General features: G+C 45.0%; 2 protein-coding genes and 1 pseudogene across 5 annotated transcripts in view; 1 reads left to right on the forward strand and 2 right to left on the reverse strand.

The window, feature by feature from the left end:
- The first annotated feature begins 45,655 nt into the window (after positions 1–45,655).
- Positions 45,656–49,157, forward strand: LOC123407640 (protein LHY-like). Of its 3 annotated transcripts, none has more exons than XM_045100821.1 (6): positions 45,656–46,067; positions 46,892–46,996; positions 47,113–47,224; positions 47,317–47,378; positions 47,558–47,905; positions 48,010–49,157. In XM_045100821.1, exons 1-6 carry the CDS (start codon positions 46,044–46,046, stop codon positions 48,832–48,834), a joined length of 1,476 nt encoding a protein of 491 aa, XP_044956756.1. In that variant the 5' UTR covers positions 45,656–46,043; the 3' UTR covers positions 48,835–49,157. The 3 variants fall into 3 exon arrangements, with proteins under 3 accessions (XP_044956756.1, XP_044956757.1, XP_044956758.1); XM_045100822.1 differs by lacking the exon at positions 45,656–46,067 and adding an exon at positions 46,123–46,553; XM_045100823.1 differs by lacking the exons at positions 45,656–46,067; positions 46,892–46,996; positions 47,317–47,378 and having other exon boundaries at positions 47,137–47,224.
- A 2,233-nt stretch (positions 49,158–51,390) lies between these two features.
- On the reverse strand, positions 51,391–53,740 carry LOC123409622 (disease resistance protein RGA5-like). The gene is made up of 2 exons (XM_045102482.1): positions 52,710–53,740; positions 51,391–52,569 (listed from the first exon to the last, which is right to left on the reverse strand). The coding sequence occupies exons 1-2, from the start codon at positions 53,738–53,740 to the stop codon at positions 51,882–51,884; spliced, it is 1,719 nt and encodes a 572-aa protein (XP_044958417.1). The 3' UTR covers positions 51,391–51,881.
- Positions 53,741–71,109: 17,369 nt separating this feature from the next.
- The window catches only part of LOC123412338, a 3,745-nt pseudogene continuing 2,765 nt past the window's right edge, over positions 71,110–72,089 (reverse strand). The window contains exon 2 of the transcript XR_006613471.1: positions 71,110–72,089. This exon is cut by the window's right edge and continues 1,472 nt beyond it. The product of XR_006613471.1 is annotated as a disease resistance protein PIK6-NP-like (transcript).

The following is a 72,089-nucleotide window of genomic DNA, read 5'->3' on the forward strand; positions in this document are numbered from 1 at the left end:
AGTAGAACACAAAAGGTTTTGTGGGCGGTGATGTGCGTTTTGCTGCCCTCCTTAGTCTTTTCTTGATTCCGCGGTATTGTTGGATTGAAGCGGCTTGGACCGACATTACTCGTACGCTTACGAGAGACTGGTTTCATCGTTACGAGTGACCCCCTTTGCTCAAAGATGACTGGCAAGTGACGGTTTCTCCAACTTTAGTTGAATCGGATTTGACCGAGGAGGTCCTTGGATGAGGTTAAATAGCAACTCATATATCTCCGTTGTGGTGTTTGCGTAAGTAAGATGCGATCCTACTAGATACCCTTGGTCACCACGTAAAACTTGCAACAACAAAATTAGAGGACGTCTAACTTGTTTTTGCAGGGTATGATTGTGATGTGATATGGCCAATGATGTGATGTAATATATTGGATGTATGAGATGATCATGTTGTAATAGAAATATCGACTTGCACGTCGATGGTACGGCAACCGGCAGGAGCCATAGGGTTGTCTTTATACTAACATATTTGTGCTTGCAGATGCGTTTACTATTTTGCTAGGATGTAGCTTTAGTAGTAATAGCATAAGTAGCACGACAACCCCGATGGCAACACGTTGATGGATGATCATGGTGTGGCGCCGGTGACAAGAAGATCGTGCCGGTGCTTTGGTGATGGAGATCAAGAAGCACGTGATGATGGCCATATCATGTCACTTATGAATTGCATGTGATGTTAATCCTTTTATGCACCTTATTTTTCTTAGAACGACGGTAGCATTATGAGGTGATCTCTCACTAAAATTTCAAGACAAAATTGTGTTCTCCCCGACTGTGCACCGTTGCTACAGTTCGTCGTTTCGAGACACCACGTGATGATCGGGTGTGATAGACTCAATGTTCACATACAACGGGTGCAAAACAGTTGTGCACGCGGAACACTCGGGTTAAGCTTGACGAGCCTAGCATGTGCAGACATGGCCTCGGAACACATGAGACCGAAAGGTCGATCATGAATCATATAGTTGATATGATTAGCATAGGGATGCTTACCACTGAAACTACTCTCGACTCACGTGATGATCGGACTTGGGATAGTGTAAGTGGATCATGAACCACTCAAATGACTAGAGAGATGTACTTTTTGAGTGGGAGTTTAGCATATAATTTGATTAAGTTGAACTCTAATTATCTTGATCATAGTCTAAAGTCCACTTTGAATATATTTGTGTTGTAGATCATGGCTCACGCAAGTGTCATCCTGAATTTTAATACGTTCCTAGAGAAAGCTAAGTTGAAAGATGATGGAAGCAACTTTGTAGACTGGGCTCGTAATCTTAAGCTAATCTTACAAGCTGGAAAGAAGGATTATGTCCTTAATGCTGCGCTAGGAGATGAACCACCCGCTACGGCTGATCAGGATGTTAAGAACGCTTGGTTAGCACGTAAGGAGGACTACTCAATAGTTCAATGTGCAGTCTTGTATGGCTTAGAGCCGGGACTTCAACGTCGCTTTGAGCGTCATGGAGCATTTGAGATGTTCCAGGAGTTGAAGTTTATCTTTCAGAAGAACGCCCGGATCGAGAGGTATGAGACCTCCGATGAATTCTATGCTTGCAAGATGGAGGAAAACTCGTCTGTCAGTGAACATGTGCTCAAAATGTCTGGGTACTCAAACCGTCTAGCTGAACTGGGGATTGAACTCCCGCAAGAAGCTATCACTGACAGAATCCTCCAATCACTGCCGCCAAGCTATAAAGGCTTTGTGTTGAACTACAACATGCAAGGGATGAACAAGTCTCCCGGCGAGTTGTTTGCGATGTTGAAAGTCGCAGAGTCTGAACTCCGTAAAGAGCATCAAGTGTTGATGGTGAGCAAGACCACTAGTTTCAAGAGAAACGGCAAAGGCAAGAAGGGCAATTCGAAGAAGAGCGGCAAGCCTGTTGCCAATCCGCCGAAGAAACCCAAGGCTGGACCTAAGCCTGAAACAGAGTGCTTCTATTGCAAGGGTATGGGTCACTGGAAGCGCAATTGCCCCAAGTATCTGGCAGATAAGAAGGCGGGCAAAGAAAAATCAGGTATATTTGATATACATGTTATTGATGTGTACTTAACCGGCTCTCGTAGTAGTGCCTGGGTATTCGATACCGGTTCTGTTGCTCACATTTGCAACTCGAAGCAGGAACTGCGGAATAGACGAAGGCTGGCGAAAGACGAAGTGACAATGCGCGTAGGAAACGGTTCCAAGGTTGATGTAATCGCCGTCGGCACAGTGTCACTTCAACTACCATCGGGATTAGTGATGAACTTAAATCATTGTTATTTAGTGCCTGCGTTGAGCATGAACATTATATCTGGATCTTGTTTATTGCGAGACGGTTACTCTTTTAAGTCTGAGAATAATGGTTGTTCTATTTCTATGAGTGACATCTTTTATGGTCATGCACCGAATGTGAGAGGATTGTTCATATTGAATCTTGATAGAGATACGCATATACATAACATTGAGACCAAAAGAGTTAGAGTAAACAATGATAGCGCCACATTTTTGTGGCACTGCCGCTTGGGTCATATTGGTGTAAAGCGCATGAAGAAACTCCATGCTGATGGGCTTTTGGAGTCACTTGACTTTGATTCACTTGACACGTGCGAACCATGCCTCATGGGCAAGATGACTAAGACTCCGTTCTCCGGAACAATGGAGCGTGCAAGTGACTTGTTGGAAATCATACATACCGATGTGTGTGGTCCAATGAGCGTGGAGGCACGCGGCGGATATCGTTATTTTCTCACCTTCACTGACGATTTAAGTAGATATGGTTATGTCTACTTGATGAAGCACAAGTCTGAAACATTTGAAAAGTTCAAGCAATTTCAGAGTGAAGTGGAAAATCATCGTAACAAGAAGATCAAGTTCCTACGGTCTGATCGTGGGGGTGAATATCTGAGTTTCGAGTTTGGTACTCACTTAAGACAATGTGGAATTGTTTCGCAGTTAACACCGCCTGGAACACCACAGCGTAATGGTGTGTCCGAACGTCGTAATCGTACTTTATTAGAAATGGTGCGATCTATGATGTCTCTTACTGATTTGCCGTTATCGTTTTGGGGTTATGCATTAGAAACAGCTTCATTCACTTTAAATAGGGCACCATCGAAATCCGTTGAGACGACACCATACGAACTGTGGTATGGCAAAAGGCCAAAGTTGTCGTTTCTTAAAGTTTGGGAATGTGATGCTTATGTCAAAAAGCTTCAGCCTGAAAAGCTAGAACCCAAAGCGGAAAAGTGCGTCTTCATAGGTTACCCAAAAGAGACAGTTGGGTACACCTTCTATCTCAAATCCGAGGGCAAAGTGTTTGTTGCTAAGAACGGAACTTTTCTCGAGAAGGAGTTTCTCTCGAGAGAATTGAGTGGGAGGAAAATAGAACTTGACGAGGTTGTCGAACCTCTCATCCCTCTGGATGGTGTTGCAAGGCAAGGGGAAACCTCTGTCATTGCGACGCCGGTTGAGGAGGAAGTTAATGATGATGATCATGAAACTCCAGTTCAAGTTTCTGTTGAACCACGCAGGTCGACGAGATCACGCGCTGCTCCAGAGTGGTACGGTAATCCCGTCTTATCAATCATGTTGTTAGACAACAATGAACCTGCAAATTATGAAGAAGCAATGGTGGGCCCAGATTCCAACAAATGGCTAGAAGCCATGAAATCCGAGATAGGATCCATGTATGAGAACAAAGTGTGGACTTTGGAGATGCTGCCTGAGGGCCGCAAGGCTATTCAGAACAAATGGATCTTTAAGAAGAAGACGGACGCTGACGGTAATGTGACCGTTTATAAAGCTCGACTTGTGGCAAAGGGTTTTTCACAAGTTCCAGGAGTTGACTACGATGAGACTTTCTCTCCCGTAGCGATGCTTAAGTCCGTCAGAATCATGTTAGCAATAGCTGCATTTTTCGATTATGAAATCTGGCAGATGGATGTCAAAACGGCGTTCCTTAACGGTTTCCTTAAGGAAGAGTTGTATATGATGCAACCCGAAGGTTTTGTCGATCCTAAAAATGCTGACAAGGTGTGCAAGCTCCAGCGATCCATTTATGGACTGGTGCAAGCATCTCGGAGTTGGAACAAACGCTTTGATGAGGTGATCAAAGCATTTGGGTTTATACAAGTGGTTGGAGAATCTTGTATTTACAAGAAGGTGAGTGGGAGCTCTGTGGCGTTTCTAATATTATATGTGGATGACATATTACTGATTGGAAACAACGTAGAGCTTTTGGAGAGCATAAAAGGTTACTTGAATAAAAGTTTCTCTATGAAGAACCTAGGAGAAGCTGCTTACATTCTAGGCATTAAGATCTATAGGGATAGATCAAAACGCCTGATAGGACTTTCACAAAGCACGTACCTTGATAAAGTTTTGAAGAGGTTCAAAATGGAACAGTCCAAGAAAGGGTTCTTGCCAGTGTTACAAGGTACGAGATTGAGTAAGACTCAGTGCCCAGCAACTGATGAAGATAGAGAGCATATGCGCTCCGTCCCCTATGCTTCAGCCATAGGCTCTATCATGTATGCAATGCTGTGCACTAGACCGGATGTTAGCCTGGCCATAAGTATGGCAGGTAGGTTCCAGAGTAATCCAGGAGTGGAATACTGGACGGCGGTCAAGAATATCCTGAAGTACCTGAAAAGGACTAAGGAGATGTTTCTCGTGTATGGAGGTGACGAAGAGCTCATCGTAAAAGGTTACGTCGATGCAAGCTTTGACACAGATCCGGACGACTCTAAGTCGCAAACCGGATACGTATTTATTCTTAATGGGGGTGCAGTAAGCTGGTGCAGTTCCAAGCAAAGCGTCGTAGCAGATTCTACATGTGAAGCGGAGTACATGGCTGCCTCGGAGGCGGCTAAGGAGGGTGTCTGGATGAAGCAGTTCATGACGGATCTTGGAGTGGTGCCAAGTGCACTGGATCCAATAACCTTGTTCTGTGACAACACTGGTGCCATTGCCTTAGCAAAGGAACCAAGGTTTCACAAGAAGACCAGACACATCAAACGACGCTTCAACCTCATCCGCGACTACGTCGAGGAGGAGGACGTAAATATATGCAAAGTGCACACGGATCTGAATGTAGCAGACCCGCTGACTAAACCTCTTCCACGGCCAAAACATGATCGGCACCAGAACTGTATGGGTGTTAGATTTATTACAATGTAATTCACATGGTGATGTGAGGGCTAGATTATTGACTCTAGTGCAAGTGGGAGACTGTTGGAATTATGCCCTAGAGGCAATAATAAATGTATAGTTATTATTATAATTCCTGTATCAAGATAATAGTTTATTATCCATGCTATAATTGTATTGAATGAAGACTCATTTACATGTGTGGATACATAGACAAAACACCGTCCCTAGCATGCCTCTAGTTGGCTAGCCAGTTGATCGATGGTAGTCAGTGTCTTCTGATTATGAACAAGGTGTTGTTGCTTGATAACTGGATCACGTCATTAGGAGAATCACGTGATGGACTAGACCCAAACTAATAGACGTAGCATGTTGATCGTGTCATTTTGTTGCTACTGTTTTCTGCGTGTCAAGTATTTATTCCTATGACCATGAGATCATATAACTCACTGACACCGGAGGAATGCTTTGTGTGTATCAAACGTCGCAACGTAACTGGGTGACTATAAAGATGCTCTACAGGTATCTCCGAAGGTGGTAGTTGAGTTAGTATGGATCAAGACTGGGATTTGTCACTCCGTGTGACGGAGAGGTATCTCGGGGCCCACTCGGTAATACAACATCACACACAAGCCTTGCAAGCAATGTAACTTAGTGTAAGTTGCGGGATCTTGTATTACCGAACGAGTAAAGAGACTTGCCGGTAAACGAGCTTGAAATAGGTATACAGATACTGACGATCGAATCTCGGGCAAGTAACGTACCGAAGGACAAAGGGAATGACATACGGGATTATACGAATCCTTGGCACTGAGGTTCAAACGATAAGATCTTCGTAGAATATGTAGGATCCAATGTGGGCATCCAGGTCCCGCTGTTGGATATTGACCGAGGAGTCTTTCGGGTCATGTCTACATAGTTCTCGAACCCGCAGGGTCTGCACACTTAAGGTTCGACGTTGTTTTATGCGTATTTGAGTTATATGGTTGGTTACCGAATGTTGTTCGGAGTCCCGGATGAGATCACGGACGTCACGAGGGTTTCCGGAATAGTCCGTAAATGAAGATTGATATATAGGATGACCTCATTTGATTACCGGAAGGTTTTCGGAGTTACCGGGAATGTACCGGGAATGACGAATGGGTTCCGGGAGTTCACCGGAGGGGGGCAACCCAGTCCGGGGAAGCCCATAGGCATTTGGGGGGGTCACACCAGCCCTTAGTGGGCTGGTGGGACAGCCCACCAATCCCCTATGCGCCAAGAGAGAAAAAATCAAAGGAAAGAAAAAAAAGGAAGAAGTGGGAAGGGGGAAGGACTCCCTCCCACCAAACCAAGTAGGACTCGGTTTGGGGGGGAGAGTCCTCCCCCCTGGCTCGGCCGACCCCTTGGGGATCCCTTGGACCCCAAGGCAAGGTCCCCCTCCCTCCTCCTATATATATGGGGCTTTTAGGGTAGATTTGAGACGACTTTCTCACGGCTGCCCGACCACATACCTCCATAGTTTTTCCTCTAGATCGTGTTTCTGCGGAGCTCGGGCGGAGCCCTGCTGAGACAAGATCATCACCAACCTCCGGAGCGCTGTCACGCTGCCGGAGAACTCTTCTACCTCTCCGTCTCTGTTGCTGGATCAAGAAGGCCGAGATCATCGTCGAGCTGTACGTGTGCTGAACGCGGAGGTGCCGTCCGTTCGGTACTAGATCGTGGGACTGATCGCGGGATTGTTCGCGGGGCGGATCGAGGGACGTGAGGACGTTCCACTACATCAACCGCGTTCTCTAACGCTTCTGCTGTACGATCTACAAGGGTACGTGGATCACTCATCCCCTCTCGTAGATGGACATCACCATGATAGGTCTTCGTGCGCGTAGGAAAATTTTTGTTTCCCATGCGACGTTCCCCAACACTGGCTTCCCAAGACGACAGGTTACCCAAGGCTGTGGTAGCCCCTAAGCCACAGTTTGTCATGGGAGAGCCTTTGGTCAGCAAAGATGATCTCCCAACAAATATCTGTTACTTGCATATATGGTACTTAAGTGAATCAAAGAATGGGAGAACATTGATCGTGGTGAGTGTCCCATGGGAGTACTACGGCCGCCCCGAAGAAATCTATATCGACTTTGATGAACTCTTCCAGATGTACAATGGCGACGCCCTCGACAAATCTCTTATGAGTTGCTATTGTCTGTAAGTTTTTCAATTCGTTGTCTACATATAACTTGTTTAGTTATTTCAATTCATTGTCTATATATAACTTGTACTCTATTATGCAGAATGAAGATTCTGGATTGTAAAAGTAGGAACATCCTAAATATTGGGTTTATTGACCCAGATAAAATACATATAGCGACGCTAACTGATAAACCCAAGGAGACGGAGGAAAACCTTCTAAGGTTTCTAACAGATCAAAATTTCTGTGACCACATACTGTTTCCATACAACTTCAGGTGAGGGTCTTTACTCTGTTGTGTCCATTCACTTATAAGTGTAATTGATAAGTTACTGACATATATATATATATATATATATATATATATACATGTGCAGCTTCCATTGGATTCTGTTGGACATTCAAATTGATAAGGGAAGAGTTGATGCCTTCGACCCATTATCGAGACCCTTGGAACAGTTCCAAAGCCTGCAGTACATGCTCCAAGGGTAATTTCAATCATTCTTCGCTCTATCGGTCTCTTTCGATGATTTTAGGATATATCAATTAATGAAAAACTTGGCAAATCATTATCCTTGTCGGGCAGGGTTTGGAAGCGGTTCAAGTGCGTGACTCCCGGTATCGAGCCTGAGAAGCTGACCTTTAGAGCGGCTCAGGTAAGTTGTAGTATGATATACTTCTATTTTCAATACATTTATGATGCTAGATTATTATTTTGATTATATATATTCTATTCTCGTAAAGTGCGACCAGCAGCCACGGGGGACGCATCTATGCGGATACTATGTTTGCGAGACCATTCGCACGTTTACCTCTGAGCACAAGGATCACAGATTCGACGTAAGCAATGAACATTCACACCTCTATTTTTACCCGTCATTCTTTGTTATCATGATTGATATTCATATTCATCTCCTCTTCTTATATAGTACACGGCCATGAGGACGAAGGTCCTACCAGAGCAACGCGCGATTGCTGTTGCAGAGGAGCTTGCGACCTTTCTGAGGACGGAAGCTATAGATGACAAAGGACGATTTAGTGTAGCTAGGGGCCATTACTGATGTTCGTCCATGTAATCGAATAGACGGGCTCTAGTCCCGATAATTCAGATCTCCATATAATTGTATATATATGCTCGCTTGTAAGATAAGTTAATCTTATATATATATGCATAATTATTTCTATTTAAATTATATGAAAACTAATTCCCGAACACCAAACGAGGCATCACGTTAATCTCCCGAACACCTAAACCCTAAAAGCCTAAAACCCAAAAATAATTTCATTCAAAAAAAACCCAAAAATAAGCAAAATCTGAAACTCTTTAGTCCCGGTCCGTGTAACGAACCGGGACTAAAGGGCCTGCCCCTGGGGCGCTACGAGGCGCCCACGTGGAGCACCTTTAGTCCCGGCTTGTAACAGGGCCGGGACTAAAGGTTAGGCCTTTAGTCCCCTCCCTTTAGTCCCGGCTGGTGAACCGGGACTAAAGCCCCTTACGGGCCGGGGCTAAAGGCCCCGTCCCCACTAGTGGCAGAGGGGGGACGGGACATGGGAAGGTTTTGGCGGGGGGAGGGGGTAATGGCGCGAAATGGGGCAGCGGACGAATGCTTTGAGCCACCAACGGGCGGGCCACAGGAAGACAAGTGTGCGTGTCCCGTCCATCCGCGCGCTGTCTGTTTGACCTTAAATGCGGCCCAAACTTAGACCAAGAATGGGTAAAAACAGACAAAAAGGGGGGGAATATGTTTGCGCTCGCGTGTTGGTTTATGTGGTATATTTGTTTTGCCCCAAACGGACACATCTGAACGATGTGTCACACGGCCTAACCTGATGAGCTTACCTGATCATGTCTAGGTCTTTTTTGGGATGCAGTGGCCGTGCGTCCAACGCGCGGACGCATCCTTTGGTCACATCCGGTCCACCTACTTTTTCAAGCGCAAATATTTGAATAATCACCACCCATATTTCATGCAAGCGGCCCTACTTCACCCCGGCAATACAGCCAGCCTACACGGCCTCGTCGGCAACACACCGAGCCTCCAAAATGAATAGTTTTGTCGCCAGCAACACAGCCAGCGGCCGGCGACATAGCCAACCTCCAGAATGAATAGGTTTGTCATCGACACGCAGCCAGCGACCGACACCCATGCCAGCCTCCAAAAAGAACGGCCACGGCCGAACATGTTGGGGAACGTCGCATGGGAAACAAAAAATTTCCTACGCGCACGAAGACCTATCATGGTGATGTCCATCTACCACAGGGAATTTCCGATCTATGTACCCTTGTAGATCGCACAGCAGAAGCATTAGTGAACGTGGTTGATGTAGTGGAACGTCCTCACGTCCCTCGATCCGCCCCGCGAACCGTCCCACGAACCGTCCCGCGATCCGTCCCACGATCTAGTGCCGAACGGACGGCACCTCCGCGTTCAGCACACGTACAACTCGACGATGATCTCGGCCTTCTTGATCCAGCAAGAGAGACGGAGAGGTAGATGAGTTCTCCGGCAGCGTGACGGTGCTCCGGAGGTTGGTGGTGATCTAATCTCACCAGGGCTCCGCCCGAGCTCCGCAGAAACGCGATCTAGAGGTAAAACCGTGGAGGTATGTGGTCGGGCTGCCTTGAAAAAGTTGTCTCAAATCAGCCCTAAAACCCCACTATATATAGGAGGGAGGGAGGGGAGGAGGCAGCCTCAAAACCTAAAGGTTTGGCCGAAATTGGAGGTGGAGGAGTCCTACTCCAATCCTACTTGGAGAAGGATTCCACCTTCCCACTTGGAAACTCTTTCCACCTTGTGTTTTTTCCTTCTCAAACCTTATGGGCCTTAGTGGGAACTTATTCCAGCCCACTAGGGGCTGGTTTATCTCTTCCCATAGCCCATGAGACCCCTTGGGGCATGACACCCCTCCTGATGGTCCCCGGCACCCCTCCCGACACTCCCAGTACACTACCGATGAGCCCGAAACTTTTCCGGTAATGCACGAAAACCTTCCGGTAACCAAATGAGGTCATCCTATATATCAATCTTCGTTTCCGGAACATTCCGGAAACCCTCGTGACGTCCGTGATCTCATCCGGGACTCCGAACAACATTCGGTAACCAACCATATAACTCAAATACGCATAAAACAACGTCGAACCTTAAGTGTGCAGACCCTGCGGGTTCGAGAACTATGTAGACATGACCCGAGAGACTCCTCGGTCAATATCCAATAGCTGGACCTGGATGCCCATATTGGATCCTACATATTCTACGAAGATCTTATCGTTTGAACCTCAGTGCCAAGGATTCATATAATCCCGTATGTCATTCCCTTTGTCCTTCGGTATGTTACTTGCCTGAGATTCGATCGTCAGTATCCGCATACCTATTTCAATCTCGTTTACCGGCAAGTCTCTTTACTCGTTCCGTAATACAAGATCCCGCAACTTACACCAAGTCACATTGCTTGCAAGGCTTGTGTGTGGTGTTGTATTACCGAGTGGGCCCCGAGATACCTCTCTGTCATACGGAGTGACAAATCCCAGTCTTGATCCATACTAACTCAATGAACACCTTCGGAGATACCTGTAGAGCATCTTTATAGTCACCCAGTTACGTTGCGACGTTTGATACACACAAAGCATTCCTCCGGTGTTAGTGAGTTATATGATCTCATGGTCATAGGAACAAATACTTGACACGCAGAAAACAGTAGCAATAAAATGACACGATCAACATGCTACGTCTATTAGTTTGGGTCTAGTCCATCACATGATTCTCCTAATGATGTGATCCCGTTATGAAGTAACAACACTTGCCTATGGCCAGGAAACCTTGACCATCTTTGATCTACGAGCTAGTCAACTAGAGGCTTACAAGGGACAGTGTTTTGTCTATGTATCCACACAAGTATTGTGTTTCCAATCAATACAATTATAGCATGGATAATAAACGATTATCATGAACAAAGAAATATAATAATAACTAATTATTATTGCCTCTAGGGCATATTTCCAACAGTCTCTCACTTGCACTAGAGTCAATAATCTACTTCACATCACCATGTGATTTCAGCGAATCCAACACCCATATAGTTCTGGGGTTTGATCACGTCTTGCTCGTGAGAGAGGTTTTAGTCAACGGTTCTGAAACTTTCAGATCCGTGCGTTCTTTACAAATATTTATGTCATCTTATAGATGCTGCTACTACGTGCTATTCGGAAATGCTCCAAATATCTACTCTACTATACGAATCCGTTTCACTACTCATAGTTATTCGGATTAGTGTCAAAGCTTGCATCGACGTAACCCTTTACGACGAACTCTTTAACCACCTCCATAATCGAGAAAAATTCCTTAGTCTATTTAGTTACAAAGGATAACTTTGACCGTTGATCAGTGATTCAATCCTGGATCACTCTGTGTACCTCTTAACAGACTTGCTGCAAGGCACACATCAGGTGCGGTACTCAGCATGGCATACTTTAGAGTCTACGGCTAAGGCATAGAAGACGACCTTCGTCTATTCTCTTTATTCTGCCGTGGTCGGGTTTTGAGTCTTACTCAAATTCACACCTTACAACGCAACCAAGAACTCCTTCTTTGCTGATCTATTTTGAACTCCTTCAAAAACTTGTCAAGGCATGCATCTTGTTGAAACTTCCATTAAGCGCTTTCGATCTATCTCCATAGATCTTTGATGCTCAACGTTCAAGTAGCGCAATCCAGGTATTCCTTTGAAAACTCCTTTCAAACAACCTTGTATGCTTTACAGAAATTCTACATTACTTATGATCCACAATATGTCAACCACATATACTTATCAGAAATTCTATAGTGCTCCCACTCACTTCTTTGGAAATACAAGTTTCTCATAAACCTTGTACAAACCCAAAATCTTTGATCATCTCATCAAAGTGTATATTCCAACTCCGAGATGCTTGCACCAGTCTATTGAAGGATCGCTGGAGCTTGCATACTTGCTAGTATCCTTAGGATCGACAAAACCTCATGGTTGTATCACATACAATGTTTGCTCAAGGAAACCGTCGAGGAAACAATGTTTTGACATCCTATGTGCAATATTTCATAAATAGTGCAGCAACTACTAACATAATTCTAATGGACTTTTAGCATCGCTACGAGTGAGAAAGTCTCATCATGGTCAACTGTTTGATCTTGTCGGAAACATCTTTGCGGCAAGTCGAGCTTTTCTTAATAGTGACTTATCACCATCATCGTCTGTCTTCTTTTTAAAGATCCATCTTTACTCAATAGTATTATGACCATCAAGTAGTTCTTCCAAAGTCTACACTTTGTTTTCATACATGGATCCTCTCTCGGATTTCATGGCTTCCAGCCATTTGTCGGAATTCGGGCCCACCATTGCTTTCTCCATAACTCGTAGGTTCACTGTTGCTCAACAACATGACCTCCAAGACAGGGTTACCGTACCATTCTGCAGTAGTACGCGACCTTGTCAACCTACGAGGCTTGTAGTAACTTGATCCGATGCTCGATGATCACCATCATCAGCTTTCACTTCAATTGGTGTAGGCGCCAGAGGAACAACTTCCTGCGCCCTGCTACACACTGGTTGAAGTGATGGTTCAATAACCTCATCATGTTCTACCATCCTCCCACTCAATTCTTTCGAGAGAAACCTTTCCTCGAGAAAGGATCCATTTCTAGAAACAAACACTTTGCTGTCGAATCTGAGATAGGAGATGTACCCAACTGTTTTGGATATCCGATGAAGATGCATTTATCCGCTTTGGGTTCAAGCTTATCAGACTGAAACTTTTTCACATAAGTGTCGAAGCCCCAAACTTTCAAGAAACGACAGTTTAGATTTCTCTAAACCTCAGTCTATACTGTGTCATCTCAACGGAAATACGTGGTGCCCTATTTAAAGTGAATGCGGTTGTCTCTAATGCATAACCCATAAACGATAGTGGTAATTCGATAAGAGACATCATAGCATGCACCATACCAAATAGTGCGTGGCTATGACGTTCAGACACATCATCACACTATGATGTTCCAGGTGGCATGAACTGCGAAACAATTTCCACATTGTCTTAACTGCGTACCAAAACTCGTAACTTAGATATTCATTTCTATGATCATATTGTAGACAGTTTATCCTCTTGTTATGATGAACTTCACTCCTGAAACAGAATTGAACTTTTCAATATTTCAGACTTGTGATTCATTAAGTAAATACTCTTGTATCTACTCAAATTGTCATTGAAGTAAGAACATAATGATATCCACTGCGTGCCTCAGCACCCATTGGATTGCAAACATCAAAATGTATCACTTCCAACAAGTTACTATCTTGTTTCATCTCAATGAAAAAAGGCCTTGCTCATGTGGTATGATTTGCATGTCACTAGTGATTCAAAATCAAGTTAGTATAAAGATCCATCAGCATGGAGCCTCTTCATGCAATTTATACCAACATGACTCAAGCGGCAGTGCAACAAGTAAGTGTTACTATCATCATTACCTCGTATCTTTTGGCACCAATATCATGAACATGTGTAACACTACGATCGAGATTCAATAAACCATTGAAGGTGATTTATTCAAGCAAATAGAGTAACCATTATTCTCTTTAAATGAATAATCGTATTGCAATAAACACGATCCAATCATGTTCATGCTTAACGCAAGCACCAAATAACAATTATTTAGGTTTAACACCAATCCCGATGGTAGAGGGAGTGTGCGACGTTTGATCATATCAACCTTGGAAACACTTCCAACACGTATCGTCACCTCACCTTTAGCTAGTCTCCGTTTATGCCGTAGCTTTCATTTTGTGTTACTAATCACTTAGCAACCGAACCGGTATCCAATACCCTCGTGCTACTAGGAGTACTAGTAAAGTACACATCAACATCATGTATATCAAATATACTTCTTTCGACTTTTGCCAGCCTTCTTATCTACCAAGTATCTAAAGTTGCTCTGCCTCAGTGACCGTTCCCCTCATAACAGAAGCACTTAGTCCCGGGCTTGGGTTTAATCTGGGGTCTCTCCATTAGTGCAACAACTGCTTTGTTGTTTCACGAAGTATCCCTTCTAGCCCTTGCCTTTCTCGAAACTTAGTGGTTTTACTAACCATCAACTATTGATGCTCCTTCTTGATTTCTACTCTCGCAGTGTCAAACATCGTGAATCGCTCAAGGATCATTGTATCTATCCTTGATATGTTATAGTTCATCACGAAGCTCTCATAGCTTGGTGGCAGTGACTTTGGAGAACCATCACTATCCTATCTGGAAGATCAACTCCCACTTGATTCAAGCGATTGTCATACTCAGATAATCTGAGCACACGCTCAACGATTGAGATTTTCTCCTTTACTTCGTGGACAAAGAATTTTGTCGGAGATCTCATATCTCTTAACAAGGGCACAAGCATGAAATCACAATTTCGTCTCTTTAGAACATCTCTTATGTTCCGTGACGTTTCAAAACGTCTTCGGCGCCTTGCTTCTAAGCCATTAAGTTTGTACTGAACTATCGTGTAGTCATCAGAAACGTGTATGTCAGATGTTCACAACATCTACAGACGACGCTCGAGGTGCAGCACAGCGAGTGGTGCATTAAGGACATAAGCCTTCTGCGCAGCAACGAGGACAATCCTCGGCTTTACAGACTCAGTCTGCAAAGTTTGCTACTATCAACTTTCAATTAAATTTTCTCTAGGAACATATAAAAACAGTAGAGCTATAGCGCAAGCTACATCGTAATTCGCAAAGACCATTAGACTATATTCATGACAATTTAGTTCAATTAATCATATTACTTAAGAACTCTCACTCAAAAAGTACATCTCTCTAGTCATTTGAGTGATACATGATCCAGATCCACTATCTCAAGTCCGATCATCACGTGAGTCGAGAATAGCTTCAGTGGTAAGCATCTCTATGCTAATCATATCAAATATATGGTTCATTCTCGACCTTTCGGTCTCATGTGTTCCGAGGCCATGTCTGCACATGCTAGGCTCGTCAAGCTTAACCCGAGTGTTCCGCGTGTGCAACTGTTTTGCACCCGTTGTATGTGAACGTTGAGTCTATCACACCCGATCATCACGTGGTGTCTCGAAACGAAGAACTGTCGCAACGGTGCACGGTCGGGGAGAACACAATTTCGTCTTGAAATTTTAGTGAGAGATCACCTCATAATGCTACCGTCGTTATAAGCAAGATAAGGTGCATAAAGGATTAACATCACATGCAATTCATAAGTGACATGATATGGCCATCATCATGTGCTTCTTGATCTCCATCACCAAAGCACCGACACGATCTTCTTGTCACCGGCGTCACACCATGATCTCCATCATCATGATCTCCATCAATGTGTCGCCATCGGGGTTGTCGTGCTACTCATGCTATTACTACTAAAGCTACGTCCTAGCAATATAGTAAACGCATCTGCAAGCACAAACGTTAGTTTAAAGACAACCCTATGGCTCTTGCCGGTTGTCGTACCATCGACGTGCAAGTCGATATTAACTATTACAACATGATCATCTCATACATCCAATATATCACATCACGTCGTTGTCCATATCACATCACAAGCATACCCTGCAAAAACAAGTTAGACGTCCTCTAATTGTTGTTGCATGTTTTACGTGGTGACCATGGGTATCTAGTAGGATCGCATCTTACTTACGCAAACACCACAACGGAGATATATGAATTGCTATTTAACCTCATCCAAGGACCTCCTCGGTCAAATCCGATTCAACTAAAGTTGGAGAAACCGACACTCGCCGGTCATCTTTGAGCAACGGAGTTACTCGTAGCGATGAAACCAGTCTCTCGTAAGCGTACGAGTAATGTCGGTCCGAGCCGCTTCGATCCAATAATACCGCGGAATCAAGAAAAGACTAAGGAGGGCACCAAAACGCACATCACCGCCCACAAAAACTTTTGTGTTCTACTCGAGAAGACATCTACGCATGAACCTAGCTCATGATGCCATTGTTGGGGAACGTCGCATGGGAAACAAAAATTTTCCTACGTGCACGAAGACCTATCATGGTGATGTCCATCTACGAGAGGGGATTTCCGATCTATGTACCCTTGTAGATCGCACAGCAGAAGCGTTAGTGAACGCGGTTGATGTAGTGGAACGTCCTCACGTCCCTCGATCCGCCCCGCGAACCGTCCCACGAACCGCCCCGCGATCCGTCCCACGATCTAGTGCCGAACGGATGGCACCTCCGCGTTCAGCACACGTACAGCTCGACGATGATCTCGGCCTTCTTGATCCAGCAAGAGGGACGGAGAGGTAGATAAGTTCTCTGGCAGCGTGACGGCGCTCCGGAGGTTGGTGGTGATCTAATCTCACGAGGGCTCCGCCCGAGCTCCGCAGAAACGCGATCTAGAGGTAAAACCGTGGAGGTATGTGGTCGGGCTGCCTTGAAAAAGTTGTCTCAAATCAGCCCTAAAACCCCACTATATATATGAGGGAGGGAGGGGAGGAGGCAGCCTCAAAACCTAAAGGTTTGGCCGAAATTGGAGGTGGAGGAGTCCTACTCCAATCCTACTTGGAGTAGGATTCCACCTTCCCACTTGGAAACTCTTTCCACCTTGTGTTTTTTCCTTCTCAAACCTTATGGGCCTTAGTGGGAACTTATTCCATCCCACTAGGGGCTGGTTTATCTCTTCCCATAGCCCATGAGACCCCTTGGGGCGTGACACCCCTCCTGATGGTCCCCGGCACCCCTCCCGACACTCCCAGTACACTACCGATGAGCCCGAAACTTTTCCGGTAATGCACGAAAACCTTCCGATAACCAAATGAGGTCATCCTATATATCAATCTTCGTTTCCGGACCATTCCGGAAACCCTCGTGACATCCGTGATCTCATCCGGGACTCCGAACAACATTCGGTAACCAACCATATAACTCAAATACGCATAAAACAACGTCGAACCTTAAGTGTGCAGACCCTGCGGGTTCGAGAACTATGTAGACATGACCCGAGAGACTCCTCGGTCAATATCCAATAGCGGGACCTGGATGCCCATATTGGATCCTACATATTCTACGTAGATCTTATCGTTTGAACCTCAGTGCCAAGGATTCATATAATCCCGTATGTCATTCCCTTTGTCCTTCGGTATGTTACTTGCCTGAGATTCGATCGTCAGTATCCGCATACCTATTTCAATCTCGTTTACCGGCAAGTCTCTTTACTCGTTCCGTAATACAAGATCCCGCAACTTACACTAAGTCACATTGCTTGCAAGGCTTGTGTGTGGTGTTGTATTACCGAGTGGGCCCCGAGATACCTCTCCGTCATACGGAGTGACAAATCCCAGTCTTGATCCATACTAACTCAACGAACACCTTCGGAGATACCTGTAGAGCATTTTTATAGTCACCCAGTTACGTTGCGACGTTTGATACACACAAAGCATTCCTCCGGTGTTAGTGAGTTATATGATCTCATGGTCATAGGAACAAATACTTCACACGCAGAAAACAGTAGCAACAAAATGACACGATCAACATGCTACGTCTATTAGTTTGGGTCTAGTCCATCACATGATTCTCCTAATGATGTGATCCCGTTATCAAGTAACAACACTTGCCTATGGCCAGGAAACCTTGACCATCTTTGATCAACGAGCTAGTCAACTAGAGGCTTACTAGGGACAGTGTTTTGTTTATGTATCCACACAAGTATTGTGTTTCCAATCAATACAGTTATAGCATGGATAATAAACGATTATCATGAACAAAGAAATATAATAATAACTAATTATTATTGCCTCTAGGGCATATTTCCAACAGAACAGACCACCTACTTCAGGCTGTCGGCGTCGAACATCTCCTTCTGCCGGGCCTCGAACCAGCTCCTCGTCTTCTCGCTCATCTTGCTCAAGTCGACGCTAATGATCGCTAGCGCCACCTCCTTTGCTTTTGTTGTAGCATTTGTGGCCTCGATGTCGAGTTGCCTCTGCCGGGACGCCTCCTCCATGTCGATCTTCCTCTTCTTGCCCGCCTCCTTCATCTCAAAGTTCTTTGTTTGAAGCTCTAGGTATTGCTTCATTTGCTTCTCCCTGCCGTGCAAAGGATGTCGCATCACGCTTGTCATCCATCTTGGAGTTGGTCTTGCCCCTCGATCGGCCTCTTCAACGCCTCACCATCTCCACCTCTGGCCAACATGGCCGTATTTTTGCATCCCTTCCTTTGAAGTTTGCGGTATTCATCTTTGAAATTAGGGGAATTGTTGATGATCCTTCAACAATGCGTAAGAGTGAATGGCTTATCATTGTGTCAGGCCTTGAATTCTTCTAAAGATTAAAATGTCCACATGATCAACAACAATTGGACATGCAAACATAAAGAAGGCCGAAGTACGGTCGTAGCAACGAAAGATAAGAGACCATGCCATGTTCCCAATGACGAGACCACTCATGGGACGTGCTTCAACACTCTTAAGTGCGGGACAATACTTGTTGCATTCTTATTGGATGAACAACCACCTCTTTTGAATCGAGGTGATGCCACGTTTGCTCATAAATTGGTAGGGTGGAAGAACTTTCTTTCATGGAATGTTTTGTGAATTCTTGTCCAAAAAACAAGTCCCTTTTGTTGCGCACCGATCCTCGGATCTTAGCCAACCTCCATCCGACTTTCGCAAATCAACTTGTCCTCTCTTTCCGAGTATGATACCGTACGAATGCTCTTCTTCCTCTTTTGTGCTTCCACTCTTTGGGTGAGCTCGTCGATGAACAATGGCTCGCCCACAATATCGATGCCTTCCTCTTCTTCATCACTTTCACCTTCGCAATAGATCGATGTCATCATCTTCATGCCACGAGTCACCATGGTCGTCGGCCTCAAAGTCTTCATCGACAATGAACTGGCCGCGACCATCCTCACTCTGGGTCTCCTCGGGATCGAAGGCATCGCCATGCCCACCCATCTGGAAGGCCTCGCCACGGCCCTCGTAGATGACATTCTCCCTGAACTGGTTGTACACGGTATCCTCAAATATGACGCGGGGACGACGGCATGGTGGTCGTAGACGGCAGTCGTGCTTGCTTTCTTTGCATCTCGACGGACGGGTAGAGGCCGCTGCTGGACCCCAGCGTGACGTTGAGGTCGATGACGACCGAGGGTGGATGGCGCGATCACGCCAACGTCCGACGAGGTGCACTGCGGAGGCCGGGCGACCGACGAGCTTGTGCTCGCCGGGCCGACGAGCGCTGCCGAGAAGCTCCCCCAAGCATGAGGATGGTGTGCGCTTTGTTGACGATGGTCACCTTCTCATCGACGTTGGCCTTGTGTCGCGCGGCCTCCAACGCAGCACACTCGACGTTGGCCTTCTGCGTCGCCCGCCGGTTCCTCCCCTTGGCCGATTCCGCAACATGAGTTCCGACCGCAGCTTCTTCGGACCCTTGGCCTTCTTCTTCTTCACCTTTGGGGGTTGGTCGACGGCCTGGCCGCCGAAATTTGGCAGGGCATCGGCCACGGCGGGAGGGTGGTGGACAGAGAGGGGACGAGACGTGGGAAGATTTTGCCAAGGAAGGGGGGAAATGGCACGAAATGGGGCAACGGGCGGGTGCTTTGTGCCACCGACGGGCGGGCTGGGGAAAGACAAGCGTGCGCGTCCCGCCCGTCCTTGCGTTGTCCGTTTTATCTTAAATGCGGCTCAAACTTGAACCGGGATGGATAAAAAAAAATCCGTTTATGCTCGCGCGCTGGTTCGTCTGGTATGTTTGTTTGGCCCGAAACCTGATGAGCTTACCTAATCATGGTGGGTGACGGATGAATAAACATGCGCAAAACAAAGATGGGTGGCCGGCGTGATGCCATCTTTCCGGTGCGCTTTCTCGTGGGTCCCACCAGGCAGCTGGTCCACTTTGTGTCGGTTGAATATCAGCCTCAAGATATTTGCCCTGATTTTCTTCTCTCTCTCATTTTCTTTTTTTCTTGTTCTTTATTTTTGGACCACTAGGTAGAAGAGGTGGGATAATGCAAAACGAGGCCTAGAAACAGCATGAATTACAAACTGGTCCCTGATAAGGAGGTTGAAACGAGGAGTCGACGAAAAGAATATGGGAGAGTGCCAGCAAAATACGAGTAAAATATTGGAAAAGAATCCCATTGCACGCGGCCTCTATCTTCTTCATGCGTAGCCATGCACCCATTAACACATGGGAGACCCTCTCCACATGCGTAGTCAATCACACCTAGGTCCAATATTTCCATTATGAACTAACAGATGGGTATCAATTTGAGAGTTTTTACGGTACCTTATACTGCTGAGATGGGGTGAGCAGTATAAGTTAAATCTATCCGTCAATTTTTTAGGGCACTATTGACTTTTTCACCTACAACTAAAACTTTCACAAGAATAATGCTACGGTGGCTGCCTGCGCTCGTTCGTAGCTATTCGTCGCCCGAACTACGCAGTTTTCACTTCCGTCGCCGCTCCTCTTCTTCCCTCTTGGCCAACCCGTCCATCATCAAGCTCTGAGTAACAATGGCATCGATTAACTCAAGGCATTTGGAAGTATGCCGCACGGTTGTTAATCATACTTTCCACAAGTGAGAAAGCCAGTAGAACTCGGGTCAAGAAAATGGAATGAAATCAGCTTTGTCATATTAGGCTTCAAGGTTGAACTAATGTCAGAGAATCCTTGTATCAGAAAATATGACGTGCACATGCTCGTCTCTCCACCATGGCTGCCATGGCTTGACGTTGGGGTCGGAGGAGTAGCTGCTTCGATCCACTTCTGTAACTAGGTGGTTAATCATGTGTCGAACGTGTAGAATGCCATGAGGGTCACCCTGAGTCCCAAATGGACGCGGCCGACATTGGCGGTTGGACGGATCCAGATCGTGCGGGATTTAGTTGACATATTTATCTTACGATTTTGGCCCCAAAGCCCGTATACTGCTCAGTTGTCCAGGTTATGGTCACACATATACTGATCACGTGAACTAGCAGTATAGATTACTCCCCACCATTAGATCAAGAGAAATAAACGGTCTATATTTATCACAGGGTACCGTAAAAGAAACCCCCAAAGCAGCAAAGCCAACATCAGGTGGTGACCACCTAGCTTGTGGCTTTCATTTTCCTGTCATTCAAAAACTGTCGTTAGTTTAGTCCATCGAGATCGAGCTGCATCGTACGTGTGTCCGTGATTTGATCGTGTCCGTATAGGTTCTACTCTTGACAAGAAAGAAAAGTTTTTGGATCGAGCATTCACACCCACCGCCCTCTCTTTGATTCAAACGAATTTTATAATCCTTTTTAGAGAATTACTTTGTAGATTTTTTTCCACTCATTGGTCATTCTATTCTTAGGATTAGATTCTACTCCTACCATTCCAAAGTATACGAGTGTTGTTAACACTCGTAGTGTAAAAAAAATATTTTTATATTATGGGATGGAGGGAGGATAAAAATATTTACTAAGTGATCATTTGTATTACATTTCATAAAAAATATAGCATCCACTCTAACATTATTATTATTATTATTTTAGAACATCAAACATTCTATACTACTCAAATTGGCATGCCACTCTGCATCCCATACTTCTCAAAATTATTTTGTTTCAATATTCATGCGAATCAAAAGTCTGACCGAGGGAAAGAATATTTTCACGGATGAAACATGGGAGACCGCACGCGATTGCTGCCGCGGGTCGCCATCATTAGACTAGCCGAGCTAATCCCTCTCTTATTAACCTAATATAAAGGTTTAGAAGATCTGCATTGCACTTTTTTCGTGGGGCCCACTGGTCAGTGGGGGCGGAGGAAAGCGTTGAGACTCATAAAATGGTCATAGACGGATCCACGTCACGTGGGAGAGGGATCAGTGGACGTGAGACGTCGCTCCCGCTGCAATTATTTTACGATCATGCTCTCATCTGAATCGGATAGTTTCCACTTGCATGATCTGTTATTCTGTCTCATCCCAGATTAATATCAGCCACAAGATAGATACTTCTTCTGTATCAAAATAATTATAGTTAGGAAAAAACTAAATTATTTTTTTCAACTATAATTATTTAGAAACGAAGGAAGTAGATATTTGTTCCCACCCACCCATCTTTTCTTCTCTCCTTTGTCTTTTCGGACCACCCGCGTAAATTTGATTAAGCCTGTTGTAAGTGGTAGTGTGCTTGGTAATTAACCGGATAAGGGTAAACCATGCATATGACGTGGTGTGTTGTAGTCCGTAGGCACTTGATTTGTGATTTGTGGCTCCCATTAACTTGGATTTGTACCTTTTGTGGCGGAGGTCCCGCCCAACTTCCATCCCAGCCACTCCATTGAGACCTGCATCAGACATTCGACCAATAAACATTTATTTCTGACCTAAATAAAATTAGTCTTTGTGTAAACCCTAATCTTCTAAGAGAATATGATGGCGCCAAAAGCTCATAAGACTAATTACAAATGTGACATGGCACTCGTCACCGGATGTGACTGTCATCATCACTAATCTAACCAGAGCTAGATTCATCTTGATCAGTGGGAGATGTACAAACAAACACAAAACCAAGAAATGTGGCTGGCGTGAGGCGATCTTTTCCCATGGGGCCCACTGGGGTTGATGTGGCGGGAAGCATCGAGGTGGTTCAAAGTGGCCCGTATATATGTGTCTGGTTTAATATCAGCCTCAAGATATTTGCCGCCATATCTTTTTTCTCTATGTTAGGGCATATACAATGGTGTGACATGTAGGATTAATACTGAGATGAATGAGAAAGAATTTATAAAAAAATATTTATCTTCTCTTATTTAAGAGATCATCTTTTAACACAGTATATCTCACTCCGGTTTTAGGAACCACTTGTTATTGCAGATAAAACTACTACATGTACGACACCTCTTGTCCGATTTTGGTATGACACGAAACTCAATGGCGTGCTATAATTTTGTCCTAGGTACTGGTGGTTCGATTGTTTATTTCACATTGTATATGTCAATTGGACGAAGCTTGTTATATGTGTGTCATCATTCTTTGGATTCCCATTGCCCGCGGGGTCCTGAACTAAAAGCTCATCTTATCCATGCCTAATCATGCAATCATTAACAAACCAGAGACCCTCATGGAATAGATATGCTTAATTATGAATCAGACCATCAGTCGACGCCTCCTTGTTCTCCACTCGTTGATGGCTGTTGGGGAACGTCGCATGGGAAACAAAAATTTTCCTACGCGCACGAAGACCTATCATGGTGATGCCCATCTACGAGAGGGGATGAGTGATCTACGTACCCTTGTAGACCGTACAGCAGAAGCGTTAGAGAACGCGGTTGATGTAGTGGAACGTCCTCACGTCCCTCGATCCGCCCCGCGAACAATCCCGCGATCAGTCCCACGATCTAGTACCGAACGGACGGCACCTCCGCGTTCAGCACACGTACAACTCGACGATGATCTCGGCCTTCTTGATCCAGCAAGAGAGACGGAGAGGTAGAAGAGTTCTCCGGCAGCGTGACGGCGCTCCGGAGGTTGGTGATGACCTTGTCTCAGCAGGGCTCCGCCCGAGCTCCGCAGAAACGCGATCTAGAGGAAAAACCGTGGAGGTATGTGGTCGGGCTGCCGTGGAAAAAACGTCTCAAATCAGCCCTAATATCTCCGTATATATAGGTGGGAGGGAGGGGAGGAGGCAGCCTCAAAACCTAAAGGTTTGGCCGAAATTGGAGGTGGAGGAGTCCTACTCCAATCCTACTTGGAGTAGGATTCCACCTTCCCACTTGGAAACTCTTTCCACCTTGTGTTTTTTCCTTCTCAAACCTTATGGGCCTTAGTGGGAACTTATTCCAGCCCACTAGGGGCTGGTTTATCCCTTCCCATAGCCCATGAGACCCCTTGGGGCGTGACACCCCTCCCGATGGTCCCCGGCACCCCTCCCGGCACTCCCGGTACACTACCGATGAGCCCGAAACTTTTCCGGTAATGCACGGAAACCTTCCGGTAACCAAATGAGGTCATCCTATATATCAATCTTCGTTTCCGGACCATTCCGGAAACCCTCGTGACGTCCGTGATCTCATCCGGGACTCCGAACAACATTCGGTAACCAACCATATAACTCAAATACGCATAAAACAACGTCGAACCTTAAGTGTGCAGACCCTGCGGGTTCGAGAACTATGTAGACATGACCCGAGAGACTCCTCGGTCAATATCCAATAGCGGGACCTGGATGCCCATATTGGATCCTACATATTCTACGAAGATCTTATCGTTTGAACCTCAGTGCCAAGGATTCATATAATCCCATATGTCATTCCCTTTGTCCTTCGGTATGTTACTTGCCCGAGATTCGATCGTTAGTATCCGCATACCTATTTCAATCTCGTTTACCGGCAAGTCTCTTTACTCGTTCCGTAATACAAGATCCCGTAACTTACACTAAGTTACATTGCTTGCAAGGCTTGTGTGTGATGTTGTATTACCGAGTGGGCCCCGAGATACCTCTCCGTCACACGGAGTGACAAATCCCAGTCTTGATCCATACTAACTCAACTAACACCTTCGGAGATACCTGTAGAGCATCTTTATAGTCACCCAGTTACGTTGCGACGTTTGATACACACAAAGCATTCCTCCGGTGTTAGTGAGTTATATGATCTCATGGTCATAGGAATAAATACTTGGCACGCAGAAAACAGTAGCAACAAAATGACACGATCAACATGCTACGTCTATTAGTTTGGGTCTAGTCCATCACATGATTCTCCTAATGATGTGATCCCGTTATCAAGTGACAACACTTGCCTATGGCGAGGAAACCTTGACCATCTTTGATCAACGAGCTAGTCAACTAGAGGCTTACTAGGGACAGTGTTTTGTCTATGTATCCACACAAGTATTGTGTTTCCAATCAATACAATTATAGCATGGATAATAAACGATTATCATGAACAAAGAAATATAATAATAACTAATTTATTATTGCCTCTAGGGCATATTTCCAACAGATGGACATGTAGATTCTTGATTACCCTAAAAAATCATTTCCTATTTAATTTGTACTACATTTCTCTCCAAAAGTTGATAATTTGTAATTCACTTATTTTTTTTACTAGTACAGACTAATCACATGTTTTTATTTAGCTTTAGTATCTTCAAACTAAACACGACCATACACCGAGGGCAATCGATGAGGAGGGTGAATGCATGATACGTCTCCAACGTATCGATAATTTATGAAGTATTCATGTCATATTCACCTATGTTTACAATACTTTTATATGGTTCTAATGCAATTTATACGATTTAATTAGAAATAACCCGGACTGATGTTGTTTTCAGCAGAATTACCGCGGTGTTGCTTTTTGTGCAGAACATGGAAGTTCTGGGAATTGCCCGAATCTTTTTGATGATTTTTTCTAGAAAATATGAGAAACAGAAAAAAGAACCACCGGAGGGGGGAGGGGGGCACCTGCTGGCCACAAGCCAACAGGGCGCGCCCACCCCCCTCGGTGCGCCCTGATAGTTTGTGGGCTCCTCATGTCTTCGGTTTGCGTGATTCCAACGCCAAAAAAAATTCTATTTATATACAGAAACCCTCAGAAATAAACCTAAAACTTTCTCTCCACCGTCGCAAGCCTATGTACTAAAGAAAGCTCATCGGAGCAATGTTCCGACACCTAGCTAGAGGTGGCAATCATCACCGGAGGCCATCTTCATCTTCTCGATGGTGTCCATTACGAATGGGGGGGTAATTTCACCCTCAGGGGTAAGGGTCTGTACCAGTAGCTATGTGTTCGATCTCTCTCTCTAGTGTTCTTGAGATACCACGATCTTGGTGTATCATGGGTTTTGTTAATATAGTTGGGTCATATGGTGTTTGTCCCTTGCTATCTTGATGTGATGAATTGAATCTTTCCCTTTGAGATTTTGTTATGTAAGATTGAATATTGGATTTGAGATCACTTGATGCATGTCTTGCATGTGGATATCCATGGTGACAATGAGGTGTTATATTGATTCACTTGATACGCGTTTTGATACTCAACTTGCGGTTTCTTGTTGTGACAATGGAGTAATCTATGGATGTGGGTTGATACATGTTTCTGTCTTACTTTTTGATAAAAATCTTGGGATACTCTTTGAAGTCCTTTGTGTTGGATTGAATATGATGAATATGAAATTGTTTGACGCATGTTGAATAATTAACCCACAGATACTTGAGGTCACATTGGAGTATCTAGGTGACACTAGGGTTGATTGATGTGTATCATAGGTATTATTCTAGTACGAACTATAGGGTTGTTTGTGACATTTATAGGAATAACTCGACAGATTGACCTGAAAGGATACCTACAACAATTTTATTTTATGTTCTTCACTAGATATGAACTTTGGAGTTATTCTTTATTGCACGTTGGGGGATAATCATATGATTCTATTATGTTAGCATCGTTGAGAGATTGCACTAGTGAAAGTATGAAACCTAGGCCCTATTTCCAATCATTTAAACAATGTTTTGCTCGCTGTTTGCCACTTGCTACCTTGCTGTTTTTATTTATTCAGATTACAAAAACATATATGTACTATTCATACTACACTTGTATCACCATATCTTCGCCAAACTAGTGCACCTATACAATTTGTCGTTGTATTAGGTGTGTTGGGACACAAGAGATTTCTTGTATTTGATTGCAGGGTAGTTTGTGAGAGATCATCTTCATCCTATACCTCACACGGATTAATAAAGCTTAGGTCATCCACTTGAGGGGAATTTGTTGATGTCCTACAAAACTCTGCATTTGGAGGCCCAACAACGTCATCAAGAATAAAATCACGCAGTTGACATCAATGGACCACTGTGACGGTGAGAATAGCGGGAGGAGCTCGGTGCAGACATATTTGAGCGGAGAGAGCTCATTGCAGAAGCGGTGACGCCGACAATGAGTTGTGCTGGGCGGGCGACGGAAGTGGCGGTCTGCGGGCGAGGGTTTTGTTGGCTTGCGGCCAAAGTGTAATCCGGCTAAGGATTTCGATGATGATGAGGGACGACGACGACGACCGGAATATTTTTACGGCTAGTGACCAAAGTGAACTTTTCAATCAAATACAATGAGTGTGGGTGAATTTAATTCGTGTGCAAGCTCTACACTCAAGAGGAGAGGAAAGTGTTTGGGATGAAAATATTTTTGTAGATTTAAAAAAAATAGAATCCTTAGAAAAATTCCAACGTTGGTCACTTGATTCCTAATTCGATCCTATAAGAAACTTGTTTACAAAGAAAAACTGACATTCGCTCTAATCATTCCTTTTTTATTGTTATTTGTTTGGGGTTTTATATAGCATCAAACACTCTTTGGTGTTCTATAAGATTTAAATGAAGATGCTGCTCTAAATCCTATACTTTTTCATGGTACCAGGTTCCAGAATTGACATGAATCAAAGTTTGGACGGATGAAACATGCTAGACCGCACATCCTCCGGCCGGCAGCTGAACTTGTTGCTGCCGCGTGGCGCCATCATTAGACTGGCTGATCTAACCTCCCTGTTATTTTTAATAATCCAACACGAGTTTAGAAGATCTTGGATGGACCGTGACAACCGGAGGATCAGTAAAAATAACACAGTAGCGGAGAAGAGTGGCTGTCATTTTTAGGCGGAGGCAGGTCTTCCACGCGCTCCCCTCGTAGGGCCCACCGGCCAGCGAGGTGGCGGAAAGCGCCGACACGCGTGAAAACGGTCACAGGTGGATCCACGTCACCTGGGAGTAGTGTATCTGAAAGCGGAGAGGCGCCCCTTGCTATCATCATGATTTGTCTCATCCCAGATTAATATCAGCCGCAGGATATTTCGACCCTCTCTGTCTTTTCGGACCACCAGCGTTAATTTGATTATTATTAAGCTAACCCGTCTGCCAAGTGGTAATTATAACCAGATAATGGTAGTAGTACAAGCGACCGTGCATGTGACGCCATGTGTGGGTGTGGCACACTAGACACTAGGCACGCACTCGGTTTTGTGGCTCTCATTAGCTTGGATTTTATATAATACTGCTGCCAGTTGAGACTTTGAGATCCATGGCGGAGGTCCCTCCCAACTCCCATCCATTGACAAGATATTTGACCAAGAATCATTTCTTTGACCTAGAAAATACCAATTCCTGGCCACTGGAAAAATGAATAAACAAGCACGAAATTAGGAAGGGTGGCGTGATGCGATCTTCTTTTGTTGTTGCGCTTTCCCGTGGGGCCCACCAGGGGGGTGATGTGGCGAGAAGCGTCGAGGTGGTTCCAAGTGGCCCCACTCTGTGTGTTGTGTCTGGTTTAATATCAGCCGCAAGATATTATTTGCCGTCATCTCTTTTTCTCTCAACCCAACGGTGCAATGGTTAACCGGGTTAGCGGTGCACAAGAGACCTAAATGTTATAGAAATTACAAGGAGGTCCCTCAAGAGAGGTTCCGCCGTCTTGGCTCTTCACCGCCAAGACACGGAGACGAGTGTTAGACATTGTATTACGTATACATATGGTATATGTATAAACCATGTGTATTACGATTGTAGACGTGCGTGTGTGGTTTAAACTAGGGATATCTTGTTAGGGTCTATCTCTTGTGTTTAACCTTGTAGATAGAGATAGATCCTAACTCCTTGTTGTAATTTCCTAGGTCTTGTGCCTTTATTAACACGCACGCGTCCCTGCTAAACGCATACGCTTCAAGCCTTTCCATTTTCACATGGTATAGAGCCTATCTCTTCCACCCACGTCGAACCCTACACCGCCGCCGCAGCACCACCTTCCTTCATCGCCGCTGTCGCCATGTCTTCCTCTTTCTCCACTCACGCGTATGCCCCTTCCTCCCTCGCTGCCCTCGGTCACACCATCACCGAGAAGCTCTCCCGCGACAATTTTCTGGTGTGGAAAGCTCAAGTACTTCCTCACATCAGGGCTGCCGGCCTCATGGGGTATCTTGATGGTACCACCACGGCGCCCCCTACCGTTCTTCAAACTGAAACGGACGTCGCCGGGAAGAAGGAGATGATCTCCACCACCAATCCTGCCTACTCCACCTGGTATACCCAAGATCAACAAGTCCTCACCTTCCTGCTGGCCTCGCTATCCCGGGAGGTCCTCCTGCAAGTTCATGACATCACCTCCTCCACCAGGGTATGGCACATGATCTTGCAGCTCTTCGCTTCTCAATCCCGGGGGCGCGTCATGCAACTTTGAGGGCAACTCTCCACGACCTGCAAGGGTGATCTTTCTGTGGCCGCCTACTACACCAAGATGAAGGGCTTCGCCGACGAGCTTGCTGCCGTTGGTAAACCCGTAGATGAAGATGAGGTCGTCTCTCATCTACTGCACGGGCTGGACTCCGACTACAACTCCTTCGTCTCGGCGATCTCCACCCGCGCTGCTGCTGATCTCCCCATCGGCCTCGGCGAAGTCTACTCCCTGCTCCTCTCCGCCGAGTCCCGCCTCGAAGCACAGAATACCACGCTCTCCCACTCCCTCAACCTTGCGTCAAAAGGGGGGGCGTGGTTTTTCTGCCAGACCTGCAGAGGGGCCCGATCATCGTTTCGGCCCCAGCGGCGGTACTGTTGGAATTATGCCCTAGAGGCAATAATAAATGTATGGTTATTATTATAATTCTTGTAACAAGATAATAGTTTATTATCCATGCTATAATTGTATTGAATGAAGACTCATTTACATGTCTGGATACATAGACAAAATACCGTCCCTAGCATGCCTCTAGTTGGCTAGCCAGTTGATCAATGATAGTCAGTGTCTTCTGATTATGAACAAGGTGTTGTTGCTTGATAACTGGATCACGTCATTGGGAGAATCACGTGATGGACTAGACCCAAACTAATAGACGTAGCATGTTGATCGTGTCATTTTGTTGCTACTGTTTTCTGCGTGTCAAGTATTTATTCCTATGACCATGAGATCATATAACTCACTGACACCGGAGGAATGCTTTGTGTGTATCAAACGTCGCAACGTAACTGGGTGACTATAAAGATGCTCTACAGGTATCTCCGAACGTGTTAGTTGAGTTAGTATGGATCAAGACTGGGATTTATCACTCCGTATGACGGAGAGGTATCTCGGGGCCCACTCGGTAATACAACATCACACACAAGCCTTGCAAGCAATGTAACTTAGTGTAAGTTGCGGGATCTTGTATTACGGAACGAGTAAAGAGACTTGCCGGTAAACGAGATTGAAATAGGTATGCGGATACTGACGATCGAATCTCGGGCAAGTAACACAGCGAAGGACAAAGGGAATGACATACGGGATTATACGAATCCTTGGCACTGAGGTTCAAACGATAAGATCTTCGTAGAATATGTAGGATCCAATATGGACATCCAGGTCCCGCTATTGGATATTGACCGAGGAGTCTCTCGGGTCATGTCTACATAGTTCTCGAACCCGCAGGGTCTGCACACTTAAGGTTCGACGTTGTTTTATGCGTATTTGAGTTATATGGTTGGTTACCGAATGTTGTTCGGAGTCCCGGATGAGATCACGGACGTCACGAGGGTTTCCGGAATAGTCCGGAAACGAAGATTGATATATAGGATGACCTCATTTGATTACCGGAAAGTTTTCGGAGTTACCGGGAATGTACCGGGAATGACGAATGGGTTCCGGGAGTTCACCGGGGGGGGGGGCAACCCACCCGGGGGAAGCCCATAGGCTTTGGGGAGACACACCAGCCCTTAGTGGGCTGGTGGGACAGCCCCAAGGGGGCCTATGCGCCAAGAATAAAGAATCAAAGGAAAAGAAAAAAAAAGAGGAAGGAAGTGGGAAGGGAGGGGGACTCCTCCCACCAAACCAAGTCCAACTCGGTTTGGGGGGGGGGAGTCCTCCCCCCCTTGGCTCGGCCGACCCCTTGAGGGTCCCTTGGACCCCAAGGCAAGGTCCCCCTCCCTCCTCCTATATATATGGAGCAATTAGGGCTGATTTGAGACGACTTTCTCACGGCTGCCCGACCACATACCTCCATAGTTTTTCCTCTAGATCGCGTTTCTGCGGAGCTCGGGCGAAGCCCTGCTGAGACAAGATCATCACCAACCTCCGGAGCGCCGTCACGCTGCCGGAGAACTCTTCTACCTCTCTGTCTCTCTTGCTGGATCAAGAAGGCCGAGATCATCGTCGAGTTGTACGTGTGCTGAACGCGGAGGTGCCGTCCGTTCGGTACTAGATCGTGGGACTGATCGCGGGATTGTTCGCGGGGCGGATCGAGGGACGTGAGGACGTTCCACTACATCAACCGCGTTCTCTAACGCTTCTGCTGTACGATCTACAAGGGTACGTAGATCACTCATCCCCTCTCGTAGATGGACATCACCATGATAGGTCTTCGTGCGCGTAGGAAATTTTTTGTTTCCCATGCGACGTTCCCCAACAGTGGTATCAGAGCTAGGTTCATGCGTAGATGTCTTCTCGAGTAGAACACAAAAGTTTTTGTGGGCGGTGATGTGCGTTTTGCTGCCCTCCTTAATCTTTTCTTGATTCCGCGGTATTGTTGGATTGAAGCGGCTTGGACCGACATTACTCGTATGCTTACGAGAGACTGGTTTCATCGTTACGAGTAACCCCCTTTGCTCAAAGATGACTGGCAAGTGACGGTTTCTCCAACTTTAGTTGAATCGGATTTGACCGAGGAGGTCCTTGGATGAGGTTAAATAGCAACTCATATATCTCCGTTGTGGTGTTTGCGTAAGTAAGATGCGATCCTACTAGATACCCTTGGTCACCACGTAAAACATGCAACAACAAAATTAGAGGACGTTTAACTTGTTTTTGCAGGGTATGATTGTGATGTGATATGGCCAACGATGTGATGTGATATATTGGATGTATGAGATGATCATGTTGTAATAGAAATATCGACTTGCACGTCGATGGTACGGCAACCGACAGGAGCCATAGGGTTGTCTTTATACTAACATATGTGCTTGCAGATGCGTTTACTATTTTGCTAGGATGTAGCTTTAGTAGTAATAGCATAAGTAGCACGACAACCCCGATGGCAACACGTTGATGGATGATCATGGTGTGGCGCCGGTGACAAGAAGATCGTGCCGGTGCTTTGGTGATGGAGATCAAGAAGCACGAGATGATGGCCATATCATGTCACTTATGAATTGCATGTGATGTTAATCATTTTATGCACCTTATTTTTGCTTAGAACGACGGTAGCATTATGAGGTGATCTCTCACTAAAATTTCAAGACGAAATTGTGTTCTCCCCGACTGTGCACCGTTGCTACAGTTCGTCGTTTCGAGACACCACGTGATGATCGGGTGTGATAGACTCAACGTTCACATACAACGGGTGCAAAACAGTTGCGCACGCGGAACACTCGGGTTAAGCTTGACGAGCCTAGCATGTGCAGACATGGCCTCGGAACACATGAGACCGAAAGGTCGATCATGAATCATATAGTTGATATGATTAGCATAGGGATGCTTACCACTGAAACTATACTCAACTCACGTGATGATCGGACTTGAGCTAGTGTAAGTGGATCATGAACCACTCAAATGACTAGAGAGATGTACTTTTTGAGTGGGAGTTTAGCGAATAATTTGATTAAGTTAAACTCTAATTATCTTGAACATAGTCTAAGTCCACTTTGAATATATTTGTGTTGTAGATCATGGCTCACGCGAGTGTCATCCTGAATTTTAATACGTTCCTAGAGAATGCTAAGTTGAAAGATGATGGAAGCAACTTTGTAGACTGGGCTCGTAATCTTAAGCTAATCTTACAAGCTGGGAAGAAGGATTATGTCCTTAATGCTGCGCTAGGAGATGAACCACCCGCTACGGCTGATCAGGATGTTAAGAACGCTTGGTTAGCACGTAAGGAGGACTACTCAATAGTTCAATGTGCAGTCTTGTATGGCTTAGAACTGGGACTTCAACGTCGCTTTGAGCGTCATGGAGCATTTGAGATGTTCCAGGAGTTGAAGTTTATCTTTCAGAAGAACGCCCGGATCGAGAGGTATGAGACCTCCGATAAATTCTATGCTTGCAAGATGGAGGAAAACTCGTCTGTCAGTGAACATGTGCTCAAAATGTCTGGGTACTCAAACCGTCTAGCTGAACTAGGGATTGAACTCCCGCAAGAGGCTATCACTGACAGAATCCTTCAATCACTGCCGCCAAGCTATAAAGGCTTTGTGTTGAACTACAACATGCAAGGGATGAACAAGTCTCCCGGCGAGTTGTTTGCGATGCTGAAAGTCGCAGAGTCTGAACTCCGTAAAGAGCATCAAGTGTTGATGGTGAGCAAGACCACTAGTTTCAAGAGAAACGACAAAGGCAAGAAGGGCAATTCGAAGAAGAGCGGCAAACCTGTTGCCAATCCGCCGAAGAAACCCAAGGCTGGACCTAAGCCTGAAACAGAGTGCTTCTATTGCAAGGGTATGGGTCACTGGAAGCGCAATTGCCCCAAGTATCTGGCAGATAAGAAGGCGGGCAATGAAAAATCAGGTATATTTATATACATGTTATTGATGTGTACTTAACCAGCTCTCGTAGTAGTGCCTGGGTATTCGATACCGGTTCTGTTGCTCACATTTGCAACTCGAAACAGGAACTGCGGAATAGACGAAGGCTGGCGAAAGACGAAGTGACGATGCGCGTAGGAAATGGTTCCAAGGTTGATGCAATCGCCGTCGGCACAGTGTCACTTCAGCTACCATCGGGATTAGTGATGAACTTAAATCATTGTTATTTAGTGCCTGCGTTGAGCATGAACATTATATCTGGATCTTGTTTATTGCGAGACGGTTACTCTTTTAAATCTGAGAATAATGGTTGTTCTATTTCTATGAGTAACATCTTTTATGGTCATGCACCGAATGTGAGAGGATTGTTCATATTGAATCTTGATAGCGATACGCATATACATAACATTGAGACCAAAGGAGTTAGAGTAAACAATGATAGCGCCATATTTTTGTGGCACTGTCGCTTGGGTCATATTGGTGTAAAGCGCATGAAGAAACTCCATGCTGATGGACTTTTGGAGTCACTTGATTTTGATTCACTTGACACGTGCGAACCATGCCTCATGGGCAAGATGACTAAGACTCCGTTCTCCGGAACAATGGAGCGTGCAAGTGACTTGTTGAAATCATACATACCGATGTGTGTGGTCCAATGAGCGTGGAGGCACGCGGCAGATATCGTTATTTCCTCACCTTCACTGACGATTTAAGTAGATATGGTTATGTCTACTTGATGAAGCACAAGTCTGAAACATTTGAAAAGTTCGAGCAATTTCAGAGTAAAGTGGAAAATCATCGTAACAAGAAGATCAAGTTCCTACGGTCTGATCGTGGGGGTGAATATCTGAGTTTCGAGTTTGGTGCTCACTTAAGACAATGTGGAATTGTTTCGCAGTTAACACCGCCTGGAACACCACAGCGTAATTGTGTGTCCGAACGTCGTAATCGTACTTTGTTAGAGATGGTGCGATCTATGATGTCTCTTACTGATTTGCCATTATCATTTTGGGGTTATGCATTAGAAACAACTGCATTCACTTTAAATAGGGCACCATCAAAATCCGTTGAGACGACACCATACGAACTGTGGTATGGCAAAAGGCCAAAGTTGTCGTTTCTTAAAGTTTGGGGATGTGATGCTTATGTCAAAAAGCTTCAGCCTGAAAAGCTGTAACCCAAAGCGGAAAAATGCGTCTTCATAGGTTACCCAAAAGAGACAGTTGGGTACACCTTCTATCTCAAATCCGAGGGCAAAGTGTTTGTTGCTAAGAACGGAACTTTTCTCGAGAAGGAGTTTCTCTCGAGAGAATTGAGTGGGAGGAAGATAGAACTTGACGAGGTTGTCGAACCTTTCATCCCTCTGGATGGTGGCGCAGGGCAAGGGGAAACCTCTGTCGTTGCGACGCCGGTTGAGGAGGAAGTTAATGATGATGATCATGAAACTCAAGTTCAAGTTTCTGTTGAACCCCGCAGGTCGACGAGATCACGCGCTGCTCCAGAGTGGTACGGTAATCCCGTCTTATCAATCATGTTGTTAGACAACAATGAACCTGCAAATTATGAAGAAGCAATGGTGGGCCCAGATTCCAACAAATGGCTAGAAGCCATGAAATCCGAGATAGGATCCATGTATGAGAACAAAGTGTGGACTTTGGAGATACTGCCTGAGGGCCGCAAGGCTATTCAGAACAAATGGATCTTTAAGAAGAAGACGGACACCGACGGTAATGTGACCGTTTATAAAGCTCGACTTGTGGAAAAGGGTTTTTCACAAGTTCCACGAGTTGACTATGATGAGACCTTCTCACCCGTAGCGATGCTTAAGTCCGTCAGAATCATGTTAGCAATAGATGCATTTTTCGATTATGAAATCTGGCAGATGGATGTCAAAACGGTGTTCCTTAACGGTTTCCTTAAGGAAGAGTTGTATATGATGCAACCCGAAGGTTTTGTCGATCCTCAAAATGTTGATAAAGTGTGCAAGCTCCAGCGATCCATTTATGGACTGGTGCAAGCATCTCGGAGTTGGAACAAACGCTTTGATGAGGTGATCAAAGCATTTGGGTTTATACAAGTGGTTGGAGAATCTTGTATTTACAAGAAAGTGAGTGGGAGCTCTGTGGCGTTTCTAATATTATATGTGGATGACATATTACTGATTGGAAACAACGTAGAGCTTTTGGAGAGCATAAAAGGTTACTTGAATAAAAGTTTCGCTATGAAGGACCTAGGAGAAGCTGCTTACATTCTAGGCATTAAGATCTATAGGGATAGATCAAAACGCCTGATAGGACTTTCACAAAGCACATACCTTGATAAAGTTTTGAAGAGGTTCAAAATGGAACAGTCCAAGAAAGGGTTCTTGCCAGTTTTACAAGGTACGATATTGAGTAAGACTCAGTGCCCAGCAACTGATGAAGATAGAGAGCATATGCGCTCCGTCCCCTATGCTTCAGCCATAGGTTCTATCATGTATGCGATGCTATGCACTAGACCGGATGTTAGCCTGGCCATAAGTATGGCAGGTAAGTTCCAGAGTAATCCAGGAGTGGATCACTGGACAGCGGTCAAGAATATCCTGAAGTACCTGAAAAGGACTAAGGAGATGTTTCTCGTGTATGGAGGTGACGAAGAGCTCGCCGTAAAAGGTTACGTCGATGCAAGCTTTGACACAGATCCGGACGACTCTAAGTCGCAAACCGGATACGTATTTATTCTTAATGGGGGTGCAGTAAGCTGGTGTAGTTCCAAGCAAAGCGTCGTAGCAGATTCTACATGTGAAGCAGAGTACATGGCTGCCTCGGAGGCGGCTAAGGAGGGTGTCTGGATGAAGCAGTTCATGACGGATCTTGGAGTGGTGCCAAGTGCACTGGATCCAATGACCTTGTTCTGTGACAACACTGGTGCCATTGCCCTGGCAAAGGAACCAAGGTTTCACAAGAAGAGCAGACACATCAAACGACGCTTCAACCTCATCCGCGACTATGTCGAGGAGAAGGACGTAAATATATGCAAGGTGCAGACGGATCTGAATGTAGCAGACCCGCTGACTAAACCTCTTCCACGGCCAAAACATGATGGACACCAGAACTGTATGGGTGTTAGATTTATTACAATGTAAATTCACATGGTGATGTGAGGGCTAGATTATTGACTCTAGTGCAAGTGGGATACTGTTGGAATTATGCCCTAGAGGCAATAATAAATGTATGGTTATTATTATAATTCCTGTAACAAGATAATAGTTTATTATCCATGCTATAATTGTATTGAATGAAGACTCATTTATATGTGTGGATACATAGACAAAACACCGTCCCTAGCATGCCTCTAGTTGGCTAGCCAGTTGATCAATGATAGTCAGTGTCTTCTGATTATGAACAAGGTGTTGTTGCTTGATAACTGGATGACGTCATTGGGAGAATCACGTGATGGACTAGACCCAAACTAATAGACGTAGCATGTTGATCGTGTCATTTTGTTGCTACTGTTTTCTGCGTGTCAAGTATTTATTCCTATGACCATGAGATCATATAACTCACTGACACCGGAGGAATGCTTTGTGTGTATCAAACGTCGCAACGTAACTGGGTGACTATAAAGATGCTCTACAGGTATCTCCGAAGGTGTTAGTTGAGTTAGTATGGATCAAGACTGGGATTTGTCACTCCGTATGACGGAGAGGTATCTCGGGGCCCACTCGGTAATACAACATCACACACAAGCCTTGCAAGCAATGTAACTTAGTGTAAGTTGCGGGATCTTGTATTACGGAACGAGTAAAGAGACTTGCTGGTAAACGAGATTGAAATAGGTATGCGGATACTGACGATCGAATCTCGGGCAAGTAACATACCGAAGGTCAAAGGGAATGACATACGGGATTATACGAATCCTTGGCACTGAGGTTCAAACGATAAGATCTTCGTAGAATATGTAGGATCCAATATGGGCATCCAGGTCCCGCTATTGGATATTGACCGAGGAGTCTCTCGGGTCATGTCTACATAGTTCTCGAACCCGCAGGGTCTGCACACTTAAGGTTCGACGTTGTTCTATGCGTATTTGAGTTATATGGTTGGTTACCGAATGTTGTTCGGAGTCCCGGATGAGATCACGGATGTCACGAGGGTTTCCGGAATAGTCCGGAAACGAAGATTGATATATAGGATGACCTCATTTGATTACCGGAAAGTTTTTGGAGTTACCGGGAATGTACCGGGAATGACGAATGGGTTCCGGGAGTTCACCGGGGGGGGGGGGGGGCAACCCACCCCGGGGAAGCCCATAGGCTTTGGGGAGACACACCAGCCCTTAGTGGGCTGGTGGGACAGCCCCAAGGGGGCCTATGCGCCAAGAATAAAGAATCAAAGGAAAAGAAAAAAAAAGAGGGAGGAAGTGGGAAGGGAGGGGGACTCCTCCCACCAAACCAAGTCCAACTCGGTTTGGGGGGGGAGTCCTCCCCCCCTTGGCTCGGCCGACCCCTTGAGGGTCCCTTGGACCCCAAGGCAAGGTCCCCCTCCCTCCTCCTATATATATGGAGCAATTAGGGCTGATTTGAGACGACTTTCTCACGGCTGCCCGACCACATACCTCCATAGTTTTTCCTCTAGATTGCGTTTCTGCAGAGCTCGGGCGGAGCCCTGCTGAGACAAGATCATCACCAACCTCCGGAGCGCCGTCACGCTGCCGGAGAACTCTTCTACCTCTCCGTCTCTCTTGCTGGATCAAGAAGGCCGAGATCATCGTCGAGCTGTACGTGTGCTGAACGCGGAGGTGCCGTCCGTTCGGTACTAGATCGTGGGACTGATCGCGGGATTGTTCGCGGGGCGGATCGAGGGACGTGAGGACGTTCCACTACATCAACCGCGTTCTCTAACGCTTCTGCTGTACGATCTACAAGGGTACGTAGATCACTCATCCCCTCTCGTAGATGGACATCACCATGATAGGTCTTCGTGCGCGTAGGAAATTTTTTGTTTCCCATGCGACGTTCCCCAACAGGTACTCCCTCTCCAGGCCGCGGTACTGCCTCCTCTCAAGGGCCCCCTGGTCCTCTTGTCTGTCAAATCTGCAAGCTGGACGGCCACGGGGCATGGTCTTGCAAGAAGCGCTTTGACAAAACCTTCAACAACAATCCCAAGCGCCGCGACAAGACTGCCAACACTGCCACTACTGCTGCCTACGGTGTTGACACCAACTGGTACCTCGACCCCGGCGCTACCGATCACGTTACCGGTGAGCTGGAGAAGCTGACTGTGCGTGATCGCTACACTGGCCCTGACCAGATTCATAATGCGAGTGGCCAAGGTATGGAAATTACACATATTGGTCATGCACTTCTTCCTACTCCTCATCAATCCCTACGCCTAAACAACATCTTACATGTTCCCACCGCATCCAAAAGCCTTCCCTCTGGTCACCAACTTACTAAAGATAATTCTGCATATCTCCTTGTTTACCTCGAGTTCTTTTCTGTTAATGATCAGGAAACTGGGAGCACAATCCTTCAAGGTCCAAGTAAACGTGGCCTATATCCTATTGCTGGCCAGTCGGTTGCACCTGGACGCCAACTTCTTAGTGTTGTCAAGCCATCTACCTCTAGGTGGCATAGGCGTCTAGGTCATCCATCAATCCAAGTGGTGCAGCAAATTCTTCATCATCATAGTCTTCCAGTGTCAGATAAAACTAATCATCACCTTGTTTGTGATGCATGTCAAATGGCCAAGAGCCACCAATTACCTTATTCTCGTTCCACTAGTGTGTCTAGTGCTCCTTTAGAGCTAGTTTTCTCAGATGTATGGGGTCCTGGACCTCTTTCCATTGGTAGACAGAAATACTATGTCAGTTTCATCGATGATTTTAGCAAGTTTAGTTGGATTTATCTCATTAAAAATAAATCTGATGTCTTCCAGAAGTTTCATATATTCCAAGCTCTAGTTGAACGCTTGTTTGATCGTAAAATCATTGCCATGCAAACTGATTGGGGTGGTGAGTATCAAAAGTTAAACCAATTCTTTGAACGTATTGGTATTACTCATCATGTTTCATGTCCCTATGCTCACCAACAGAACGGGTGTGCAGAACGCAAACACCGTCACATCGTTGAGGTTGGTCTCTCCCTCCTAGCACATGCATCCATGCCTCTCAAGTTTTGGGATGAAGCATTCCTCACAGCTGTCTACCTTATCAACTGTGTTCCTAGTCGTGTTATTCATAATCAAACACCTTTGGAACGTCTCTTTAACACTACACCAGACTATTCCTCTCTTCGGATTTTTGGCTGTGCAGGGTGGCCTAATCTTAGGCCCTTCAACAAACATAAGCTGGAGTATCGATCAAAACAATGTGTCTTTCTCGGTTATAGCGCCCTTCACAAAGGCTATAAGTGTCTTGAGGTTTCCACCGGTCGTGTATATGTTTCTCGCGATGTGATTTTTGATGAGCATATTTTTCCCTTTGCCGCACTACATCCTAATGCCGGTGCTCAACTACGCAAAGAACTCCTACTCCTTCCTCCACTCCTTCTTAACCATCCACCTCTCTTGGCTCCGGAAGAAGTGCATACTAATACTGTGACAATTTCTAATACTGATGTGCCTAACTCTGCTGGAAGTGTGCAGGAATCTATCCATACAGGGGCTGGCGACACTGATGATTTTATGTGTGCAGATCCTACTGCAGAAATGGAGTCCACAGCAGATCCGGTCGGTGCTGAAAACGGGGCTGATTCCCCTGCCCAATCAGCCTCGGGATCGGCTCCTCCTGCTGGCGCTGACAACGCGGCTCGATTCTCTACCGTTCCAGCCTCGGTATCCCGCCGCGCCGACAGTTCCTGCCCGGTGTCCGCGCCCCAACCGCCTTCTGCCACGTCTGCGGATCCGGCCTCGGGCGGCGCCTCCACCGCTCCCGCCTCGGGCTCTCCTGCTGCCAGCGGGCCCGTGCTGGCCCCTGCACAGCTGTCGCCTCCCGACCCGGCCTCGGGGTCCGGTCGCGCTGGATTCTCGCCTGGACAGGATGTCTTCGCCTCGGATCCGCCGCGGTCTTGCGCCCACCAACCCAATAGGCTTCAGGTGGATCCCGTTGCGGTGTCCCGCCAGGAAACTGCACCGGTTGGCTCTACTGCCGACACGTCGTCCCAGACAGCGGCCCAAAACTCGTCGGCCTCCCCGACTGTGTCCTCCTCGACGGTCTCCTCTGACCTCCCTGCCGCCCAGCCCCGTCAACAGCAACTCAGCGTAGCTCCTCCATCCTCGTCATCAACACGTGTTACTACCCGCTCTCGTACTGGTATTATTAAACCCAAAGAATTTACCGATGGATGTATTCGTTGGGGCTCTTTCTGTGTTACAGGTGAACCGCAGAATTTAGAAGAAGCACTTGGTCATCCACAGTGGAAGGAAGCTATGGATGAAGAGTATCGTGCACTCATGGACAACCAAACTTGGCATTTGGTCACACCTCGCCCAGGTACAAATCTTATTGATTGCAAATGGGTGTATAAGGTCAAACGCAAATCTGACGGTAGTATTGATCGCTATAAAGCACGTCTCGTTGCAAAAGGGTTTAAACAACGCTATGGTCTTGATTATGAGGATACTTTCAGTCCCGTTGTTAAAGCCGCCACCATCCGCTTGGTTCTGTCTATAGCTGTCTCTCGGAATTGGTGTATGCGACAGTTGGACGTTAAGAACGCGTTTTTGCATGGTGTTCTGGAAGAGAATGTTTTTATGCGACAGCCACCTGGGTATACAGATTCAAGGTTTCCACACTTGGTCTGTAAACTGGATAAAGCTCTGTATGGTTTGAAACAGGCTCCCCGTGCATGGTACTCTCGCTTGTCTTTCAAGCTTCAGTCTCTTGGTTTTCAACCATCCAAGAGTGATACCTTGCTCTTTTTTTATTCTCAGAGAGGGGTGACTATCTTTATGCTCATATATGTGGATGACATTATTGTTACTAGTTCCTCTGTACAAGCAGTTGAAGCCCTCCTCAGTGATCTTCGCATGGACTTTGCACTCAAAGATCTTGGATCCCTGCATTATTTTCTTAGTATTGAGGTAACTTCTACTGATAATGGTATTGCTTTATCTCAAGGGAAATATTTGCTTGATTTGCTTCAACGAGTCAATATGAATGGTTGCAAACCTGCCAATACTCCTTTGTCTACTTCCGAGAAGTTGTCTTTGTTTGATGGACATCCTCTTGGAGATGGAGATTCTACCAATTATCGCAGTGTTGTTGGTGCCTTGCAATACTTAACTCTTACTAGACCAGATATTTGTTTTTCGGTCAACAAGGTATGTCAATTCTTGCATGCTCCAACCACTCTTCACTAGACGGCAGTCAAACGTATACTTCGTTATTTACAAGGCACTATCAGCCATGGTCTGCGTATCTCTAAGTCTGATTCCATGTTAGTCAGCGCATTCTCTGATGCAGATTGGGTGGTTGCCCTGATGACAGAAAGTCTACTGGTGGTTTTTGCTGTTTTTGTTGGTAGTAATCTTGTGTCTTGGACTACACGAAAGTAACCTACAGTTTCTCGCTCCAGCACAGAGGCTGAGTACAAAGCACTTGCTAATGCTACTGCCGAGGTAATATGGGTACAAAACCTTTTGACTGAGCTGGGTGTTCCTCATCCTAAGTCTGCCTCCCTATGGTGTGATAATTTGGGCGCTACATACTCATCTGCAAATTCTATTTTTCATGCACGGACAAAGCATATTGAAATTGATTATCACTTTGTCCGTGAGAGAGTGGCTCAGAAACTGCTACACATACGGTTTATTCCCACTGGTGATCAATTTGCTGATGGCTTTACTAAACCTCTTACTCTTCGCCAGTTGGAAGTTTTTCGTCGCAATCTCAACTTGGCCAAGTTGTGATTGAGGGGGAGTGTTAGACATTGTATTACGTATACACATGGTATATGTATAAACCATGTGTATTACGATTGTAGGCGTGCGTGTGTGGTTTAAACTAGGGATATCTTGTTAGGGTCTATCTCTTGTGTTTAACCTTGTAGATAGAGATAGATCCTAACTTCTTGTTGTAATCTTCTAGGTCTTGTGCCTTTATTAACACGCACGTGTCCCTGCTAAACGCATACGCTTCAAGCCTTTCTATTTTCACAAGGAGGAGGACGAAAATGTGAGGGAGTCTCTGGACAAAGATGGGTTTTCGAATCCGAAGCTACTGCATGTACGATACCTCTAGTCCGATTTTCGCATGACATGGAATCCAAGGACATAAGTATGACATCGTTCTTTGGAATCCCATCAATTGCCGGCGGACTCCTGAACTAGTTCATCTTATCCATGCCTAGTCACGCAACCATTAACAAACGAGAGACCCTCATGGAACGGATATGATTGATTAGTATCAACCACACCCTCATACTACGACACCTTTCCATTTTACCGCCCGTTGATCGGTATCTGGATCTCGGTCCGAGCTGCAGTTTTTGACCACCAAACCAGCATTTCCTTTTTAATTTCTACACACCAACCAAAAAAATAACGGTCTGTTATTCACTTATTTTTACCGGACTAATCACATGTTCTTAGCTCTAGTATCTCAACTTAGTATGTCCCATGCATCCAAGGACCGTGATTATCAGGCGATATTTATCTTTATTTTCCATCTGCCCCTATTTGTTTAGTACTACCACAACGAAATATCTGACCGGCGGAAACAAATCCGCTTCGCATTACCAAATTAAGACGCGATCTCTAAAGGCAAAAAAGCATTTTATCACTATCTAAGCAAAAGAAAAGGTACTAGTAAAGCCAACATCAGGTCCAAACCAGCACTCCACTTACTCCTAATCCCACCTCCTTATGCCTAATCTCTAATTAGCGGAAGCATCAATTACTCCCAGAAACATGTGGCCAGGGATTTTTCGGGCAGCTGACCGGAGAGAAAAGTGCAGAAGATATTAGCTGTCCATCCACCAATGGTCTGGGCCGACGCACGGGGGCGTGACGTGGCCGGCGCAAAAGCGCAGGGAGCAAATAGGACAGGATCTTGTGGCTGGGAGCGTGCCTTGCCCCTTGCTTCACGGTTGGGCCACGCAGCAACCAAAAAGATTGGATGATATGAATGTGATGCTATCACCACCTCCACCTGCATCCCCATTAAGAAAAATGAACCCCATCATGTAGAGCTCATGCATGTCTTCCCTAAAAAAACAGAGCTTGTCCTAAAATCACTGCGGTGACAACAATTTTTGCAGCTGTAATTGATCCGATAGTCGGCGTTATTTTCCTTTTAAATAAGAAATTTATCGAGTGAACACTACCGCACGCTTGTTCCTCGTGATATATGGTCAGTTAAAATAGCAGTTGTCCGTGCCTCTCCAATTGTGTTGATTTATTATGTTACTCCTTTTGTGGGTGTAGAGTGAAGATTGTCCGTTAAATACTTACTAAGTCTCTCAAACATGAGGAAGCGACAAGAAAAAATGTGGAGAAGCTTCTCGTCACCATGCGATCAAAAATATGTAACATCACAACTCATATATATGTAGGAGTATCTGTCAATTAAATGGACAATAAAATGTCTTAATTAATTTATGTGGCAGAAAAAGGAGGGCAGCCTAGATTTAGACAAGCCGAGATATGGAAAGGCCACTTGCAAGCCATGTGTCTTGGAGTTGCACTTATTCTAAAATTCACAACCGTCAGCACGATTTATCCAACCTCCCAATTCAACGATGTCGAGCAAGACGTATTGCTCTTAAATCTGTTTGGATGATTCCCCTTCTTTTCCAAAAATATACTCATGATATGTATGGTTTATTTTGGGACCGGAGAAAATATGACATGCACATTACTAATTTTTGCAAAAATGATTCCTTTTTTCTGGAGCGCATGGTTCCTATCCGAGACGTACGAAGTCTCTCCAATAAGATCATGAAATTATCAAGCTAAATCCAGAAGAGATTCTTTTATTGGCCCCACACCAAGGGCTAAAAATGTAACATCGTCATTGATATCTACTCGACAATTATATTCATAGAAATGTGCTTCAAAAAATATGTGGACAAGACGAGAGGAACCTAGAGTTAGAGACACATTGAGAAAGGGAAAGGCCATTCATGGCATGATTACATAATTGGCCTTATCTAAAAGTTACGCGTGCTGTTATACTTTATATATATCATATACCCTAGAAATATCTCCACGGGTTCGCTCCTGGCCTCTCATGTTCGAATGGCTCTAGATACTCGTGGCTCTCTTCCGACTCGTTCCTCTCTCTTTGTTTCCACTTGTGCAAAACACCGAGACCCCCACGCGTTGTCACGTGGATTATTCTCGCGTACTACAATAACAACCGTAATGCAACAACAATGTCCCATCAAATAAATTGTGTATGAGCCAACAAACCATAGGAAAACAATTCTCTGGTATTACAAACCGTATTACAAATCGCATCAGGATGATTACATATAAAATCGCACTCAAATCGTACCACATCATCGTTTCAAATTTACGTCGAAGAAAAACACAACTAGTGAAATAATGTAAACTTATTTTTGAGCTACTAGTAAGAAAATACACTTGTATATGGTGAGTAGATAAGGGAGAAAGCGCATCCAATGGGAAGCAAAGCCAGAAAAGGAAAGGGCGCGTCGGTCGCTGCATGTGGGCCCGGGGAGGCCGGGGCGTCCTCAGCCACGAGCTGGCCGGCGCTTCTGGAAATTTCATGGCTCCGACAGGTGGGACCCACACATGACGTGGCCACCCTCCCCGCCCCTCCTCGCGAAAATATATTTCCGTCGCTGCTCCACCCCACCTTCCTCCTCCTCCTCCGCCTCCGCTTCCTCCTCCTCCGTCTCCCCCGGCAGCACGTGCGCGCCCCGGCGGCCTCCTCTCTTAGCTGCGCCGCTCGCCGGAGCGTCTCTTCTCGTTTGGCTTCTTTTCTTTGGGTCAGTTTCCTTGGGCCACGGTGTCTCGCCGGCCGGCTCCGGTCGCCGAGAGGGAGGGTGTTTTTTCGGTGCTTCCTGGGCGATCCCGGCGAGAGACGCTTCTGTCCCAGCCTCCGCCGCAGGCCGCCCGCTTCTGTCCCCGCCTTTGCCGCCCGCCGTCTGCTTCTGTCCCCGCCTTCGCCGTCCGCCGTCTGCCGTCTGCTTCGTTCGATCTCGGTGACGGGGACGCCGAGATTCGGACCTCCGCCGGGGAACGGCTCATGGCTTCCATGGCGCTCGCGGAGGTAAAGATCCCTCCTTTTTTTTCTTCTCCGCGCGCGTTCCCTGGCCGTTCCTCGCCTGCTGCAAAATTTTACTTGCGCAGTAAAAAACATTTTTCCTGGGAGGGATTTTACCTTGTATATTTCTGTTCTTGATGGCTTCTCCGTTGGATAATTTGCCAAAATGAGTTTTTTATTTATGTATTTACTTCTGCATCTACCACCAGTAGTCTCTAGTTTTTTTTTTTTCAACATTTTTGGAGGGATTTTTATCTTGCGAGAAATGGCCTGTTTCTAGACACTTCTGTTTTGGGAGGATACAGACCACACCACCACAATATCTTTAGAGGCTTCGAGAGCTAGAAATGGGGAGGACACAACTTACATACATATTTCATACCAAACATGAGAGCTAGAGATGGGGATTATTTTAGTTAGAGCCACCTACCAAACATGCCAGGAGGCCTGATTGCCAAATCCAGAAACACTTTATGGTGCTTTCCATCCTAGGTAAAATTCTTTTACAGTGTTGAATGATAATACTACTACTAGTAGTCACAGTCTCCGTTTAATTCATGAATGGTTTGTTGAGGATCATTCAGCATAGCTCACTTTTGTTACCAATACTCCATTAGCAATTCTGATGTTGATCCTGCTTAATCAGTAACATACTATGTAGTTTTAGCTCAAACTATGCTGCAATGTTCACTTCACCCTTATGGTCAGATTTCACATTACTTTGACCTGCTAGACAATTACTACGACTGGTCTGTGGAACTGTTTGCAGCCATCACCAGCAGTGTGTTCTGAGTCCTGACTGATATTGTTTCCTCTGTTCTTGTCTCCAGGAAACGGATGCACTGGATTCATCCAGATTGCCGAACGGCAAAGGGTTATCGGTGGATGTTGCAATGCAACCCAATGAGGAGGGGATGGGTGAGCATCCTGTCAAGGTACCCATTGTTACCCAAATTTTGAGATCTAATAAAGAGCAAATGTCAGTTGCTCCAATCGGCGTATCATATATCATCACCGTGATGCCTAATGATCTTCGTCTTGCTTTGATCAGCCTAGGAAGCCATACACGATCACAAAGCAGCGGGAGAAGTGGACGGACGAAGAGCACGAGAAGTTCCTGGAGGCGCTGAAGCTGTATGGCCGGTCCTGGCGTCAGATACAAGGTGTGTGCAGCCTTTATGAGTATAGCGCATCTCGTATAAGAATTTAAAGTAGTTGAAATAGCGATTCTGATTCATTCGGAACTGTTCTTTAGAACACATTGGCACAAAGACCGCTGTCCAAATCCGAAGCCATGCCCAGAAGTTTTTCTCCAAGGTGACTATGGCCCTTCCTGTAGTTATGATACATTTGGCATGTATACCACCCTGTGGACAGCGGTTTATGTTATATGTTTGTATACTACATTTACTTGTAGAAGCAGAATTGGTGGCAGCTAATTTGAACCTTTTGAATGTTGACCGTGTTTTCTCATGCGGGGGCTGCTTATCGTGCAGGTGGTGCGCGAACCCGGAGCTAAAATTGAGATCGAGATCCCTCCCCCTAGGCCAAAGAGGAAGCCGCTGCATCCATATCCTCGCAAGCGTGCGGACTCCTGCAACGGGGCAAACCCAGCAAATGGACCATCCAAGCTTGCTCAAATTTCATCATCTTCTGGTTCTGACCAAGAGAATGGTTCTCCCGTGTCAGTGTTGTCTGCAATGCAGTCGGATGCTTTTGGATCATCGATGTCAAACCCGTCATCTCGCAGTACTTCCCCAGAGTCGTCAGATGAGGAGAATAATGTTCCTCCAATGGTCAGCAGAGAGGAAGGTCAACAAACAGGGATAAATCAATCCCACAAGGTAAAGAACCATCATTCAACCCAGTTAGCTGTACTGCTGAATAGGCTCTATGAATGACGTGTTGTACTTACCAGACTGCTCATGTTCCTTGCTTCCTTTTGCAGGAGGCTGATCAGGAAAACAAAGATACGGGTACCTCCGAAGAGGATTCTTCTGATGAGGTGCAGGTAACAAGCGTGAAGCTGTTCGGGAAGACGGTCGTCATCCCAGACCCGAGGAAAAGGTGCTCCCCGGATCCAGGCTCAGGGCATGAAAACGGAGGGCAAACCTCACATTCCTCTAACAAAGGAACATCACAAGCCCCACTGGCTGTAGAGATTCCAACACATACAAAGGGAGAACAAATCTCACAATCCTCTAACAAGGCAACATCACAAGCCCCATTGGCTGTAGAGGTTCCGACGTATACAAAGGGAGAGCAAATCTCACAATTCTCTAACAAGGCAACTTCACAAGCCCCACTGGCTGTAGAAATTCCAGCATTTGCTGCGCCGCCAAGTGGGTGGGTTCTTCCGTACAATTCGTTCCCTCTACATTTTGGGGAATCGGCGGAAGCCAGAATCACCCCTTTACACATGTGGTGGCCATACTATGGGTTCCCTATCAGCCACCCTGGAGGGCTGAGTGTAGTGCCGCACAACGAAGCTACTGATGAGAGCGAAGCTGCAAAGAGCCCTCTGGTTGAATCAAGCTCGAAGAGCCTTCCTGTTGAATCAAGCTCGGACTCCGATGACAATGCTGAGACAACAGCCAACAAGGAGTGGAAAGTGCTCGAGTCGCTCGGGACGGCACAGGTCCCTCGGTCAGCTTCAAGTTTTCAGCTAAAACCAAGCGAGAACTCGGCTTTTGTGAGAGTGAAGCCGATCATAGGCAGCGGAGAAGAGCCGGCGAGGGGGTTTGTGCCATACAAAAGATGTAGAGTTGAATGACGAAACCGGGGATCTTCTTCCCCGTGTCTAATTTAACTATGAACCCTAGGAGGAGCCTGTTCCACATATTCCTTTGCTCCGGTGTATTCTTAGGTTTTACTCGCACACAGAGATTGGCGGTGGTCTGGCCCAGGAAATGCACGTTGTTTCCTGCTTGGGCCTTGTAATGAGCAGGGCACAGGTGGTTGTTGTAAGTGCTGTAGGATAAAAGCAGGAGGTTTTGTAGGGATGCCAATTCTCTGTCTGTCTCATGTTGTTGATGTAAAAGCAAAGAATTTTTGTGTCACCATTGTTGATTCTTAATGGAAATCGACTTCTCTGAATGAATGAAGCTGGCATGTTTGGTTGTTGCGGGCTGTTGTGTTGGTAAGAGTCTGAAGATGCTGGTGCCTTTTGTCCCGAGCATGCAGGCAGAGCTTGGCCGTGTTCTTCAGACTGGAGTATGGAAGGAAACATTGTTCATCATTGGTAGCAATTGCATGCCTTTGAAGGTTTCCAGCCATGGCTGCTAAATTCAATTCCATCAAGTGGGACATTATGATATTTGTCTGAACATTGCAGTTGCCGAACATTCCAATGTTTGCCGCAACTGTTGGCTAGCAATGTCTGACCATTCAATTCTGTCAAGCAAACAGCAGAGGCTGCTTAGTGACTGGGAATTGTACGGGACATAAATCGTGAGTTACTGGGATAAACATTAAGGCTTGTTTTTTGTACTTGTATATATCCAGAGGATGCAAATATCTCATGTGAAGAACCGAAATGGAAATGGATAGCTAAAGGATCCATTGCGACAAAACGGGTAAATTTGTATCAGGAAGCAGAGAGTTGTTTTTAATGAGCTTGTCAACAGAAGCTTGATCCAGCTTGCTGATGTTAATGTTGACTATTATGATTTTAACAACATTGTCAGGTTCAATCAGATGAAGCGAATTTTGCCACAGTTTAAAACCGTGCCTGCAATCCTTTGCCAAACAAGATCCGTCGACTATCCCTGCAATCCTGTGGTTTGAACATAAATTGACAATCCATGCCATCACAGGAAGCAAGTTACATATTCGCTCATGGAATGCCTTTGCACGTGTTTGACATATGTGCGGGTCATTCGTCACCCGAAACACAAACATGTAAGAAATATAAGAAGTTTTCTATCAACTGATGTATTTGAGAATTCAGAGTGAAGGAATCACATAGCTTCCTGAAGATATTAGAAAGCTACAGAACTTAGAGACTCTTGATTTACGGGACAGTTCAGTTGGAAAATTGCCATCAACCATAGCCCTCCGATGGCTATAAAATTTGGCGTGGCAAAGAAACGGGTATAAAAATTTGCAGCTGGTGCGACGCCACCACTCCGATGGCTCAACCTTTCCTGGAGTGCAGCTCAAGTTTGGTTGAGATATAGTGATGGGTCTGACATAGGCATCAAACATCTTGCAAGCCTTATGTACATCAAACTTTTTGTGATGATGCAACTCGGGAGGTTGTCTTGAAGATGAGAGGTTTAAGAGTTACGAGAGGGCAATGCGTAGGGAAGGAAGCAGGTGCGTATGTGCCTGCCCTGAAACCTATTTTCTTGTTCCATGCATAGACTTGTTGTTTCCCTTGTACAAGTTTTTTTTTGGTATCCGAATCACTTAAACTATTTCATTGAATCCTCTAGGATATTTGGAAAACACAAGATTGGTATGCTTCAGCAACCAATTGAACTGAACCGGCTGTAGTTGCCTCGAGGTGTCAGGTTCAAATTTCTGAATTTCAGCTGCACCTTCGTCGACAGCTTCGGTTTGTTCGTAGCATGCTAGCCTAACTGTTTGACATTGGTGTATATATAATTGTGGCAAACTGGCAACCAATAGTTAGTGCCCAGCTCACACCCCAAATTTCACTTCTGAAACTGTGGTAACTACTGCTCAGGTTATGGCAAACGAACCAGCTTTTCTTCAGCTCTGCAATTGTTTCACTCTCCTCCAAATGAACCTCTGCCCATTGCTCGGCTTGTCAAGACAAATGTACCTTTGGCGGAACAAAGAGGATACTGCTAGTTAAATCAGGAAGCAAGATGCTACCGAAAGTCTGAAACTAGAATAAACAATGTTCCGTTTATCGACGCTCCTGATGCTGGTACTGCTGAAACCATGTAGCATCCATATACATATCAATACCAAGCAGTTCAGCTAGCATGCTCATATATAAACAAACTGAAGCTATGAACAAAGGTGCTCCTGAAATTCAGAGATTTGAACCTGACATCTCGACGCGACCACAGCCGGTTCGGTTTGGTTCAGTTCAGTTGGTTACTGAAGCATAAACACTTTGCCTTTCCAAACAGGTTATAAGATAAGATTCCGTAGCTAGAGTTGCGATCAACAATGAATAGGCACACCAGTTTCCGTAGCCGGGCTATGGTTGATGGCAGTTTACCATGATAACAACCCTGCAAATCGAGTAGCTTCCTGATATGTTATCTTCAGGAACCTCTATATGCCCTTTTTTTTTTCTAAAACGAAGAAAACATTCACATGAGGAGCAGAACCAAACACATCACCTGGCACATGGTCAACATAACAGGATCTTTCGCAAAGAAAAAAAGAAAAAAGAACACAGCAGGAACCAACTGCACATGAGAGAAGACCACAGATTGAGCATTACAAGACCATTACCAGCAGATGTGCAGTAAAGTACAAGAAGAATAGCAGCAGGGTAACATTAGCAGCCCAGCAGAAGGTGTGGCATTAGCATCCCAGCAGAATAGCAGCTGGGCTCTCCACTCCAAGTTACAGCATTGGCTATTCAAACGGCTGCCGAAGTAGCCACACCAATCACAACATGAGAGACCATATTCACAACAGCCAATCTGATTCTAGCACATGATGCTTCATCTAGAGATCTTCACGACAACCCTGGACACTGGGAAAATCAGGAGTCATCTATCTTTCACAACCAATGTTCAAATTCAGGTTATACATAGTCCCAGGAAATACAATGACATGGCACATGACTGTGCAGCCCAAGCTTATCACCATTTAAATAGTGGAAAAATTCTCCTAATCTGTCAAGGATATTAGAAGGTCATGCACCATCACATGAACCTGACAGTATTGCTCAAAGTTGTCATCGTCAACATTAACTAGCTGGATCATGCTTCTGTTGACAAGTTCACTGAAATAACTCTCTGCTTCTTGATACAAATTCCCCCGTTTTGTAGCAACGAATCCTTCAAGTATCCATTTCCATTTCACTTCTTCACACGAGATATACCCGCCCTCTGGATATATACATAAGTACAACAAACAAGTCTTGAGGTGGTGTGGAAGATCCCAATAACCAAGTAACGATATATTCTTATATGAAAGACCGGTACCAATGGAACCTTGGAGTCTCTCCCATTCATCTGGCGTTTGATGTTTATTGGATAGCAATTTTGCGATGGTAATTATAGCAAGTGGCAGGCCACCACATTTCCTTAAGATCCTAGCTGAAATCTTTTCTAGTTGAGGAGGGCAGGAATTATCGGAGTGGAAAATTCTCTTAAAGAACAATCTTCGGGAATCAATATAGTTCAGAGGTAGCATTTGATAGAGCTGACCGCCAGAGTGAGAACAAGTTGACTTAGCTACATTGGCGATGCGTGTAGTAACAATTATTCTGCTGCCATTATAACTGTCAGGAAAAACTGCTTTGACAAATTTCCAGTCTTGTTCTTTCCATACATCATCAATAACAAGCAAGTACCTGTGCAATGTTACACTATTAAGTGAGGTCCACAAATAATATGATGTTCAGCACTACACTTACATTTATCTTTGCCAACAAACATATCATAAAAAAATAATCATCAAATGAGAACCCCATGTAGGATGAAGAAATTTTACCTCTTTCCTGTCAAAATGTGTCGGATCCGACGAATTAGTTGATCTTTGTCCCACCTCTCCGACTGACAATCATCAAATGCAACTTGGTCGATTTGAGAAAGGAGATCTTTCAAGAGCTTGTCGCGGTCAAGGGTGCGTGACACCGACACAGAAGCTCGACACTGGAAGTGTCGTCCAATCTTGCGATAGGCCTCCATGGCAAGGGTGGTCTTTCCCAGCCCTCCACCTCCAACAATGGCCACCACCTTCAGGTCCACGCTCCCCTCCGTCAACAAAGAGATGACCTCGTCCCTGGGGCCGTCAATGGCCACCAGGTCCTTGGGCCTTTCATGGAACGCAGCTAACCGAGGATCTATCGTCATCTGGACATAGTTATCGAGATTCAGCCTTCGCCGCCGCTCTCCCTCCTCCGTGACGCGGGCCTTGAGCTTCTTGATCTGGGCTCCAACTCCATGGAGAGCAAATATTGTCTTGAGCTGTCGCGCGGTGCTCCTCGGGAACGATGGCGCGGCCTCCATCTCCATGTCGTTTTCGTCGAGGCGGAGCATGAAGCGGTCGATGCACTCCTCCATGGCGTAGCCGAGCTCGCGCATGCTGCCCTTGCAGTCCATGGCCAGCTTGTCCAGCCCCTCCATGCCCGCCAGCATGTTCACCAGGATCTGCATCGTGCGGAGCTCGCGCTCGAGGAACGCGATGTCCTTGCGAGTCCCCTTGAGCATCGTGTACCCGTCTCCGAGCAAGGTGGCGAGCTTGACGATGACGGAGCCCAACGCTCCTGTCCCCATCTTGCTCGAGATGAAGAAGCCGCTACACAACAAGTGCCATGGTTGATGGTGTTGGATGGTGGTGAGCTTGACTGCTTGAGAGTAGCGTGGTGTGTGTGTGTGTGTGTGTGTGTGTGTGGTACCTGTGTTGTTGGTTGTTGCTAGGGAGCTGTTGATGAGCATCACTTCCCATGTGAGCGCTTTTGATCTATATATCTTAGCAACCAAGCTAGCTAGTGTCGTGCTGAACCAACCATGCAGCAGCATGGTCCTGCCCTTTGTTTTACTCTTTTGAAATACGGCTCTGCCGCATCGATCAAAGGGCGAAACCACTAGAGGTTACGTTGTAACCTACGTAGGTGGCACTAAAATATTTGGGAGAGCACAACATCAGATGCATTGTCTGACAAACCTCGCTGTAGCATGGAGTTCTTTTAGGTCCACTAGGTTCATGTTCATTGGATGTTCTGTCAGATTGAATTATGCCAATACTGATGAAGGTACAAAATGGGTCGTCGGATCGGATCTCGGATCTTGCATGGATGCTCCAGATTCGTGTGCGGGGGAGCCCGTGCAAAGCTTGATTCACTCCATGAAAACTCCTTGACTAACACCAATATACGAAACAGGTCTCTCCGCCAGCTCCACGCAGCCCATCTCAAGCGTACATCGGAGATCCAACGGTCTACGTTCATTTTTTTTCTTTCTATTTTCGCACCCTAAGTGCTGCTTCTGTAGTAATCTGACCTACAGAGTTAGGGTTCTTCATAAAAGAGGTAATAACACCAATGGTGCCCAAACTTGCCATGGATGTTCACTTTGATGCCTGAACTTGAAAAATACACCGAATTGGTTTCAAAACTTGGCAATATGATTCAAATCATGTCTAGATACGTATGTATTGCTGACTAGACATACTAGCTTGGCGCAGGGCCCACTTGCAGTGCCGGATAGACTGACACAAAGAGTATGTCTCATTGACCATTGGGTCCCACCTATCAGTATACAACTATAATAAACAAAAAATGTTTAGGCTGGGATTCGAACCAGAGGATTGTGCTCCACAAACGACCTGCATAACCACTTCCACGAGGTAAAATTATTGTCTATTCATCATCACCAGCACAATTTATCTACCTGACAAGACTTTGGAGTTAAATGGGGTAAAGTTAGTGCAGCCCATTTTCCATCTGTTAGTTGTTGTTTTTTATTTTGGAAATTACAAGATATTCAAGTAGTATATAAAGTATTCATGCTTTTAGGAAATATAAAAAGTGCCCATGTATTTTAATAAAGTAAATGTGTTTGTCAAAATATATATATTTGAATGAAAATAAATTTTAAAATATGTGTAAAAATATATATAACAGCCTAGCCACAAGGATTTTATACATTCTTATATTTAAATTGACACATTTTAAACTATGCATACATTTTTTTAGTTAAAAATATTTTAAGACAATAAGATTCTAGATTTATCTTGATTACTATTACAATATTTTACATATGTTCTAAATTTTCTAAAAACAAAAAAAGGTCACATGTGGAAGGGTCACATAAAAGGGAAAAAACTAAAGTTCTAAAAAGGAGCACGTGGATATATCTTTTAAAGATGAATATTTTGAAAATTAGATGAACATTTCAAAATGTATAAATTTTTGGAAATTGTAAAATTATTTTATTATATATGAAAATTCTTTTAAAAATTCCGACAACGTTTTATTGATTGTTTATTATTACTTAAATTCATGATTTTTTAAAAATTAAATTTAATGTTTTCTTAATATTGTAATTATAGTTTAAATACTTTTGTAATTTCTAAGGAAGAAAAATAACTAACATGTGGAAAATGGGTGACACTCATTGCAACCCATATAACTCCGCGGTGGAGTTAGTTAAATAAACAGGAGCGGTGTGTAGTATACAACAAAATTACCTTGGTTATGTGGTTAGGACGGGTCATTGATACCATACAGGTCACCTGTTCAAATACCGGATATCTTTATTTTTTATTAATTTCAGTTGTTCATTGACAGGTGGGACCTGATGGTTATTGAGTCGTACAATTTTTATGTTAGTCTGTCGGTCACTATAAATGAGCCCCGTGTCATGCCGGCATGCCTAGTCAGCAGTACATACGTATGTGAATGTGATTTAAACCGTATATGAACCATACAACCAAGTTATAGAACCAGTTTAATGTATTTTTTAAGTTCAGGCATCAAAGTGATCATCGATGGCAAGTTTAGGCACTACCGATGTTATTACCTCTTAAAAGTACGAGACACATTCTTCATCAAACTACCATGTTATCTCCGCCCCTATCTTCACATGCCTCTCAAGTCCACTTCCGCCTGCCCATCTCCTATCCCCCCGTGTGTAGTTTAGAAGAAGGTTTATGTTTGTTTGTGTTATTATTGGTTAAAACATCAAATGAAAATTCAAAACATTGTTCAAGATACAAAATGACAAAATTCACATCAATGTGGTAATGGGACAAAACTGAACCCTAACTTATGCTATGTACTAATTATTGTCAAATTTGTCATTTTTTATCTCGAACATGTTTCAAATTTTGTTTATAATTTTTATGATAACATACATTGATATCGTGTCAGAGCATCTTCAATAGCCGCGCTAAATAAGCGTCGTGCCGTAAATTTGTCCTTTTAGCGCGCGTGCAATCGATAATTGGGTTCCAGCGAACGCGTAATAAGCGCGCGCATGCAATCGATAATTGGGCTCTAGCGGACGCGCAATAAGCACGCGCGCGGCATATAGAATATACTGCGCGGTCAGAATCGCCATCGCACGCTGTGTATTTGGTGCATCCGCTTCCGCGCGCCGCACACTCGAGCGCTCGCGCCGCTCTCTCTCTGACGCGCCACCTTCGCCCCGTCCCGTACTACCGTCGCTGGCGAATTGACCCGATGGACGCCTGCGTCGGCACCCCCTCACCCCTTCCTACACTCCTGACCCCTCCGCCGCCATCGCCGCAAACCCTAGCGCGTGGAGCTTTGGCTTCGCCTCCGTCGGTGCTCCTCCAAGCATCGGTATCGTGCGCGGCCTTTTCATGCCGCCACGGATGACCTCGGCATCGCGTCGGCGCCCGCCGTGAAGCCACGTGCCCCCCTCTCGAAGCTCGAAAGTCGTCTTCGGATGATGAATCAGTGGAAGAGGAAGAGGAAGAGGAAAACGAGGACGAGGCTCGATTGATGATGGGCCATTGTTGGTGTGAACTTTTGTGTCATGAACTTGGTTTGGATTTTGAACTTGGTTGGATGGTGTTGTGGACATGAATTTGAACTTGTGGGCATGAACTTTTTATGTCATCATGAACTTGTTTGTGTGATTTATATTATGCCATGTCTTTATTTTGATGTTTGAAATTCATTTCGTGTCCAAAATACAACATATGGCAAGCGTCGGCTCCTCGCGCGTGCTGCATTTTAGTGCGTATGCTGGAGCTACGCGCACGCACTAAAGTTTACAACGGTCGTTGGAGCCAGCGCTTCCCGCCGCGTCAAAACAGACGATCGGCGCGCTGCAAACGCATTTTTAACGCATCGCGTGTTGGACAGCCGTTGGAGATGCTCTCAATGCACTAAATTGTTTTATATATTTTTAGAATATTTTTTAATGTGCAACTAGGGACAGTGCATTGATAGAATCAATTGCCCCGGTGTTAGAGCTTATATCTCCAGATGTGGTTTTGGTAATTGATGACAATTCCTATGGACTAATGATTGCCTTAAGTTATATTTATAGGATTTGTCCATAGGCACTTCTTGAAGTCCATCTGTTGGGTTCAAGGAGTTTATATGTTGACCAAGATGTTATTCAAGGTATTATCCAAAGAATGGTCATAGAAACACTGGGTTGATCAAGATCTCAGACAAAGAGTAAATCAAGATGATCAACACACAAAGCGTATAAGATGTACCGAGAGGGATCAAGTGATCCCATGGTATGGTAAGCATTGTCCATTACGTGTTTGTGTACTAACCCATGGTCTTTGTGAGACTCCTATGTGGGGGTTAGGTGTGTTTCCATTGGGCTTGCGTCAAAAGGAAGATCTCATACAACCCATGAAGGATGACGTCAAGTGGTGATCGTCATCAAGATTGTGGTGTGCAAGTTCAAGTGGATCAGCACGAATATATCATTGAAACTATTGTCAATGATCATGTGTTGATAAGGACAATCTCATGTGCTAACAAGGACAAGATCAAGATAAGCATTCCTGAGCACTACATGCTTGATTCTTGTGGATGTTCACATGGTGGACAGGACAAGATCAAGATAAGCATTCTTGAGCACTACATGCTTGATTCTTGTGGATGTTCACATGATGGACAAATGAAGATAAATACATAAGCTAGGCTTTCCGCATTGTGGATGGGAAAGCTACTTGAAGACTTCATCATGTCTTGCTTTCAACTTGAGCCAAGAAGAAACAACAACATCAAGCTCAGGTGAAAGGGCTAACTCAAAGGTATCAGTTCCTTTGACGTTAGTGGTGCGGAGTGATGATCAGCAAATAAGAGTATACACTCAAGTATGGATCATCAGTACTCTTTTATGATTCTTGAGTCCTTAGGGATCCCGCACTATTAAGAGGGGATCACAGGTTTTGCGATGAACTTGCTCAAACTACAACTTCACTTTCTACTCAGACCACATCTCCACTGCTTTGCTGTTATCTGAAAACAGAACCAGTGCCTCGGACATCCGGCTTCCTCCGGACGTCCGAGGACCGGACGACCGACTAGTTCAGAAATCCGGAATCCTATACCAGAGAAATCAGAGCCATATAACTCGGACTTCCGGCTCCCTCCGGACGTCCAAGGCCCGGATGTCCGGCCAAGACCCGGAAATCCGGAAGCCTGCACCAGTAGAAGTTGAGTTCTATATCTTGGAAGTCCGGCTCCCTCCGGACGTCCGAGTGCCGGACGTCCGACACCCGTCGGAAATCCGGAACCTACCACCAGTAGAAGTTGAGCTGTATAACTCGGATTTCCGGTCCTCTCCGGACGTCCGGTGGCTGATAAATTCAACATAGGTTCAGTCGTATCTACAGGCCTCGGACGGCCGACCCCCGTCGGACATCCGATCGGTGTTTAATTAAAAATAGTTTCACTCGTATCTACAGGCCTCGGACGTCCGACCCCTCGCGGACGCCCGGACTTCCGACAATTGTCGGACGTCCGGACCCTGTGTGACTTAAAGTGTCCCCAACGGCTCTTTTTCTCTCCCCACTATAAATACCCCCTCCCACTTCGTGAGAGGGTCGCCCAACACAGCCTTATCCTCATAAGAACACACTTCTAACTCACACTCATTTTCTCACACCAAATCTTAGATCCCAAGAGCATTTGTGAGTCCCTTTGAGAGTTGTTCCAATCAAAAGATAGATCGTCTCCCTCTCCTCCTCTCAACCCAAGCTATTTGAGATTTGAGCAAGTTTTGAGCATTCCCCGTGATCTTGTTACTCTTGGAGGTTGGAGACTCCTAGGCGGTAGGAGTTCTTCGGAGAGGAATCAATCCGTGTGATTACCCCCCCCCCCCCCGAAAAGTTTGTGAGGGTTTGGAAGCCACCTCAAAGGCTTACCACTAGTGGTTGAGAAACACCTTCGTGGTGTTATCTCAAAAGCTGAATAGGGTGAGCCTTCGTGGCGCTGGTGTGCCTTCGTGGTAACATCCACCTCTCTAACGGTGACTAGCTTCCCTCCAAGGAAGTGAACATCGGGATACATCTTCGTCTCAGTGACCTTGGTCATCCTTAACCTTAACTCCTTACTTGTGGTTTACTTGTGTTACTTGAGCATACATACATTGCATATTGTTTGTGCTCATTATATTGTGTTGGTCATTTCTTGTACAAGATTAATCATTCAAGCATACCCTCTATATCCACACGTTCATACTTGCAACCCTTGGTATATCGTGTTGATATAGTGTGATCTAGTATCTTTTGTTGTTCACCTACTTGTCGTGTGATATAGCTCAAGTAAGTTTGTGTAACTTACTTGTGCTTGTTAGTAACTGTATTGTGTCCATCTTGGTAGATCGTGTTGTTAATACACGTTGCAGTGCCTAGTGCATTTATGATTTGCGCTTGACAAGTACCCTCTTAGTTTATTTCCGCATTGGGTTCAAGCCAAATCGGAAGAAGTTTTTAAATAGCCTATTCACCCCCCTCTAGGCGTCATCGAGGTCTTTTCAATTGGTATCAGAGCTAGGTCTCTCTTTAATTAGGTTTCACGACCTAGAGAGTATCGATGTCGACTATTGGATTAGTGCACAATGGCATCTTTGACTTTGATGGCACAAATTATACCCTATGGAGAATTCGTATGCTTCATCACTTTCGGGCCATGGGCCCAAATACTTTACGAATTGTTCTTGTAGGGATTGCCGACAAAAAGGATGATGCATCTTCATCTACTAATGAAATGTATCTTGATTGTGAGGCTTTTCTTGCCATTCATCGAACCATAAGTCCTGAAGTGTTTGAGTCTATCTCGACTTGCAAGTCAGCTCATGAAGTTTGGACTAAACTTGAAGATATATATGGTGGGTCCAATCTTGATGAAGACGGTATTATGATGAAGGAGTTGGTGCATGAGCTCTTCACTCTTTTCGATCTTAAAGAGTCCACCACTACTTCCGTATCCGATTGCTTGCACACCTCATCATCGTCAATCTCACAAGGTAATAACATGGTGAGTGAAGAAATATATGTTGATGAAAATGTCATAGCCTCTATGGACACGAGCATATCTAGCACCACACATAGTGTAAATTATTGTGCTGATAGGTCATGCATTTCACCTAAAGATTCCTCGACAAATGCCTGTGGTGATATGCCTGCTTCCTCGTGTCCTCTTGATCAAAATATCTTGTTTCTCCCTAGTTGCTCTATGACTAATCATTTAGGGGATATCAAGAAATATGAAGTACTTTTGACTAATGAAGAATCTGATTCACCAAAAGAATCATCATCAACTCCTCCAGTTCACATGTGCCTCATGGCAAGAGGTAATAATGAGGTATCATCTTCCCTGTGCAATAACGATGATATTTGCGATGAGGATGATGATGATGACTTGACTGAAAATATCTATGTGATCAGTAAAATTCTTCATAAAGCTAAAAATAACGCTCTTCAAAGATTCCAAGATGTTCTTGCTTACTTTGAAAATTGTAATGATTCACTTAATCATGAACAAGCTAAAAGTGAACAACTTGAACATGAACTTGAGAAGAGTCATCAAGCATGTAGAGACTTAAGATCTTCAAAAGGAGAGATTGAAGTTGCTCATGATAAACTTAAAAAGGATTTTGAGGTCCTTCTCCTTGAATGCAATAATGTCAAGGGAGAGTTCATCAAAACCTCTAAGATCTATGAGGAGCTTCAATCTACTCATGAGAAGTCTCTATTTGCTACTTACTCCTCTCATATTGTTGATGATACTTGTACATCTAACTCTACCTCATTTGAAGTATCAACATTGAAGGAGAATGTTGAGCTACGTGCTCAACTTGATTTACTAACTAGCAATTATGGGAAGTTGGAAGAAAACCATGTAATGCTCACAAGCTCTCATGCCGATCTTCTAACATCCCATAATGTGCAAAAGTTAGCTCATGAGGCTATCATCACCAAGGTAACATCAAGCGAGCCTCATGTGGACAATGGCACTACTTCTAGTCAAAGTACTATATTTCCATGTGCTAGTCCTCGTAATTCGTCTACTCATAATGTTGCTACCTCGTGTGATGAATTACTTTCCTTGCCTTGTTGCTCTAACATTGAAGCTCACACTTCCTCTAGTACTTGCATTGATACTAACCGTGCAGAGGAAATCAAAGAGCTCAAGGCCCAAGTCACTTCTTTGAAGAAATACTTGGAACAGTGTCATGAAGGGATGCCCACACTCAACAACGTCATGTGTGAGCAAACATCTCCGAATGACAAAAATGAGTTTGGAGTAAACTCAAACAAGAACAAGAGGGGCCTAGAACAAGTCAAGAATTCAGCCAAAATCATTTGCTTCAAGTGCAAAGTTAAAGGGCACCATGTTAGATCTTGCCCTCTGAAGACGAAGTCTCAAAGTCACAAGCAACAAGGGAAGCGGCCACAAACTCAATCACATAGTCAACTACAAGTTGAAGGAATGCCTCTTCCCAATAAGACCCAAGCCAACACTCCCCGAGGTGAGAAATCAACTGGGAAGAAAGCAAAGGGTAGATGTTGCTACTTATGTCGTGAGAAGGGTCACGTCGCTTCGTCTTGCACAAGAGGTAACTTATCCAACCCAATCACTATTGATGATATCTATTCCCTTGGGAAGGATAAGGTTGGCAATGTGTTTGCCAAGTTTGTTGGTACTCAAAATGGTGTCAAGAAAAGAACCATTTGGGTTGCCAAGCCTATTGTGATTAACCTCTTAGGACCCAACGTAGTTGGGGACCAACAAGCTCAAACTTGATCAATAGGTGACTATGAAGGACATTAGAGACTTGGATACTAATGAAGAATTAAGGGGTCTTCATCATTCATATTATCTCAAGCCAAGTCATTTGGATTATCGAGTTTCTATCTTATATTCAATGTGCCTCCTTACGGTAACTTATACTTAAACTGTTTACATTGTTAGGTGCTTGCCCCTTTGAATGTTGTGGTTTTGTATCTTGCATGTGTTTGTATATGTTGTGCCTCCAACTTTCTTATCTTGAGTAATCAAGTATGTGTATGTTGGTTTGCACATCATGTACATGTGAGTCTTGTATTGAGCCTATTTGCATCTTGTCTGTATTTTTGTTGGCTCTTGTGAGAGATTAATGGATTATCCCATTGTGGGGGAGTGATGTGCTTTGCACACCTCACAATCCTATAAATGTGTATACATGGGGAATACCACTTAGTTTTGATGCTTCAAGATTATCTAGTGTCTATGTGGTATGTCTTACTCATGAGAAATTCAAATTCTATATTGTCCATTAAGTATCTCTTGTTGGTTTTAATTTGCCACTTGTTAATGTTATTGGTTTATCACATTATGGGGGAGTAATATGCTATGTGCATATTACAAACCTAGAAAATGTGTACATTTGACGTATTGCCACCTAGCGTTGATATTGTAAACTATCTTGTTCCTAGGTGGCATGTTAGCTCTACAAGTGTCATTTGCTTGCGTTTTATGGGTAAAGATGATCTTGGATATATTTGTGATCTACCAATGAGTATCATTTCAAAAATACTTCTTGTCCTTGACAATTGGTATTCCCATCATGTGATTGGAATTGATAATCATCTTTACATTGGATTTTGTGTTTCGTTTGTCTTTCTTGCCTCTTATGAATCTATTTTTAACATGTCTAGTGTGGTTATAGATATAGAGAAAGTGATGATCCCATCGTGTGCGTTTTGTATTCAAATGCAAATTCTATATAATGCACGTCCCTTGGGGGAGCTATCCTATTCTCTTTAAAAACACTCTCTTTATTCACCCATCATAAAATCATTTGATCCCCATCAAGTGTGTGTTGATGGGAGGCAAGTCTTGCTCTTTATGTTGCTTTGTGCCATCATGAAAATTTGTAGAGGGTTTTGTTTGTTGAAACCTAGCTCTCTCTTAGAAACTAGATACCTCATGTTTGTTTTCCTTCAATTGGTTTCTTGTTGCCTTCTATTTGGCATGTGTCAATGGATATCTCATTCCTTGATGTATCTTTTAATTGATATCTTTCAAGTGATAGTTCTTTTGTTTTAGGATCTTATTATCACTTGATACCTTGTATTTTGATGACTTATGAACTTTGTGTTGAGTTGATTCTTGAGAGTCTTGAGCATGCATATCTAGCTACTATATACAACTTCTTTTGCTTGCTTTCCTCCTTTGACCCAATATATAAGGGAAACTCCACCCTGTCATAAATTGGCTAAGGTGTGCATGAAATTCAAATTCATATCTATATGCACATATGTGTGTGGAGTTTGTCCTATGTATTGCTGGTTTTCTAACTCTCTGGTCCCAATGAGTTTGGGCACCATTTTGTTTGTTTTTGTTGTTCCAGGAACAACTGGAGATGCATTGGATGCTCGGCTCACCTATAAGGAAGATGTTGAGACCATATGATTATTGGAGCCAAGTTAGGATGATCAAAGAACAACTATCTACTACATCAATTCAATGCTGTCTCGGTAACAAGTATCCACTTCATGCATTCTTCTCTTGCAAAGGACCCAACCTGTCTTTTCTCTTCCAGGTTGCATCATGGCATGAATCTCTTGATTCGTTCTTGTAGTACTTGTTTGCTTTCTCAAAGCATCCGAACGATGATGTCTTACTACTAGTTGGGATGTCTTTGATGTTCGTATGTTGGAACTTCATATTATACAATAAGAAAATATTAGGCCATGTGCTATGCTTCCAAGCAAAAGATCTCATTGATATATTTATGACTTCCCTTTTGGATATCTAGTTTTCTTCCTTCTTGTAACCATTTCGTGTGTACATCCTTCTTTGTGGATATATATATCATCATGATTGTCTTCTACTTAGAATCTTTCACACATGAGAGAAGTTACATCTCTAATTGATATCCTCTTTTCTTTCACGTCCATCGCTGCATTTCCTTTTTCGGTTTTTAGTGGCAACGTGAAAGGATTTGTTTTGAGTGCGTATCTTATTTTCTTACATCTTGATGCACTCTTTGGTCGTGAAGATTATTTTTCCTCATGCTTGTCTTGATGAGGGTTTTGCCATTTTCAATTAGTATCTCTCCTCTTGACAAGGTTCTTACTTCCTATCTTCACAATGGGCTGTCACAAGCATTGGTTCTTATTTTGTTTATTAGTAAGCTTGTGAACCCATTTTCTAGTATGTGTGTGTGGGAATGATATGTCTTGCACTTTGTATCTCATTTCATCAAGACTATGTTGATGAGTAATGCTCATCCTTATCTTAGTCTTCTCAAGTGTTTTGCCATGACTCATACACATTACTTTGTTTGAGCCTATTCTTAAGTTGCTTCTATTACATGTTGCTCAACCATTTGTTGTGTGCAATTGATGTGCTTAGTGTCTCATCTATCCCCTTGCACTCGTTGTGTGTTTTATAAATTCTGGGGGAGCAACGATCCTATTTTGTGCACCTGTGTCAAATACAAAAATCTCATATTAGTGCACAAATCATGGGGAGCTTCTCTAGTTGTCAATAAAGCACAATGTTGCCTTTATCATAACATCTTTTATTCACGTGGTTCGGAGGACCATATGATTGTTTGTTCCATCTGGAATCTTTTGATTGCTTGCCTCTATCTTTGTATGTCTTTGTGGCATACGTTTCTTTTATTTGCAATTTTTGGGTCCTCAATATAGTTTGTTTTCCTCCAACTACTTATCATTGTATTTGTGTATTTTTCTGCACTCATTTGCTGAGAAGTGCACACTTTTTGGAGGACCACCTACTATATTTTGGAAATCGATGCCAATGGGGGAGAAGTTTAGAGAGTTTACTTTGGATATGTTTAGAGGGTTTTGCTTTTATTGCGTAAGCATTTACATCTTGCTCACATGCATTATTACCTTGTATGTGTGCGCTTGGTTATGCTTATTTCCTTATATAAACTCTCTTGAAGTGGTTGTCTTCAATTACCAAAATGGGGGAGATTGTTAGAGCATATATCTCCATATGTGGTTTTGGTAATTGATGACAATTCCTATGGACTAATGGTTGCCTTAAGTTATATTTATAGGATTTGTCCATAGGCACTTCTTGAAGTCCATCTGTTGGGTTCAAGGAGTTTATATGTTGACCAAGATGTTATTCAAGGTATTATCCAAAGAATGGTCATAGAAACACTGGGTTGATCAAGATCTCAGACAAAGAGTAAATCAAGATGATCAACACACAAAGCGTATAAGATGTACCGAGAGGGATCAAGTGATCCCATGGTATGGTAAGCATTGTCCATTACGTGTTTGTGTACTAACCCATGGTCTTTGTGAGACTCCTATGTGGGGGTTAGGTGTGTTTCCATTGGGCTTGCGTCAAAAGGAAGATCTCATACAACCCATGAAGGATGACGTCAAGTGGTGATCGTCATCAAGATTGTGGTGTGCAAGTTCAAGTGGATCAGCACGAATATATCATTGAAACTATTGTCAATGATCATGTGTTGATAAGGACAATCTCATGTGCTAACAAGGACAAGATCAAGATAAGCATTCCTGAGCACTACATGCTTGATTCTTGTGGATGTTCACATGGTGGACAGGACAAGATCAAGATAAGCATTCTTGAGCACTACATGCTTGATTCTTGTGGATGTTCACATGATGGACAAATGAAGATAAATACATAAGCTAGGCTTTCCGCATTGTGGATGGGAAAGCTACTTGAAGACTTCATCATGTCTTGCTTTCAACTTGAGCCAAGAAGGAACAACAACATCAAGCTCAGGTGAAAGGGCTAACTCAAAGGTATCAGTTCCTTTGACGTTAGTGGTGCGGAGTGATGATCAGCAAATAAGAGTATACACTCAAGTATGGATCATCAGTACTCTTTTATGATTCTTGAGTCCTTAGGGATCCCGCACTATTAAGAGGGGATCACAGGTTTTGCGATGAACTTGCTCAAACTACAACTTCACTTTCTGCTCAAACCACATCTCCACTGCTTTGCTGTTATTTGAAAACAGAACCAGTGCCTCGGACATCCGGCTTCCTCCGGACGTCCGAGGACCGGACGACCGACTAGTTTGGAAATCCGGAATCCTATACCAGAGAAATCAGAGCCATATAACTCGGACTTCCGGCTCCCTACGGACGTCCGAGGCCCGGATGTCCGGCCAAGACCCGGAAATCCGGAAGCCTGCACCAGTAGAAGTTGAGTTCTATATCTCGGAAGTCCGGCTCCCTTCGGACATCCGAGCGCCGGACGTCCGACACCCGTCGGAAATCCGGAACCTACCACCAGTAGAAGTTGAGCTGTATAACTCGGATTTCCGGTCCTCTCCGGACGTCCGGTGGCTGATAAATTCAACATAGGTTCAGTCGTATCTACAGGCCTCGGACGACCGACCCCTGTCGGACGTCCGATCGCTGTTTAATTCAAAATAGTTTCACTCGTATCTACAGGCCTCGGACGTCCGACTCTTTTTCTCTCCTCACTATAAATACCCCCCTCCCACTTCGTGAGAGGGTCGCCCAACACAGCCTTATCCTCATAAGAACACACTTCTAACTCACACTCATTTGCTCGCACCAAATCTTAGATCCCAAGAGCATTTGTGAGTCCCTTTGAGAGTTGTTCCAATCAAAAGATAGATCGTCTCCCTCTCCTCCTCTCAACCCAAGCTATTTGAGATTTGAGCAAGTTTTGAGCATTCCCCGTGATCTTGTTACTCTTGGAGGTTGGAGACTCCTAGGCGGTAGGAGTTCTTCGGAGAGGAATCAATCCGTGTGATTACCCCCCCCCCCCCCCCGAAAAGTTTGTGAGGGTTTGGAAGCCACCTCAAAGGCTTACCACTAGTGGTTGAGAAACGCCTTCGTGGTGTTATCTCAAAGGAAGAATAGGGTGAGCCTTCGTGGCGTTGGTGTGTCTTCGTGGTAACATCCACCTCTCTAACGGTGACTAGCTTCCCTTCAAGGAAGTGAACACCGGGATACATCTTCGTCTCAGTGAACTTGGTTATCCTTAACCCTAACTCCTTACTTGTGGTTTACTTGTGTTACTTGAGCATACATACATTGCATATTGTTTGTGCTCATTATATTGTGTTGGTCCTTTCTTGTACAAGATTAATCATTTCAGCATACCCTCTATATCCACACGTTCATACTTGCAGCCCTTAATATATCGTGTTGATATAGTGTGATCTAGTATCTTGTGTTGCACCTACTTGTCGTGTGATATAGCTCAAGTAAGTTTGTGTAACTTACTTGTGCTTGTTAGTAACTGTATTGTGTCCATCTTGGTAGATCGTGTTGTTAATACATGTTGCAGTGCCTAGTGCATTTAGGATTTGCGCTTGACAAGTACCCTCTTAGTTTATTTCCGCATTGGGTTCAAGCCAAATCCGAAGAAGTTTTTAAATAGCCTATTCACCCCCCCTCTAGGCGTCATCAAGGTCTTTTCACCCGGTGCACTAGATACATCCCGGATGGATGAGTGGTGTGTCATTTTTTTAGAACCTGAACGAAGGAGGGAAAAGGCGAGCGTCTGTGCTTTTTCGATCAAAGGGGCCACACGGCCCCCTATTTTCATTAGGGCAGCCCTCTGCGCCGGCGCGCCGGCCGAAACTTTCGGCCGGCCGCATGCGGGCCACCCGATCTGCCGGCCACACGCAGGCTCCACCATCAGATCTGTCCTTGCAGCAAAATTCCTCGATGCAGCAAATTTCTATCACTATGCAACAAATTTCGGTCAGGGTTACAATAAAAATATGGTTGTAGCAAAAAAATATCAACGTGATCGTAGTAACAAAAGGACGCAGATGATGCGTGATAGCAAAACAAAATGTGGGTTGTGTGAAAAACAATCCGGTGAACTCGGGCAGCAACTCTGGCAAACGTGTATGCAACTTTTTTAGTGAATGGTTGCAACAAAAAATGATACCGATTGTAGCAAAAATTAACACGGTTGTAGCAAAAGTAAAAAAACACCGGTTGTAACAAAAAATTCGACAAACTGAAGTTGCAACCAAACGTATATGCAATTTTTTTACTAGGAAAATGTAACAAATAGAAAACGCTTGTAACAAATATGAATGCTGATTGCAGCAAATTTAGACGGGAAAAAGCTGCATGCCTTATCAGCTGCACGCGCGCCGCGCGACCGGCCACAAGGTTTTCCTTTTCATTAAGAAAACGATGCGTCATGGTCTTCCACCCCTACTACAGCTAGTTTTGTTGAAACTGAGGAATGGTGCGAGTCACAAAGGCCCCACTAACACAATAATGCATTGATTCCAGTTGGTGATGCTGTTTAGAAGCTGAGCAATGCATAAAGATTTGTTGAAGCAAGTACAATAGAGTTGAGTCAGCTGGCTATAAGAAATAAAGAAGTATATTTTTACTTAGTTGAAGGAAAGAAAAAAGGAGAGAGAAGGTAAACAAACGCTTATTTAAAACAAGTACAATAGAGTTGAGTCAGCTGACTATAAGAAATAAACTAATATATTTTTGTTTAGTTAGAGGAAAGAGAAGGGGAGAGAGAAGGTAAGTGGGCTCTTAGCTAAGAATGAAATGTGTGCCATATAATAAACAAAATGCACTCTTCTAACCAACTATTGTATATGTTAGCTATAAAATAGACTATAGATGACATGACAGTGTTTTATAGCCAGCAGCTGACTATACTATTAACCATGCTCTTAGGTGGAGAGTGAAATAATTGCACAACTTAAAGAGAAGTTGGTCATGTTGTGTTATCATAGTGCCCAACTTAAATCAGAGTTGGGTGTACTCTTCGAATTCATAGAGGTCACCCGCCTTCGCCCCCGCGTCGTCTCAGCCGAGGCGACATGGGCGGAGCCCTAGTAGCATCGCCGGGCCGCCCTCCTCTTTCCTCCCCTCGCCGTCGTCGGAGGAGGCCGCCGGGCTAAGCCCGGGTGGCGGACGGCGGCGGCGGGGGCATTTCTCCCGTCAGGCCGCAGGATCTCGGGGTGGGGAGGCTCGATCCACTTTTCCGCATCGCGCGATGGATCCGTCGGGAGCTTTAGCTGCATCGCCGACGAGCCCCTGGCCTCCTTCTCCAGCGGGGCGACTCCGTGTCTGTGGCTCTCGTGGGTGGCAGCCGCGGCAGCGCCATCGACGGGCGCCTGGTCTTCGACCCGACGGCTCCTTCGACGCGTCAGGGCGGGTGCCCCCGCCTTCCTTGTGGGGCGTGGTCCCTGGTCGGGCCGGTGGTGGGCTGGCCTCTTGGTGGCTCCGGTTGCGCTGTGGTGGTGGGATGCCAGATCGGCTGGATCTGGCCCGTCGGCCTCTACAGCGGGGAGGTGAGGTGCTCGGTGGCTCTCCGGTGTCGCTGGCGCGGTGGCTTCGTGGGAGGTGTGTGTGCTAGCGGAGGTGCTGTGCGTGGGGTTGTGGTGTTGGGAGGTGCTCTGGGCGAAAGCTTGTCGGCCGACGGTGTCGGCGTCTGTGGACGTCGTCTCACCTCCTTGGAGGCACCGTTGAGGAGTTCTCTCCCTACACACCCTCGGATCCAGTTCTTCGGGTGAAAAAATTAGGCCCGGTTGGGCCGGACAACGGTGTCGGCATCGTCGTTTCCTTCTTGGAGGCGTCGTCTTGAAGAGCTTTGGATCTCGTTTGCACTCTCCAGGGGCTAGACGTTCGCGACATTGCGGTCGGCTGGGGCTCGTCTGACAATGTGGATAATTTGCGCGGCTTCTTGTGTGGCAACGATGGCCCCTTCAAGCGGAGAAGGATTTGCTGTTGGGTTCTGGTAGTCGGTCTCATTCCGCGTGTTCGAGGGGTCGCCGTGCCTCTATTGTCTTCTGAAGTCGGAGCTGTTTGAGGGGGATCCTTGCGGCGACGATGACGTGAAGACGGGTGGTCGGTTCCGGCGCTGTCTCGGCGCAGGTCCAGTGCTTTTCTTCCTTCAATGCTCGTCGGCTGAGTCGAAGCTGCCTGGTCGCCGGCGCGTGTGGTGGACTGTTTGGCGTTGTCCGACGCATGCCTCTACGCTTGTCTGTGGTGGAGGCTACATCGGTGATCGTCGACGGTGAAGTCGGAGTCGCCCTCGCGGAGGCGTGATGACGATGACGCCGGATTACAACTTCGACGAAGCTCTTCCCCTATGCGGCGTGTGTGCGTTCTTGTGTACGTTGCCAGGTCGCCCTATGTGCCCTGTTGTGACGGGCGCATTGTGCGGTTCTAGCACGGTTTTTCGATTACAAACCGGGCAACTCTCTTCGATCTTTTTTAATGAGATCGGTAACTAAGGGACCGCGTTTTTCACATCGACGAGTATACTACTTCTAGCATGACTTGTGAGGCTGAAGACTCTTTTTTCAACCCAACCTTGCCCGAAGGAGGAAACAACTACCCCTTCATCCGAAATTTCTTGTCATAGAAATAAATGTATCTAAATATATTTTAATCTAAATACATTCATTTTTTGTTTATTTTAGTGACAAGTAATTCCGGATGAAGGAAGTATAAAACTGAGTAATTTTTTTGGTCTTTGTTAAGCCCTGCTGTTACTTTTAGGCCGTGCCATTTCTTCTGCTATCTGCGAGTTGAAACTCGTAAACGTAAGCTTGGCCATAACTTCAACTGTGGTTACCACAGTTTCAGAAATAAAATTTGGGGTGTGAGCACCAATTGTGGTTGCGGAAATTATACACCAACATGATCAAACAGCTAAAACTATCATAAAATTTTCTAAAAAAAACCCAGTGATCCAACTGCTAAAGCTGACATAAAAGGCAGCCGGCTCAGTTCAGTTCGTTCCTCAAGCATACAAATCTGAAGGTGACATTTGGAGGCAGCCTATTCAGGCAGTTGATATAGGTGATCCTGAAATCCAGAGTTGTGAACCTCACATTTCAAGGCAACTACACAGCCGGTTCAGTTCAGTTTGTTGTCGAAGCATAAAACTCTAGCCTTCTCCAAATACGAGTAGCATATAAGATTCAAAATAAATAGCTCAAATAATCCGGATACAGGCAAGAGAAAGTTGCATAAGAGAAACAAAAATGAGTCCGACTCTGAGAAGGCAACAAGACAAACAGAACATGGGTTCGACGAGCACCAGGAAAACCCACTGTCTGTACTCGTACTCGAACACAGACTATGGGAAGAAAAACCTGATGCACCAAACTACCTTATTACAGACATACAATGTAACTGAAGGTTCTACCTAGAACACGTGGTACAGGCCTGGGATTACATAAATAGATGGTGGCAAGTCTTAGTGTTGTGGAGGAAGATAGAAGCAGATCCGTAAATGACTTCATAGCCATGGAATATGCTGTCTAATGGAATGAAGAAACCAGGGGTGGGGGCAAGATATATGTATACCTCTTCCAACGTGTCACCAATAAAACACATCTTCCCATGTTCCCTTACGCCTTTCCAGCTCCTTTTGCCTCACCTTGTCATCCCTGAACATCTTATCTTCATTTGTTCTACAAAGACGGAGTTGAAGAGTTTGACGGTTGGGATGCAAGGCGATTGCTTTTTCAATGGAACCCTCCACAGCCTCCACCTCCTCCGGAATTGCATGACAACAATTAGTTTCCACCTCGAGGAGCGGAAGACTTGAAAGATGCTCGATGCCCATGCCAGCACCATCACCAGACCTCGACAGAACTAAACACGCACTCCAATAAAGATGGAGCCGTCGGAGTGCTGGCATAGCACCTGCTGCAAATTCTATCCCTGTTGCTTCGTCTAGATAAATTATGTAGTGGAACACCTCCAGCAGCTTGAATCCATCACTACTTACAGTCACGACGCCAGTCGACCCGCATACCTTTAGCTGGAGATAGGCAAGAGAAGGCATACACATGAGAACATGGAGGTCTTCCTCATCCAATTGTCTGACTTCTATCTGTAATTTGAGGATGTTGGTTAGGGAGGCCATTCCCTTGGGAACCC

This window comes from Hordeum vulgare, chromosome 7H, assembly GCF_904849725.1.
Source record: "Hordeum vulgare subsp. vulgare chromosome 7H, MorexV3_pseudomolecules_assembly, whole genome shotgun sequence".
Taxonomy (NCBI): domain Eukaryota; kingdom Viridiplantae; phylum Streptophyta; class Magnoliopsida; order Poales; family Poaceae; genus Hordeum; species Hordeum vulgare.

Bases quoted from the DNA above. Each gene is read 5' to 3' on its own strand.
- LOC123407640 (XM_045100821.1), top strand. From the start codon at position 46,044: ATGGCTTCCATGGCGCTCGCGGAG. The intron at 47,225-47,316 runs GTGTGTGCAGCC...ACTGTTCTTTAG, and splicing joins GTCCTGGCGTCAGATACAAG to AACACATTGGCACAAAGACC. The intron at 47,379-47,557 runs GTGACTATGGCC...CTTATCGTGCAG, and splicing joins CCCAGAAGTTTTTCTCCAAG to GTGGTGCGCGAACCCGGAGC.
- LOC123409622 (XM_045102482.1), bottom strand. From the start codon at position 53,740: ATGCTGCTGCATGGTTGGTTCAGCACGACACTAGCTAGCTTGGTTGCT. The intron at 52,570-52,709 runs GTAAAATTTCTT...AACATTGCACAG, and splicing joins CACATTTTGACAGGAAAGAG to GTACTTGCTTGTTATTGATG.